At 34.2% G+C, this 72,089-nt stretch overlaps 1 non-coding gene across 1 annotated transcript; it reads right to left on the reverse strand.

The window, feature by feature from the left end:
- Positions 1–41,407: 41,407 nt before the first annotated feature.
- Positions 41,408–41,514, reverse strand: LOC121207243 (small nucleolar RNA R71). Its single transcript, XR_005902334.1, has one exon. It is a non-coding gene; the product is annotated as a small nucleolar RNA R71 (small nucleolar RNA).
- Positions 41,515–72,089: the final 30,575 nt, after the last annotated feature.

The raw sequence follows: 72,089 nt of genomic DNA on the forward strand, positions 1-72,089 counted from the left end.
AAGTAACTTGGGAGTTTTTCCAAACTGAGTTTCGGAAAAAGTATATCAGTCAGAGATTTGTTGATCAAAAACGGAAGGAATTTCTTGAGCTTAAGCAAGGCTCCATGTCGGTTACTGATTACGAGCGAAAATTTGTTAGACTTAGCAAGTACGCTCGGGAATGTGTTTCGTCCGAAGCTATTATGTGTAAACGCTTCGAGGATGGGCTGAATGAAGATATAAAAATGTTCGTTGGCGTTCTTGAAATACGAGAGTTCGTGGTACTTGTTGAACGAGCTTGTAAAGCCGAAGAGCTTAGAAAAGAAAAGCAAAGAGTTGATGAGGGAACTGGAGAGTTTCGTAAAAGATCCTCGGGGAGGTCTCTTCAACAGACATCGAAGAGATTTCGAGATGATGCGGGCCAGTTTAGAGGCACTTCGGGCCTTTTTGGACGAGATCGTGATCGACCCCCTGTGGGTACACGAGGCACTTCGGTCGCCAGTGTTGGGAATGAACGTCGAGACAGGACGAAATGCCGATATTGCGGTAAATGGCATTCGGGGAGTTGTAGATTTCCTGACCGCTCCTGTTACAAATGCGGATCAGTTGACCACTTCATTAAAGATTGCCCGAGGTTGTCGGGACAGAATGCAAATCAGAGTGGGAGACCGGGTGCTACCACTGCTCGAGGTAGACCATCTGGAAATATGGGCAATGCTAGTGGTGGTCAGAGAGGATCTAGAGATGATATAACCAGATCCGAAGCCCGTGCGCCTGCTAGAGCTTATGCTATACGTGCCCGCGAGGATGCTTCTTCGCCTGATGTTATTACCGGTACATTCACCCTCTTTGATACTAATGTAATTGCTTTGATTGACCCCGGTTCTACTCATTCTTACATATGTGAAACCTTACCATCCAGTAAGACTTTACCTATTGAGTCTACTGAGTTCGTAATTCGGGTGTCAAATCCCTTGGGTCGTTACGTGCTTGTTGACAAAGTGTGTAAGAAATGTCCCCTGGAAATTCGAGGTTCCTGTTTTCCAGCGGACTTGATGCTTTTGCCGTTTGATGAATTTGATGTTATCCTTGGGTTGGATTGGTTGACCGCGCATGATGCGATTGTGAATTGCAAGAGCAAGACTATTGATTTGAGGTGCGCAAATAACGAAGTAGTCCGAATTGAGTCTGCGGACTTGGAGGGGATGCCAGCTGTAATATCAGCAATGTTGGCACAGAAATATGTAAGAAAAGGGTGCGAAGCATACCTTGCGTATGTGCTTGATGACAAAGAATTAGAAAAGAAACCCGAATCTGTGCCGGTGGTTTGTGAATACCCGGATGTTTTTCCGAAAAAATTACCGGGTTTACCACCTGTTCGGGAGGTAGAGTTTGGTATTGAGCTTGTACCTGGGACTACGCCGATTTCGATAGCTCCGTATCGTATGGCACCAACTGAGTTAAAGGAGTTGAAAGCTCAGTTGCAAGAACTGACGGATAGAGGTTTCGCTCGACCAAGTTTCTCACCTTGGGGTGCACCAGTATTGTTCGTGAAAAAGAAGGACGGAACCATGAGGTTGTGCATTGACTATCGTCAGCTGAATAAAGTGACGATAAAGAACAAATATCCGTTGCCGCGCATCGATGATTTGTTCGACCAACTGAAGGGAGCCTCAGTGTTCTCAAAAATAGATTTGAGATCGGGCTATTATCAGTTGCGAATTCGAGATCCAGATATTCCCAAAACTGCCTTCAGAACGAGATATGGTCACTACGAATTCTTAGTGATGCCGTTTGGGCTCACTAATGCCCCTGCGGTATTTATGGATTTGATGAATCGGATCTTCAGACCGTATTTGGATCAGTTCGTAGTTGTGTTCATTGATGACATTTTGGTCTATTCAAGAGATGAGACCGAACATGCTGAGCATCTGAGGCTAGTGCTGCAAATTTTGCAGGATAAGCAGTTATATGCTAAGTTCAGTAAGTGTGAGTTCTGGTTAAGAGAGGTTAGCTTCTTGGGTCATGTGGTATCCGCGTCGGGTATTCGAGTTGACCCGAACAAAATTTCAGCCATACTTGACTGGAAACCTCCGAGAAATATTACTAAAGTTCGGAGCTTTTTGGGGCTCGCCGGTTATTACCGACGATTTGTGAAAGGTTTCTCGATGATAGCCACACCAATGACGAAGCTACTTCAAAAGGATGTTAAGTTCGAGTGGACGGAGAAATGTCAGAAAAGTTTCGACCAACTGAAAACTCGTTTGACTGAAGCTCCAATTTTGGTGCAACCCGAATCAGGTAAAGAGTTTGTCATCTATAGTGACGCATCCCTACTTGGGTTGGGTTGCGTATTGATGCAAGAAGGTCGAGTCGTGGCCTATGCGTCGAGACAATTGAAGCCACACGAGAGGAATTATCCGACCCATGATCTCGAACTAGCTGCCATCGTGTTTGCTTTAAAAATATGGCGACATTATCTGTTTGGTGAGAAGTGCCATGTATTTTCGGATCACAAAAGTCTCAAATATTTGATGACTCAACGAGACTTGAATCTGCGACAAAGACGTTGGCTTGAGTTGTTGAAAGATTACGAGCTTGTCATTGATTACCACCCGGGAAAGGCTAACGTGGTTGCGGACGCCTTAAGCCAGAAGTCATTGTTTGCTTTACGAGCGATGAACGTGCATTTGTCTATTCTACCAGACAGTGTGTTAGTAGCTGAATTAAAAGCTAAACCATTATTGACTCACCAAATTCGTGAAGCTCAGAAAGTCGATGATGAATTGGTTGCAAAACGGGCTAAGTGTTTTCCGAACGAGGAATCGGAGTTTCAAATTGATGATGATGATTGTTTGAGGTTCAGAAATCGTTTGTGTGTTCCAAGGAATTCAGAACTCATTTCGATGATTCTGAACGAAGCCCATTGTAGCCGAATGTCAATTCACCCGGGGAGTACGAAAATGTACAACGATTTGAAACGTCAATTTTGGTGGCATGGTATGAAACGGGACATCTCTGACTTTGTTTCGAGATGTTTGATATGTCAACAAGTGAAAGCGGAACATCAAGTGCCTTCAGGATTACTCCAGCCGATCATGATACCCGAGTGGAAATGGGATCGAGTCACAATGGACTTTGTGTCCGGACTGCCCTTGTCAGTAAGTAAGAAGGATGCGATATGGGTTATTGTTGATAGACTGACTAAGTCGGCTCATTTCATCCCCGTACGTACGGATTTTTCATTGGAGAAACTAGCTGAATTGTACGTTTATCAAATTGTGAGATTACACGGGGTACCTGTTTCCATCGTGTCGGATAGAGATCCGAGATTCACCTCACGATTTTGGAAGAAATTGCAAGAAGCTCTGGGTACCAAGCTGCATTTTAGCACTGCTTTTCACCCCCAAACCGATGGTCAATCCGAGAGGATAATTCAGATACTTGAGGATATGTTGAGATGTTGCATCCTCGAGTTCAGTAGTTCATGGGAACGGTATTTACCTTTGATTGAATTCGCTTACAACAATAGTTTTCAATCAAGTATTAAGATGGCACCTTACGAGGCTTTGTACGGTCGTAATGCCGTACACCATTGTTTTGGACCGAGCTCGGTGAAAGCAAAATTTTCGGAGTTGATTTGATTAGAGATGCTGAACAGAAAGTAAAGGTAATCCGTGAAAGTCTGAAGGTAGCCACGGATCGTCAGAAATCGTACGCAGATTTGAAACGAAAAGACATCGAGTATCAGGTGGGAGACAAAGTGTTCCTTAAGGTTTCACCTTGGAAAAAGATACTCAGGTTCGGCCGTAAGGGCAAGTTGAGCCCAAGATTCATTGGGCCGTACAAAATCTCCGAACGAGTTGGTCCGGTTGCGTATAGATTGATTTTGCCCCCGGAGCTTGAAAGATTCATGACGTCTTTCATGTTTCGATGCTTCGACGCTATCGATCTGATCCATCGCACATAATTAGCCCATCGGAGGTTGAAATTCAAGTCGACATGAGCTATGAAGAAGAACCGATGCGTATCCTAGCTCGTGAAGTGAAGGAGTTGCGAAACAAAAGAGTTCCGCTAGTAAAGGTGTTATGGCTCAAACACGGGATCGAGGAAGCTACTTGGGAGACCGAGAGCTCGATGAAAGAACGATACCCAAACCTATTTACCGGTAAGATTTTCGGGGACGAAAATTTCTTAAGTGGGGGAGAGTTGTGACAGCCCAAAGTTGACCCTAGTCGGGAAGTGGTTTCGGGACCGCTAAACTGAGTCACCGAAATGTTTGAATGTGATACTTATTGTGTAGAATATGTAATTATGAATGTGTGAAATTTCAAGCTTCGATTTGGTTGATTGCATGTGAATTTAGTCAATAGGACTTATGTGAGAAAATTCAAAAATGTGATAGGTCAATGTGTGAGGACCTATTAGTGCATGTGGACAAAGGGGGACTTGCATGTCAAATTTCCCCCCTAATGAGTAGTGGCCGGCCATGACAAGGAATGATGGGCAAAACATGTCATGAAACATGTTTTGTTAATGGAAGAATAAAATAAGGAGTATGGGTAATAAAGAAATGGAAAACAAAAGAAAAAAAAAGGTGTGTGTAGTGTTTGTCCCCCCCCATTGCCGTGAGCTAAAGAAGAGAAAGGGGGAATTTTGTTCATCCTTTTCTCATCTTCATGCTTGCCAAAACTAGAAAGAAAAACAAAGAAAAATTTTCTCATCCTTTGGTTCATCCTTGGCCAAAAATTTTAAGGAGGAAAGAAGAAGAAAGGTGAAGAGATTCGGCCATGCATGTAGCTAGGCTAAGGTATGTTTGATGATGTTCCATGAGAGGCATGCATGTTTTAGTTGTTAGCTTGAGTTCTACCTAACCCATGGTCTAAATCTTGCTATGTGATGGAAATGGCACTTGACCATGGATGCATCATTCTTGGTTGATGTTTGATGTTGTGGTGATGAGGCATGAGGATGAGTTAAGATTCGGCCTAGGTGGAGGTTGTGTTAATGCCATTGCATGCAAAATATGAAGCTTGTTAATGATGCATGTGATGATGGCTTGATGATTCTTGAACCTCCTTTTTAGCATTTTTGTGAGAGCACATATGTGCATTGGTTGCTAAATGGAGAAGAATCGGCTAGCAAGATGTGTGCTAAGGCCGAATGTAACTTTGCATGTTAATGAGCAATGCATGTGTTAAATTGATGAAAAGGGGGAGGATGCTTTACTAGTGTGTATATGTGTGTATTAAGTGTTGAAATCGACCCCAAAATGGACATGCATATTCGGCCAAGGGGAAAGAAATTAGCTAATATGTTGTGTTGATGCATGATTTTTGCATGTATGAGACTTTAATGTCTAATGTATAAATATGGGCTAAGTGCCTTGTGTTCATCTTTTGATGCCTAAATGATGAAATCAATTTATTTGTTTGATTAAGCTCAAGAGCAAAGGGGAAATAAAACCGATAAAGGGAAGGAAAAGTGGTTGAATAGCTAGCGGAATCGTTCGACAACACCCGAGGTAAGTTCTTGAGTAAGAGAGCTTAAATTTCGATGTGATTAAATCATGCTCTATGTGCGGCTATTGAGCCGAATGTGCAAGGACAATATGTGCCTTGTGTTTGAGTTTTGTAAACGAAAATGAAATATGAATGTGCCATGAATTATTGTTAGATGTGCATGATTAATTGAATGCTGTCCGGGCTAAGTCCCGAAGGCTTTGTGCTAAGTGAATATATCCGGATTAAGATCCGAAGGCCTTTGTGCGAGATACTAAATCCGGGTTAAGTCCCGAAGGCATTCGTGCGAGTTGTTAAATCCGGGTTAAGTCCCGAAGGCATTCGTGCGAATTGTTAAATCCGGGTTATGTCCCGAAGGCATTGTGTGAGTTACTAAATCCGGGCTATGTCCCGAAGGCATTTGAATGAGGAGCTATATCCGGTTAAATCCCGAAGGTACGTGATTTGGTAATGAATGAGCTTGCTGTAAAATTCCAGCGAATACTCGAAAAACATCCCAATATGGGGATATGTTACGTATGTGTTGAATTTAATCGAGCCCTTACAAATAAATGTTCGCTCAGTTGATAAACGAGCTATCGGCCTTCGGCTAAGTTGGTCTATTGTGTATGTGCATAAGGGTTGTTAATGTTGTGAAGCAAGTTTAATATCGATAAATTGCGTATTATGAAATATTCCGTTTAGCTAAATGTGTGATATTCTTTGTTTATGCTGGAATTCCTTGCTCAAACTTACTAAGCATAAATTGCTTACTCGTTACATTGCTCCTCTGTTTTTATAGATTTTTGGTTCTCCAGCTATCGGACTCGGGATCTTGAAGTCGAAGTCGCCCACACTATCAAAGGCTCTTTTGGGTACTATTTTGGTTGAATCTTGATATGGCATGTATAGGACTACCCATTGTTGTTTTTCGAGTACTTTATGAAATGTATAAGTGTACAGCCATGCGAAAATGGCTTGTAGAAGTGGAGTATGGCATTAGACCATTCGTGTTTATGAATGTATAGATGGTTTCATGATGTAACTATAGTTGGAATGGAAGTGTTGAGCAAATGATCAGCCACTGGAATGGCTAAGTATGATCATATGTGGGCTTATGTATGACAAGGCCCTAGTTGGTCCATGAAACCCCAAATTAGGTAAGGTTTACTTTGAAAACAGAAGCTGATAGCAGCAGTGGTGTGGATTGGAAAAATCACAAGAATTCGTAGGAGTGGAATTAAATAGTGAATAAATTATGTAATCGAACCTTGATGAATCTACTTTCATATGGAAGTAACGAAACAATCATAGGAACAGTACAGTAAGAGATATTCGGGTTCTTGTGGAACAGGACCAGAACAGTTTCTGGATTCCCTGTTCCGACTTTGGAAATTCACTATAAATTGACCAGAGATAATTAGGGGTCATACTATATATGTATGGATTCCTCTCTGAGTCTAGTTTCCATAGAAACAAACGGCATCAGTATTGAAGCTCTGTGCAGAGAGATATCCAAGTCGTAATGGGAAAAGGTCAGTGTAGTCGACTCCTGTAACATGGGAGATTTTGACTAATAAACTGTACTAATTGGCCCGACCAAAAATTCTAGAAAAAAATACATAGGTGGGGACATGAGTCTAGTTTCAGGGAAAAATCACAAAACTGATTTTCGAGTTGTGAAACTCAAGATATGATTTTTGAAGCGACTAGTACTCAGACTGGGCAGTGTCTGGAAAATTTTTTCAAAGTTTGTTAACATCTCGTCTCCGACTCCGGTGTCGGTCTCGGGTTCGGGGTGTTACAGGGGAACTCCATAGAAGCCTATTCCACTAGTTGTTAATAATTCGCCAATTAGGCAGAGCTAAGAGGAAGTGAAAATGTACAAAAGGGAACCAATATAGGAGAACTTGAAAGATAGACGAACGAATATATATGCACACACTATGAGGATAAGAATAAAGAAGGGTTTCCTAAGTCTACCTCTAAGGTTGGTGTGATGGAAAAATTTCATGGATGAAATTTCTTTTTTAGGAGAGAAGAGTTGTAACACTCAGGTTACTAATAACCCAACAATTTAAAATAATTAAGGGACTAAATTGAAAGAGACCATAAGTTGGGGGCCTCTAAACCTGATTTTGGTTAGAATGGAAATAGATGGTTCGATTGTGGGGGATATAATGATTAAGAATGCACAGTTCTCATAAGGTTATTAATAGCACAGAAAGGGATATAAATAGCTGGGAGATGGTTCCCAAGGATGATTTTTCTTCTCAATTTTGTTTCATTTTCTCTCTTCTGTGGTAGGTTGAAGAAAGAATGGCCGTGGAAAGTTTTGCATGGAGCAGACTTCATGATCTTTAGAACTGTCTTAAGGGTTCTGCATGTTATGAAAGTTTAAGCTTCTAAGATGAAGTGCATGTTTAACCAATAGGTATTTGTATGTAATGCTTAACTGCTAGGAGAATGGAAGCTCTGGCCCTTCAAGAAGCTAAGCTATGGAAATGATGAGGTTTCAAGTGAGTTCCTAAAACTCCATGGACGTTATGATTTATGTAGTCTAAATATACCATGTTTGCATAAGCATGAAATGTGATGTTGTGTGCATCTATTGCATGGCTGTGTGAAAATTGTCGAGAGGATAGATTAATTGAGAAAGTGAAATGGAGAGTGACCATGTTAGTTACTACCTTGGGCGAAGCTCTGGGTCCTACGGCTGGAGCACTGTGGTGTTTGAGCATCAAGGTTAGGTGGTATAAAAGAGGCAATGGGAGGAGGATTTAATAAATTAGTATTGTGGAAATGTATTTACCATGACGAAAGTATCAACCAATTCTTCAGGGAGACACCATGACGACATTATATTGCGTAAGACCATCGATGAAAGATGACATTATAGAATGGTACAAGGTATAAGGTGTATAGTGTAAGACCATAGATGAAAGCTACTATGACAGCTAGGTTTGATGAGTAAGACCAAGGATGAAAGACTTCTTAGCATCATAAGATAGTACGCTAGGATAGCAAATCAGTGTAAGACCATGGATGAAAGACTTCACAGCATCCACAGAGATCGTCTGTTGGGACAGTAAATATAGAACAAAGATAGTCCACTAGGATAGTAAACATAGAAAAAAGATAGTCCACCAGGATAGTAAAGATGAGTAAGTTCACCAGAATATTAAACAAAAGGTAAGTTCACCAGGACATGAGAAATGAGGTGAGAAAGGTGTAAGACCATAGCCCTTCGGCAGTAACCCATAGAATCCACTAGAAAATAGACATGGAAAGTCCGTCAAGGCCTCAAGCGAGGGATATAATGCCAGTGCATCAAGTATGAGAAACCACGCAAATGGAAGAAGACATAAGAGAAAATGTATATGATGGCAAGCGAATCGAGAAGCATTCACCAAAGGTGATGAAAGCTATAAAGATAGATGTGAAAGTCAAAAAGGCATGGGCAAAGACCAAACAAGAATTAGAGGAAGATAGGTAGTGCATGAGTTGGCCTAATTAAGAAGATAAAAGAGTGGAAATTATCTGGGGATCACAATAAAGGATCTGAAATCAAGTGCCACCAAGAAGTGCTCAATGAAGTTGTACGCTTGAAGTGAACCATGTGGGAGAGATGGAGATTACACCCCTAGGATAAAAATTTCGTCCAGAAGATAATATGTCTATCAAGAGTATTCCTCCTTGTGGAAAATCTATTGCGAGTTTATCGACGAAAGGATAGATCTATAGGAAGGAAATGAGCAAGTAAGATGGCAGTCTCACATAGTTGCATGGACAATAACCTATGGATTTGCCAGAGGGGCTAGGCCTGTTCAAGGTTAGCATAAAACGATAATGACAATAAGTCATTTAAGACTTGTGTATATGAAAAGGGAATCCGCCAAGGACTGGTTCCACCATGGAAGTCAACCAAGGAGGGTAAACCCTAAGAATCCTTGGATGGATAGCTGAAAAAGCTACCATAAGGGTTCATGATAGGAAGCCGGTGAAAAGTTAGGTCTTCTTAAGGTTAATGAACACCCCGTATAAGGGGGAAACTGTAAAGAATGAAAGATAAGATGTAATGATAAGTTTTGCGGGTATGGCAAAGTACCTAGGATATAGTCGGATGGAGAGTTTGACCAGAGAAAGGTCTTACAGAAAGATCCATGTAGCTCAAAGGATTGCGTGGAGTCTGCCATCCTGATAAAGAGCACTCACCTTAAGCGAGTAGGGAGTAAATTTATAGTTATTTTATTTACACATGTTACCCTCGTGTGAAAGTGTTTATTTATGTGTGACCTAGTAAAGGAAATCACTAAGTTTATTTGAACTTACAATAATGTGGTTGATGTTCATAGGACCTACAAAGATGATCGCGGGCTCAAACGAGGGACCAAGCCAATTGGCAATGGAGATCGGAGATCGCTATGGGGTCAAGTCATGCACGTAAAAGAGGTTACTACTAGACGTTTTACCTATAATTAGTTATGTAATAGATAGATAACTGACCGCCTCCAAACATACAATCATCCATAGTAGAAATCCTGCACCAAATTTATAAAAGGTGGTAACCATAAGCATATGATTCAGGTTTCATTATAGTTACAACAGAGTAGATGACTACTCCGAGGATTGTACCCAAGGGAGGCAAGCATTAAATTAATTCTAACCTAAGCATAAATAAATCTAATTAATACATTAAATGAATTATATTACAATGAATAAAAAGAAAGGTTTTGGTGATCTATACTAATAATAACAATAAAAGAAAGGAAAGAAATAAACCAATCACGAGAAATCAAATAACAAAATATATCAAATCTAAATATGGGTTATTAGCTTGCTTTAGTAATCATAACCAGTTGTCGTTTTCGGTCTTTTTATTTAATCAACTAATACATGCCCTAGCAAGATCTTCTAATCTTCCAATAAATTACCAAGTCGGCAAGAACTACTTATCTCTTGACCTCATAGATTAGACCAGTTTAGGGTTAAGGTGTTCACGGATAGGCCATACCAAATTTGGGTTAATTCCCACCTTAATGACTTCCTAGGCTTATTAGGCCTAGGGTTTAGTTTTGTCCTTCCCTGAACAGTTGATCTGCTAAGGGAACCCTACAAAATAATTAATTAATCATACCTCCACTCGCTAATCCCCCACAATAGGATTAGTTCCTCATGAAATAAACAATATAAAATTAATAAAAAGAGTAGACATGAATAATAATTCAATAGTATAGAGTTTAGCAGAAGCCTAATTTGTATTAGAATTGAGCACAGAATCCTCATAGAGTTTGATTGTGTTTCACAAATCTGATTTGTCCCACAAAAGCAAATAGAAAGAACTTGAAATGAAACTAAAACCTAAGATAAGGGAAAGACTGAAGACTAAATCTAAGAAGAAAACTTTATAGTACGAAAGTTGTGCCATAGTATTGAGAGTACCTATCTTTATGTTTTGTGTTTTGGGTGAGAGGCCTTGGGACAGGTTATGTAATAGCTCGATTTTAGCTAAATCGAAATAGTTGTTTCAGAACCACAAATTTAAAGTCGTATAATTATTTTAATATTATTTTTGGTGTCTTCAGCATGTTAATTGATATGTGTGAAAATTTCGTAATTTAATTTTATCATTTGTATGGTTAATTTGATAAAAAGACTTAATCGCGTAAAATGTAAAAGTGGCATTCTATTTGTTAAAGTACTAATTTGCTATGGTTATTTAATTTTTAATTACTTAAAGTGAAATTAGGCCATTATTAAAGCTAAGGGACGGTAATGGACAACCATTTTGTGTTTTGTAATTTAAATATTAAGGTTAATATGGTAATTATGTTAATAAATGATAATAAAATAAAACAAAACATGAAATGGCCATGCATGTTTATCTTTTAGCCAATTATTGAAGAGAAAAAAAACCATTTGAAAGCTTTTAAAGTTTGGCAGTTTGAAGCTCAAATTGAGGTGTGGATTTTGTTCGATTTTTGATGATTTTTATATTTTTGAGATCGTTACTTCGAATACTAGCTAGCCCATGCTTGAATTTTTCAATTTGTTGATGTATTCGTGATTTGCCATTGTTGATAGCTTGATGTTTTTGTGGTTTGATGATGAAAAAAAAATATTTGTTGATAGATTATTATGTTTAATTAAGTGATTTTTTTATAAAAAATGCTTATTTAGGATTGAATAGTGAAATTTGAAAATTTAGGGGTCAAAATGTGAAATAAATGAAATTAATGGGCTACTAGGGACCTAGAAGAATTTGGCATAATTAGAGTTTATTAAAATTTTGAGTATTTTGTGTTATTTTAAATTAGGGAGTAAATTGAAAAAAATGTAAAATGTTAGGGGCTAAAGTGCAACATGCCTATTTATGTGTTTGTCGATTGAATTGAATGAATGTGGCATTAAATAAGTTAAATTTGTATTAATTTAGATCAAGAAAGGAAGAAATCAGGTTTGGATTAGGGGAAGTCGAAAGTTGTTGAATAGTCGTTCTGGTCCGTTCGTTTTCGTACGAGGTAAGTTCGTAAGTAAATAAATATTTGTGAATTCAATTATATATGTTTATATCTATTGCCGAATTGATTAGTATTTATATTCATATTGCTGAATTGAATTGGGTATTTGATGATTTGTTTCAAGCTTGAGTTGATTGAATAATGAAGTCGTAAGCTCCACACAAACCTTAAGAATTGTACAGGATATTGGTGTTGTAACATTTGGACTTCTGATGTGTGAATTCATGTAAGACCATGTCCAGGACATTGGCATCGAAGTGATAAAACGCGTAAGACATGTCTAGGACATTGGCATTGTATATGACTCGTATAAGACCCTATCTAGGATAGTGGCATCAGTATATGATGACATGTAAGACCATATATGGGACATGGCATTGTACGAGCTGTGTGTGTTATCCTAGTATCCTTGTCAATTCTGAACGATTTAACGGGAAAAGTCAAAGTAAAATCAAATGTGAATGTCAGTTAAATGAATCAGGTATGTGTAAAGTTTATATATATTCATGAAGAATTAAGGCATGTGTAATATTTAATGTGGTAATATGAATTTATATAAGCTCGTTGAATGTATATGTGTAAGAGATTAGCTATAATTGGCCTATTCGAATTGAAATATATATGTTTATGTGATGATTTATTTGCTTATGGCTTCCTAAGCTTTAAAAGCTTACTTTGTGCATTCCTTCTCTGTTTTATAGATATATAAAGCTAGCTTTGAGCTCGGGGATGGTCAAGGAACATTGTCACACTATTGACCAATATTCGGTACTTTTGGAAATATGTAAATATGACATATGGCATGTATAAGCTACTTTTGATATGTTTGGTTTTGAATTTGTATATATATATAGCGATGCGAAAAATGGCTTGATCATAATGTTAATGCTTGTGTTTATTCAGTCATGCCTTAAGCTTATTTTGGAAGTATGATTCATGGTATATATGTTTGTGGTGTTTGGTTATATGATTCGGCAATGAGAAATGATAAGTATGATATGATTCGGCTTAAGTGAAGTAAATATGATTGATTACGAAATGTGCTATATATGTGGTAGTACATTCGGTTTTAGTAATTGGTTCATTCTGATAACCATGTGATTTTGATAATGGGTGACCTATTGAGGTTAGATTTGATGACCGAATAGGTGTCTATTTGAATGGTTGTACATATGAGGTTTAAACATGATAATTTGCATGCAAAATAAGTATGTTTGAATTGTCAATTGTGCTCAAAAGGGTAAATTTTATTTTAATGAAATGGGTATAAATCTTATAGGTAATTTGAAAGTCGAATAGATGAAGTGATGAATGGCTAGGTACAGGTAATTTTGGATCGGTTGTTGAGCATGTCAGTTTGGTGTAATATGATTTGCATATTTGTGACCGAATATGATTAATAATATTATAGTAAAATGCATATGAATTGATAATGAACAAGATATTATTCGACTAATTGGTAATGTTTGCTAATGTTTCATGTATGCATATTTAATAAGCTAAATGATATGTCTTGTTTTGACTTAATGAGTGAATGTGCATAAGTACATAGGTTGGTATGTTTGGTAATTAACTAATGAATTAGATGTTTACAAATGAATGGATTGATGTATGCTGTGTGTATGAAAGGAAACATGTTTGATGATTATTTAGGAGTTCGAATGCCATGATCTTTGGTCATAAGGTTCAGCTATTGGAGTTATAAAGTATATGTATTATGATATGATGTATATTAGTTGGGTCGAATAGATGATTAAATAAATAATATTGATATGTTTAAATTTTAAAGCATGTTTGGTTTTTAATTGGTTAAGTGATCCATATGTATGAATGTGATTTATATGATTGGGCTGCTGGTTATTATTCGAGTTTAAAAAATTTCTTGATTTAGTTAATATAATTTTGTGCATAATTTAAATTGAAAGACTGGTCTGAGTTGTGTTTTGGTCGGTAATGCCTCGTAACCCTAATTCGGCAATGGATATGAGTTAGCGGTGTTACAAGTTAAGAGGAATAAGGGAATGTCGAGCTAAGCTCCATTCAATGGGATATGTTGTGTTAGAGTATGCCCAAAGACCAAGCATGAGATGATTGTAATAAAATAATTGTTTTGCCTCGTTTATTAATGTAAGGCATTGCCATTATTATTTCAGTTTCTTTTCAATGTATATAAATAATTTGTTTTATAATAATGTCCTAAGAATAATATAATTATTCTTAAAAGGTCCTCTGTCGAGTATTATTGTGGGCTTGGACGACAATAATGCTTTAAGACTAACATGTAGTTGATTGATGACAAAGTGTTGTCATTGACATAGGGATGTCAAAATCAGTACATGAGTATATGTTAGAGAATGACATATTGGACTGACCCGCTATGAGTATGTTTCTTGGATTATTATGTAATAGTCACAACATTACTCATAATGATAACTATGTATACGATCCTTAGACTTGATATCATCATTGTCCCAACATAGTGAGTTGTATATTTTGATACAGTCAAACATCTACCGTAACAGGTTGTACTATAAAGACTGGTGTTGGGTATGCTACAATCTATGTAGTGAGATATGATTGATCAAGATAGGATTTATCCCTCCTACATAATGGGAGCAATATCTTAGATCACTTGATGAAATGAGACTAGAAATGCATGGCTATGCTCAAATAAATTAAAATGAACTGTTACACTTATTTGTTTATTATAGTTTACTTCGGGTATCAAGAAACATGAGATTGAACTTTGCAAGTGGGACTATTCCATGACTTGTGTCCAATCGAGATATAAATGACAAAATGATATAATATATGAAAATTTATCACTTAAAGGTTATGTTGAACCCCGACTTCTTGTAACTTTGGTAGCGATGATGCATCGCTAGATGCCAGTCATTGTTTGTAATGTTAGGAGTATTCTATTATTACTACCAATATTACAATAGCCTACAAGGTCACACCCTATGGCCGAAACAAATAGAATCTAAACACAGTTGGTATTAAATTTCACTTTCACAATAATGATATTAATTATTGAATTAATTTAATTTGATAGTTAAATAATAAACACAATATATGTACAAATTTGTTGTACAAGAATAGAGAACTAATTGAAATAAATTTATGACTTTGATCCATATAAAATATTAATTATGATCACTTTACTGAAATTATTAAAATAAAGTATTCTAATAATTAATTTCGATCAAACATAAAATATATATGGAAATTAATATCCTTTTGGAAAGGATATTACATTGTGATATTTTCATATGTATTCCGCCGACAAAAAAAGGGGATTCCATTTTTATTTATTTATTTAGGGAATATTAAATAAAAGGAAAGGAATCATAAAATAAAACCATAGGGTGTAGAAAATTGTTAACCAACATTAACCACAAAAGAAAAGAACCTAGGTCTAACAGCCGCATTTCTTTTTTAAAAAAACTCTCTAAAACGTTTAGTGAGAGTTTCTTTTTGTTCGTTCTTTTGCAACAGAGTAGACTACGTAGAGGCCGGGATGATTCTGTTGAAGCTTTGGATTGGCAGCGTACGTAGGGGATTAAAACAACTGTGATTCCTTCTTATTTTTAGTGTAAAAAAGGTATATTTTTCAAGCCTTTTCATCCAGATTCATTCCTCGTGCACGGATTCTTGGTTTGGATCGTTGGAATAATTTTTCCACTATGCCACAGGGTGTTTCGGTGATCCAACATGTTGGTATGTTTGGAGACTACTTATCTTTATGCTACACTTGTGGGAGATGTTAAGACTCTTTTACTCAAAGTGAAGAGTTATAAGAATATCCACTTATCGAACAAAAATGAACATGTGAATAAGATTGTATTTTCCAAAATACTATGTTTTATTATTTTAAGATAACTAACAGCAGGTAAACCACGAACTAGAATTCTCTTCAGTATGGAGAACCTAGTTCATAGAACAGTGACTCTGTTAAAACTCGTTTAACATATGTTTTGTGTATGCTATATGGTTTTTCTGTATATTCACGGAGTTCGCAAGAGCTCACACACTCCTTTATAAACAATACAGATAGTTAGATCACACGGTATATAGCGGCAAAGCGAGTAATCCAGGAGAAGCATAAACACTGAATAGGTGATACAAGCAAACTTTGGACATAAAGGCAATGTAGGACTCCATTTGGGCTTAGAAATATATTTTTATTTGTTGATTTCACAAATTGTTCTAGTACTTGGTTTTTCTTAAAGTTTTCCTTTATGTTTTTATTTGCTAACCGATAAAACTATATATATTAACAAGAATTTCAAGTATATAAATATGAACCAAGTCTAGTTTTTTGTTTATTTAATTTACAAACTCATACTTAAGCATTTAATTTCTATTAGAGTGTTTATCATAATCTAAACTGACAAACTTATATAGAGTTCGCCAAAGTTACTGACAAGGTTGTCAAACTATGCTAAGTGCTAACCCTAACATTTGGCAAACTGGTACCTGAGAACCCTTAATAATTTTAATACATTGAATTAGGAGAGACCATGTGAGATGTGTTCATAGAATATAAACACATGGGGGTCGTTTGTGAAGACCTACCTTGTTTAAGGAAATTTACCCCACGAAAGACTTAGAATGCATAAGCTAAAAAGGGTGCGAACCCTAATGTCAAATTGTTGATTTGTTATGTTCCGTGGGGTATATTATTTTTAAAAAATTAGGGTTCACGCACCCTAAATTCCTTTAACCAAATCTTTATGTCTTTAAGGAAAGACTAGTAAGTTCTTGCAAGTGATGTAGGTTCACATATTACCGTTGTTGCGTACCATGAAGTTAGTGAAATGAGTTTGCAAACTTTTGTTTTCTTAAATCTGAACAAGTTTTGTGTTTTAACATATGGTATGTTGGAGGTTAGGTTGGGTTTAAATGGAGAGTCATTTAGATGGCTAATCTGACGTTCAATTTCTAGGGTTCAGTGACCAAACCTTAAACACACCATATGTTTTAACATATGCTCAGGTCCGACATTCAATCGCTCGAATCTACTGACACTAAATCTGGCGACCAGACGGGGTATGAGGTGTTACATTTATTGGTATAAGAGCTAGTCAGGTTGGTTGGATAATTTGTTAGGTTAGCTAGATTTGTAAACTAATTGAATTAATAAGTTTGATTGTTTGTTGTTGGGGCAGGATTGAGAATAATACATTACCTTGGTTCAACTGATTCATTCGTAGGATTATGCTTTGGGCTACTCTCCAGTACTCACCTTACCACTGATTGTACTCTCAGACATTCTTGGCAAGCTATGCTCACATGTGTGGTGTGCGAGCTATGCTTGTAGATGTGTTTGGGCGAACTAGGTTTACAAATGTGTTTTGCCCGAACTAAGTTCGCAGATGAGTTTTGGTAAACTATGTAACAGCCCAGTTTAAACCCTAGTCGGAATAGTGGTTTCGAAACCACAAATTTGAAGTCGTAAAATTATTTTTAATATTATTTTTGGTAATTAAAACATGTTATTTGATATGTGTGAAAATTTCGTGATTTAATTTTTACCGATTGGTTGTCTAATTTGATAAAAAGACTTAATCGCGTAAAATGTAAAAGTGGTTTTCTAATTTTTAAAGTGCTTAATTGCTTTGATTAATTAAAGATGGGATCCTTATGTTGTAATTTGGCTATTAAACCATGGGATGGACAGTTATGGACTTATGTTATATGGTTTTCTAATTAAATTACAAAAGGTTAAAATAGTAAATGGTATATTAATAAGAAATTAATAAAACAAAGCCATAATAGTGTTCATCTTTTTTTTCACTCTCTTCAACTGAAAACAAGAATGAAGGAGAGTAAAGAAGCTGGAGAGGAGGCCGACTGCATGTAGCAGAAAACCATGAAAGTGATTTCTTAGAAGTTAAAAATTTTGAAGTGGAAGGGTAACTCTTTTAAACTCTCCTTTGCTTATATCTTTTCATTGATGAATTTTGGTTATATTATTGATTGAGGTTTGACCGAATGTGTGAGGGAAGGAACAAAATTTGAATTGACAGAATCGGTGTTGGGAAATATTAGCAAGCTTTCCTTGAACTTTTATTCTTTTGTGTTTGCGAATTGGGGAAACTGTGAGATACTATCCAAATTGTACCCTTATTAGAATTGTTAATTTCTGCTACGTTATTATTGTTCGATCATGGTGTATGCATGTTGTTTTATAAACTGTTGTTGGTGTATTAATAGAACAGTAAATTGTTGTTTAGATGTCAATCAATGTAGTCTTAGTGACTTTAAATTATGTTAATAATGGTTGAAGTTGCCAATGAATATATAGTGATGTATTTATTATGTCTGGAACTTGAGAAAAAGAGTGTTTGATGCTGTTATTAATGTAGCTGGGTAGATAATAAAAGACTAGATTAATGATGTATATGTATGACCGAATGCCTTTTGATGTGTTATATTAATGATATTTATTAGTCGCAACTTATGTGTAAAAATCTAAATGTTAAAGGGGTTAATGCAACCATTATTAAAGTTATTAAATGAGGATAAAAGCAGAGTAAATGCTACAGAATTTATGTTTTGAGTGTTAGTTAATGAGTTGATTAAGTAGAGATAAATTGCCGTATGTTTATATTGTTTGGACGGTTTATGGACCATTTATTACAACAGGAGAAAAAGGTGATAATAATGTTAATTAATGTTGTTTAAATTGTCAAAGAGAGTGTAATTAATGATTAATATAATAAGTTAAAGAATATAAGGATGGGTCAATTAGGCCGCTAGAATGTAGAATTTGAATGATGTCTGAATTTATATTAAATACCTAATTATACTGCCATATTTTGATTTGTGTATTAATGTTATTTATTAAAGAGTATCTTAATGTTATCCAAATATATAAGTCTTTGAGACTTTCTTTTAGGTTTCATGAGCTATTATAAATTCTTATTGTATTCAAGTTGTTCATATTGGAATGAATTGGATAATGACTATGCTTGTGTTGACCATTTGTGAGGAGTAAATATATTTTTACTAATTGTAATTAAATGATAGAATGGTTTGAGTTTGAACTTGATTAGATATTTGAGTTAATTAACAAATTGATTTGTTATGGTTTGATTGTGAAACAAATAGATCGATTATAAATCGAGTAAAAGAGAAGGTAATGGATTAATCATCTGTGATTTGAGGTAAGTTCATATAATCAAACTTTAATGTATATTTATGGAATTGATGAATGATAGTACGAATGTATTCATATAATTGATTTAATAATGGAATATATATTAAATGTTTGAAATAAGTAAAAACACAGGATTGAACACAATCGTTTTGTAATGAAAGACGAATCGGCGGAAAAGACCATGGTTGGACCATGGTAGTACATGATTCGTGTAAGACCATGTCTGGGACATTGGCATCATTCTGTGGTTTCGTGCAAGACCATGTCTGGGACATTGGCATCGATAAGTGATTACATGTCAGACCATGTCTGGGACATTAGCATCGATATATGATTCATATAAGATCATAGCGTGGCTATTGGCAACAATATGTGATATACGAGGCTTCTGAATATCCTTATTGATTTTGAATGGTTCAACGGGCATTCTGAGAAATAAAATGATTAAGTAAATGACTTTTCAATTCAGGTACATTGGAATGTATATAATGTTTGAAAATGAAAGGTAAGTGTATGAGCAAAGAATGTTATGTGATATATATATATTTATATATATAGAAATGAAATGTGAAAATCTGTAAATGAAACATGATCAAATGAATAAGATGTGATTTTTAAAGTTACATATGAGAAATCGTTAGATGCTATATTAAGGAAAGGTAAATTTGAGTATAAATGATAATTTATGATTCATATGACAAAGTTATATAATTAAATGTGTTATTTTCCATAATGTGCTCATTTGGCTATATGAGATTGGAAATTGAATGATATATGAAAATTAAATTGAATAAGTTGTGAAAGCTAAAGTTAACTGAATGTAACACCCCAAACCCGACCTAGACGTTATGGCTGAATCTGTGATGTCACGTTGAAGTTCGTTTCAAAAAACATAATTTCATTGAAAAACCCGTATGATAATAAAACCCCTTTGCGAACTTAACATAAGTTTAGGATATCTTGTTCATTGTTAAAACTCAAGTTGTCTTAGCAAAGACTTAGCAAAATGTTAAACATATTAGATTCTCATTATATTTTAAAAACAAGGTTTGTTGCGGAAGCTTTTTAAAATATGTTGCATATACGTGGCGTTTGAAAAGCATTTATCTTTTTAAAAATCCACGACCTACCACTAGCATATATGAATCAAATAAATAAATCCCAAATTAAAAAAAAACTTAGAGAGGTCTTATTACAAAACAAAACACCCAAATTAAATACTTATAAGATAACAGTTAAAAATGAAAGCAAATGCAGTTGTGTGGCCACCATCGAGTCCCTCGCTGCACCGATCCACCTAAGGATTATCTGCGCAGAAAACTAGAAGGGTGAGTTTATGAAAACATAGTGTGTAATCCCTTATTAAACAAACAATCAGTCATACAGTGGTGATCACAATCTCGGTCTAAAGCCCGATTCAGTAATAGTTCATCTCATGTTAGGGCTTTAGCCCATTGCAGTATCAGTATTAGTGTGGGCCTTAGCCCATTTCAGTAACTGTAACAGAATGAAAATAGAAATCCTACCTATCCATCCTCTACACTCCAGTCCATCCAGCCCTGCACTCCATGTGGAGATAAAATCAACCCACCCATCCCTACACTCCAAAATATAACACTGGTTGAGGCACTAAACAATATATGCAGCAGAGCTGCCAGTACAGTACAATTCCTCCAAATATAATAAACCCATCTCAATGCAATATGTCATGTCATAATATCATACGTGTATGCAACATGTCATGCTCAAATACAGTTATACATATCATAGGGGTATATTAGTCATTTTACCTCAGAGGGTTATAACAGTCATTTTACTTCATAGGGCTATAACAATCATTTCATCAATTTGGGGTCTAGGTATACTTTCTGACCCAAAAATTGAGCAAGAAACACAAGAGAAAAGACAACAGAGAATTCGACACACAAGGAGTAGAAACCAAAACTAGATGTCAAACCCCACCAAAAACCTGAAATTGAGCAAAAAAAAAACTGAAATGTGGCCACAACTCCCTACCGAATTTTTTAGTAAGAAAAGGAGTTCAAATGCGGCACCAACACTCCTCCCATACAACTCTCCTATTTCAAATTCCTTGATTTTCTTCCTAAATCACTCAACTTCCCATTCAACTTTCCTTGAAACACTCATGACCAATTCAACCTCAGAGTCTCAGTCTAACTCCACCTCCTTCCAATCTTAGCCAACAAAATAAATAATTACTTTACCTATACCACAAATTAAACCTTAGACCTCATACACACCACGCACGCCACCTTGCCACTAGACCACAAGCTCCTTTTGTGATATATTTTAACCACAAATATTTAAAAATCCCACTTTCAAGCACCAAGGGTTTTATTCACTGAAAACAAAAAATTTTGCTAAAGCCCAGGTTTGAACCCAAGACTTCTCCAACACTCCTAAATATGCTCAATTACCTAGCCACTAAAGCCAACATGCAATTTGTGATATTTCTCGCACACATAAACTTTTATATGCTCCCACGCTCAAGGTCCAATCTTTCTAGGCCCAAATTTTGTCCCCAAAATTTCCAACTATCAAACCAGTCGTACATCCTAGCCTACCACACTACGCTCTCGCTGCGCACTCTAATCCTAATAATACAAGCACGCACCAAACCATCTATCCATCAGAGCGGAAAGATATCACATGTGTACCATTTCCAGAACACACACAAAATAAATACAAACCCTAACTTTAAGTGTAACAATACAATCTAATATCTAAGAAATCACAATATTTCTATCTACTACTTTTAATGAAAACAACCATCAGTTTCAGAAACATATGACTTTGGTGCCTGTAACTCAGTGTGCCACACATTTCAGAAGAATTATCTCAAACATATCACATATATGGAAACAACTTTTTAAAATTGAAAGTTTGAAAACCCATTCCACAGTTGACTTTTGCAATCTGGCTCTGATACCACTAAGTGTAACACCCCAAACCCGACCTAGACGTTATGGTCGAATCTGACATGTTATGTTGAAGTGTCTTTCGAAAATTAGACTTGTTTGTAGAATTTCATTTCTGAGTTGAAATCCCTTTTGTTAAAAACTCAAAACATCTTAACCATTTAAAACGTCATTACTTTAAAAACATTGTTTGTTGCGGAAGCAATATCCAAAAATGTTGCCAAAACGCGGTGCTTTGAAAACAGTTAATCTTTTCGAAAACCAGTGTTCTATCACTATCAGTTAAGTATCAAATAAATAAAGCCCAAATAAAATAACTTAAGTTTAAGAGGCTTTATTACAGAATCAAACCCAAAGTGAAATTTTAAATATAAATAAAGTTAAGCATAAAAAAAGTACGGTTGTATGGCCACCTCTAAGTCCCTCGCAGCTCCAAATCGTCTAAGGCTGGGGACTACCTACACAATTAAAAATGGGGTAAATTTACGAAAACTCAGTGTGTAATCCCCTAAAATAAAAATAGTCAGTAAGATAACAGAATGCAAAAGCAGTCTGGGCCAGAGCCCTTTTAAGTAACAACACAGTGTGGGCATTAGCCCAATATAGTAATAGTGTGGGCCTAAGCCCAATACAATATCAGAATCAGAAATATAAGACATGTGGGCCTAAGCCCAACACAATGACAGTATCAGTAACATAAATTCAACAGTGCAATAATGCAATCTATCCCAATCCATCCAACACACCACTCGTACCAAACAACACCATGCGGGGATAAAATCGACCCACCCAGCCAGAACACCAATATCGCAGCATAGCTGCCAAAAAAAATAACGCAACAAAGTTGCTAGATATTTACACGGCTTACAGCCATCAGTAGTGGCAATTTAATCGGCACAAAGCCATCAATAGCAGCAATATAATCCGCACACAGCCATGGGTAAATATGGTCGACACAGAGTCATCAATAAATATGATAGGCACATAGCCACAAGTAAATTCGATTAGCACAAAGCCATATTTAGGTTGGCACAGAGTCATAATCAGATTACGCAGCATTAAATTGTCCGTCGGTCCACAGTCGTCTCATGCGACCCGTGCGACCTTAACAGATCAATACTGGATCCACAGTCGTCTCGTGCGACTCATATGACCCTATTAGAACAGTACATCCTCCATATCAATGTCACAAACCCATGCAATATGTGGCGTATGTCATGCTCAATCATCACACGTGTATGCAGAATGGGCATGCTTAGTAACAGTCATTTAAACATATATTAAAAGCATATCAGTTTTACAACCATAGTCAAGTCAGTTAAAACACAGTCATACAATCACAGTCAAATTAGTCGAATTCATAATCTAAGTTGTTCATTTTACCCTATAGGGGTATTTCGGTAAATTTGTACTACAAGGGTATTTCAGTAATTTTACAAATCGGTGGTATTTCAGTAATTTTACAAATTGGGGGTATTTTGGTAATTTTAAAATTTGAGGGTATTTCGATAATTTTACAAACTGGGGTATTTCGGTAATTTTAAAATCCCTCGTATTTTGATAATTTTACAAATCGGGGGTATTTCTATAATTTTACAAATTGGGGGTGTTTCGATAATTTTACAATTCGAGGGTATTTCAATAATTTTAAAAATCGGGAGTATTTCATTAATTTTACAATCCGAGGGTATTTCGATAATTTTACAAATCGAGGGTATTTTGGTAATTTTACAATTTGAGGGTATTTCGATAATTTTACAAACCGAGTGTCTTAACGACCTAACAGATGGTCCATCGTAGCCTCGAGCGACTTAAGTAACCTAAACAGACCTAACGGTGTAAATGAGTCTAAGGCCCATATTCGGCCTAAGTGGGCCCACACACTCGTGTGGCCTAATTAGCCTAGAAACAGCCAAAGACATGCAAACTTCACACTCCAAACAACACTTACCACATCACATACATTTTATCCGTGTGGGCCCACAAGCCCACTGGGCCAATTTTGGCCCAACGAGGCCCAGAATAGCCCAAGACCACGAGAGTGCTCGTGGTGGCCTCTACAGTCTAAAGCCAATGTTTATGGGGTCAGTTCACCACATGTGCGATCGCACGCCCATGTGGCATCATACGCCATATTTTTGGCTTTTCGACATTTCGCCTATCTATAGTCATAGTAGTGCAAACAACACATACTTTTAGCTTTCAAATGATTATCGAATACCGCACACAAATACACATACTTTTGGCTTTTCAGCCGATCATCAAACATAGCATATAGTTACACAACTGATCATGTAGAGTACTAAGAATTCCCGAGCAGCGGAACCTATTCAAACATAACAACAGTTAATCACTTATCAACAAAGTTAAATGAACATTAACCAAACCCCTAGCCGAAGGATCGACTACCGTTTGCCTTGACTCGAACGTTCAACTATGATATTCCTACTTAATCCAAGGTTTGATGCAGTCACCCGTCTGCAACCTGGCGAAAAGTCCCGAACCGCCGACACCTTACTTCGCTTAAACTTGGGGGCAAAGGCTACGCGTCCACTCCCAGTCGGCACCACTGTCATCACTCTATTGCAAGAACCCCCTTTGCTCATCGAGAGTTCGATTAACAGAGATTATTTGCCAAAATGAGAGTAGAAAAGGAGAGATTATGGGATGTAGAAGCAAAGAAACCGCTAAACCAAGGCTAAACTGAAAGGGGTTTGTGTGGGGAAAAAGAAGAAGAATATTCGACCAATGATTGAAAAGGAAATAACAGAGGAGGAGGAGAGTAGAGATTCGACAATTAAGAGAAGACATTGAGAGGAAGAAACCAAATTCGGCTTAGAGAAAGAAATAAGAATCCAAAAATGAGAGTGCCTATTCGGCCAAAGAAAGAAAAGAAGGCAATATTCGATCTCAAAAGTTGAGCAAGAAACACAAGAGAAAAGACAACAGAGAATTTGACACACAAGAAGTAGAAACCAAAACTAGATGTCAAACCCCACCAAAAACCCGAAATTGAGCAAAGAAAAACTGAAATGTGACCACAACCCCCTGCCGAAATTTTGAGTAAGAAAGAGAGTTCAAATTCGGCACCAACACTCCTCCCATGCAACTCTCCTATTTCAAATTCCTTGATTTTCTCCCCAAATCACTCAACATCCCATTCAACTTTCCTTGAAACACTCATGACCAATTCAACCTTAGAGTCTCAGTGCAACTCCACCTCTCTTCAAACTTAGCCAGCAAAATAAATAATTCCTTTAACTATGCCACGAATTGAACCTTAGACCTCATGCACACCACGCACTCCACCTTGCCACTAGACCACAAGATCCTTTTGTGATATATTTTAACCAAAAATATTTAAAAATCCCACTTTCAAGCACCAAGGGTTTTATTCACTAAAAACAAAAAACTTAGCTAAAGCCTAGGTTTAAACCCAGGACTTCTTCAACACTCCCAAATATGCTCAATTACCTAGCCACTAAAGCTAACATGAAATTTGTTATATTTCTTGCACACAAAAACTTTTATGTGTTCCCACGCTCAAGGCCCAATCCTTTTAGGCCCAAATTTGGAGCGTTACACATGTTCACATTAGTAACTTAACTTATTTCAAATAGGTAATAAACCAATTCATACCTGATTATTTTAGCTCATTTTGCACATTCGATCACAACCTATCATTGCCCGATGAACCATTCGAAATTGGATAGGACACTTAGATAATCACATATATCGTACAATGCCAATGTCCTAGATATGGTCTTACATGTAATCACAAATCGATTCCACTATCCCAGATAGGGTCTTACTCACACACATATATCGAAGTCACATATCGATGCCAACGTATAAAACATGGTCTTACTCACACACATATATCGAAGTCACATATCGATGCCAACGTATAAAATGTGGTCTTACTTGCACACAAATATTGATGCCATGGTTTTACTCGCACATGACATATCAGAATCCTATGTCAGGACATATGTATCCTAGCTATTCCTAAGGTTCATTCGGGGCTTTCAGACATCGTAACTCGATTGAAACGAATTCATAAACATTTCTGCCAAGCTTATTCACTTTCGGCTAATACATATATATTTACATATTTTAATTTAGCATATATAATTCACATTTAATTAAATTTAAGTATGTCTATTTACTTATAAACTTACCTCGGACGATGAAAAACGAAACAGGACGGCTAGTCGACAACTTTAGTTTTCCCCCGATCCAAATTTAATTTTCTCTTTTCTTGATCTAAATTATATAAGTTAAACTTATTTAATCAAATATTCAATCAAATTCATACAAAACACATAAATGGGCAAATTACACTTTTGCCCCTAACATTTCACATTTTTCACAATTTTGTCCCTATTTCATAAAACACAAAATATTCAAAATTTGAATACACCCATGTTAGGCTGAATTTTTCTCATGTTCATACAAGTCCATATATTTCATTTATTTCACATTTTAGTCCCTCAATTTTTTCATTTTGCAATTTAGTCCTAATTACTCAAAATCATAAAAAATTCCAATACAAAACATGTTAATCTATCACATATCTTTTATTTTCTACAATCAAACAAAAAAATCACAAGCTTTCAACAATGGCATAACTCAAAATATTCACCAAAATAAAAAAATTCAAGCATGGGTCTTATAGAAAACTTAGCAACAATCTCAAAAACATAAAAATTATCAAAAATCGAGCTAGTTACATACCTTGATTGAGCTTTACTTTGACCGAACCCTAGCTTTCTTTTTATTTTCTTTCTTACTTTGTTTTTTCGGCAAGAACATGAATATATGAAAGCTTATTTTAATCTTTATGTTTTATTATAACTTATATTATTAACCATTTTACATTTTTACCCTTTAAAAAATAAATAAATAAAACACATATTCTAAGTTCATTACCGTACACACCATATTCTCATGGTCTAATTACATCTTAGATACCTCAAATTAATAAGACAATAGCAATTTGACCGTTACACATATAACCATCAAATTTTTTTATTTTACGCGATTAGGTCCTTTTATTTAATCCGGCACTCAAACGACCAAATTAAATCCTAAAAATTTCACACATTCAAATTCACACATAATAAAAACAGAAAATAAATTTTAAATATTTTTTGACTTGGATTCGTGGTCCCGAAACCACCATTCCGACTAGGGTCTAAATAGGACTTTACACAAACGAAAAAATAGGACTTTACACATTCAAATTCACACATATTAATTCACATACTGTAAACACCAAAAATAATATTAAAATAATTTTACAACTTCGGATTTATGGTTCTGAAACCATTGTTTCAATTTAGCTAAAATCAGGCTGTTACAATGAAGTCCATAACCCCCTTGTGTTAGGCAGAATTAGTTGAACGAAGGTTAGTTGGACTAGAGCTAGTTCCCAAAATAGAGGAAAAGTAAGGATGATATGCGAATAACTAAAAACTACTTCAAACAACAACAAAAAAAGTCCTACGCTAATTGAAAACAACAAATTATTAAGTACTAATTAAGGCAGCAACTGCTCTTAAAGGTCTCACCATAGAAAAAAGTTTTAAGGTTTTAGTGAAAAGGGAAATTATGTCCAAGATTCATTGGTCCATATATGGCTGAATGGATTGTTCTAGTGTTTTATTGACTTAAGATGCCACCAGAACTTGAGACAAATAATGATGTTTTCCATGTGTCATGCTGCAGAAATATGGTGCGAACCCATCCCATGTAGTGAAACTAGATAAAATTGACGTGCGACTCGATCTTACTTATGATGAGAACCAGTTGAAATTATAACTCATGAAGAAACAGTCTAGCAAAAGAAAAGACCACCTTTAGTTAAAGTGTTGTGGCGAAACCACAAAACAAACGAAGACAGTTGGGAACCTTAGGAAGTAATGAAGTGTCAATATCCGCATCTATTCTGACATGGGTAATTTTAAGGGCAAAATTTCTTAAGAGTGGGAGAGTTGTAACATCCCATAATAGGGCATAGGAGTTTGAGGCCTGGCGAGTTGGGGTTCCCTAGAGGTTTCAGTGAGCTGGTGATCACCAATAGGCCTGGCGATTTGTGCTCACTAGTGAGCTTGGCGGGTTGCAATTATTAGTTTGGGCCTAGCCAACTAAGATTGCCTGTAGGCTTGTTCAGCTGTGATCGTTGTTTTGGGTTGAGAGTCAAAAGTAAGAGTAGAAAAAGGGTAATTATACCAAAATTAGAAAGTTAACTTATTTTCCTCTTCACAACACCATTCATGCACGTAACTCTTTCCTACTTCTACTGTGACTAAGGTATCATAAGAACATCAAAACACTTAGTAGCTATAAATTAAACTCTTTTTATTGAAATTTCATATTCTTTTGAATGATAAAACTCTCTCAAATATCTTCATCAATTACTTATTTCTCTTGTTTTCAAGTTTTTATGAAAACAAGAACTCATAACTTAGCTCTTAGGATTTAAGGTAAGACTCTGTTTGTCTATTGCGTAAATGTTTAGAAGTAATTAAAAATTGTTCACAACAAAGGAAAGTAGGTTCGCCAAAAGTATAACATATGCGAACCATGGTTCGCTTGTGTTTATGTATGAGTTTTAATGTGGTTTGTCTATTAGTGACTTATAAATGTTTGTGAAGTTGTGAACCTGACAAAACCGTCTACAAGTAATAAAAAAAAGAAGGGAAATGCGAAACTTTTTTAATGCTTTCAGCAAATTGGCATGTGTTTAGGGATCGCCACATGTATGTGTGAATCATAGTGTTAATTAGGTGCCTAGGGTTTTATCCTAACTTCTTAGAGTAAGTCCTCTCTATATTCTTATTTGTGATTGTAATTATATATATGTAACACCCCAAACTCGACCCAGATGTTCTGGTCAAGTTTGGAGCGTCACATTGAAGTGTTTTAGCGAAAAATTTGTTTTCATTGAAAACCCTTCCTCAAGATATGAAACCTTAGATAACTTATGAAAACTCTTTTTTTAGTTGCGAAAGCTTTGTTTAAAACATTTGATTTAAGAAAACTAATCATTTAAAAATTTAGTTGCCAAAATGTAGAATAACATGCTATAATTTAAGAAACCATGTTTAATCTCTCATAATCACATCACATAAATTCATTAAACCAAATAATAATAAAAAGGAAGCCTTATTACAATCTGGACTGAAAAGTACTTAATAAAATAGAATCTCATATGCTTCTAAAAAAAACAAAACACAAGTCCATGTTGTCTTGCTAGCTGGCCATCCAGAGTCCCTCCAACATCAAACCTTCTACTGAGCATCACCTGAAAATAAAATGAAAGAGGGGGTGAGTTTTCGCAAACTCAGTTGTGCAACCCTTAACGAGTAACAAGCATTCAATAAACACCATACATCAAACATGAAATACAATGCAATGTGATCCTGTCCCAATATTCCATCCGCTACACACCGGCTCCGTCTCCCCGACACATCATGTGGGGATATAAATATCGACCCACCCAACCGATACACATCCTTGGTAGCCCAGTTGCGAAACTACCTTCATTTACTTATTGGGCTTAAAAGCCATCGGTGAATCCACAATTGTCAAGCAACCATGCAATCCTCGTATACTTCCTCCATTCCATATTTCCCATCCCATATGCAACCTAAGTAGAATTTCATATGTATGAAGCAGATATGCACGTCACATACATAAAACTTACATTCAACACTTAGGGGTATTTTGGTCATTTTCGCCCTTAGGGGCATTTCAGTAATTTTCCCTTTATTACGGTTTTCACTTACCTTGGCCCGTTAACAAATCCCGTGAGCTAAGATGAATGAATACTATGCACCAAGTAGGATTCCAAAGAAGAGGTGGTGGGTCATTAAGACCGCTTAAGTACCAAGCTCTCCCTAGATCCAATCCTAGACATGCATATACCCGTTGCCACACCTTAACCCTGTGACTTGTCCACGGTCTCAACAATTTAATTAAGTTTTATGTAGTCATCATTTACTAAGCCCAAAAAACCTACATACATGATATGGCCCACTAGGCCCAATCTCTTTTATATGGCCCATTAGGCCCATTCACATTTATGTGGCCCATTAGGCCCAAAACACATTCATATGGCCACTAGGCGCAAATCACATTTACAGTCATGCTCACATATGATTTTCTATCACATAGCATCAATTATCAATTTTTGCCTATTTTGCGCCCAATAGCCCATCGGGCCCATTTAACCCATTCTAGCCCGTTTGGCCAATTCAAAACCCAAGTCCATGGAATCACCCATGGGCCCCAGGCAACCTATCTGTTTCCCCCTTGTGAGTGTTCGTGCACTCGCAAGACTACCATAGCGAAACTTTCAATTTTTCGGCATTTCAACTTTTTAGGATTTGCCGATCTATTTGTGTGTGCAGTGTATGTACACACCTGGTAAGCAAGCGTGCTGCGATCTCCTTAGCCCGAAACTTACAATCGATATCACCCTTCAATTAATCGTATGTTTAATACATATCTTTACCAAAACTGAAACCTCACCTTAACCTTACCTTGAACACCAATCCCTAATAGCTTTTCCTTGATCACGTACTCCCTAGATCTTCATTAATCTTACTTATTAAAAGCGAATACTAGGGGACTCGCATCCAAAATAATTTACTCCCTTATCTCACTTAAGACCATTCGGCCAACCTTAGCCAATAAGAGAGAAATACTTACCAAAACCGTAAAAAACCTAAGGAGCGATTCGACAGAGAGCTAAAACTGAAGATCCGATACTAATTCCCTAGCAAAGTTGATTAGATAGAGTGAGGGAAGAATAGCATAATGGATTCTTAGCAAAACCGATTGGGAGAACAAATACTTACACTAGATATGAGCGAAGTAAAAAGAGTAGTAGTTGCACCAAGGGTATTCAGCCAAAGAGGTGTTCGGGCCTTCACGATTTTGTATGGAAAAAGAGGGTTATTCGGCTCCAAGGAAAAAAAAAGAAAGAAAAGTTGGCAATGAAGTAGAGGAAGAATGGAAACCGAAACAAGGAAGAAAAAAGAGAAACAGAGGGTTTTCGACTTTTAGGGAAGAGGGTTTCCGGCAACAGGGTGAAGGGAAATTCGGCATTAGCCTGGAAACCTCCCACTCGGCACCTATTTATAGTCCCTATAGCTGAATTCTTCAAGCCCAAGTTCCCAATTCGGCTCCACTTGCTCCTCACTTCTCATCTCCTTGTTTTTCTCCCTGATAACCCCTTGATCCTTTCCTCAAATTTCTCTACTGAACAGTCCCCTTGGAGTCCATCTTTACGCCACTTCCAACCTTCTAGAAGGCCCAAAATTAAACTCTTAAAAATACTAAGCTAGGATTCGAACCTTGGATCCCTTGCTAGCCACTAATGTCACCTCCCTACACCCTAAGTGGCGTCACTTAGCCACTCCTCCACAAGGCTTTTTGATGCCATTTCCCCCTATCTTTATTTAAAAGCCCAACTACTTGCCAACAAGGTCCTTTTAACTATTAACGCATAATTTTCTTTTCCCCTAAGTTCGAACTTAAACCTTATCCAAGACCTAATATTACCTGCTTAACTGAAAATACCCAGCACATTTTTATCAAAATCGAAAAAATGAAAATTCAGGATTTCAGGATTTTTGGGGCGTTACAATATATGTTCTCTATGAACAATGATATGCAAGCTAATTATGAACAGTGTTTTGTGAGCTTCTCATGGCTTGTGATCTCTATGTTTAAGTAAATATTTTAGACAATATACTTTTTTGAGTCCGTTGGATATAATGACATGCCATAGGATTATGAGTACTCACCTTTATGTTTTATGCTTTGCGCGAGAGGCCCTGGGACAAGTTAGAAGGAATAAGAGAATGTCGAGCTAATCTCCATTCAATGAAATATGTTAGTGTGTTTGGAGAGTGCTTAGCTTTATGCTACACATATGTGACATGTTAGGAGTCTTTGAGTCAAACTGAGAAGTTATAAGGAGATCCACTTATCCAACATAAAAGAACATGTAAATAAGATTGTGTTTTCCAAAATACCATGTTTTATTGTTTTAAACTAACTAACAGTAGGTAAACAAACTAGAATTCGCGTAAATATAGCAAACCTAGTTTGTAGAAAAGTAACTCTATTATAACTCTTGTCCAACTTTTGTTTTCTACATGCTATGTGGTTTCTCTATATATTCAATAAGTTCAAAAGAGCTCAAACAGTCTTTTCTAAATGCTGAAGATAGTTCGATCACACGATATGTAGTGGGTAAGCGAGTGATCCAAGCGAAGCATAAACACTGAATAGGTGATACAACCAAAATTTGGGCTTAAAGGAAATCTGGGACTCTTCTAAGGCTTAGAAATATATTTCTATCTTTTGATTTCATCGATTGTTCTAGGACTTAGTTTTTCTTTATGTTTCTATTTATGAACTGATAAAACTATAAGCATAAACTTGAATTTCAAGTATATAAATATAGCCCAAGTCTAGTTTTTTTTGTTTCTTAATTTACAAGTTCATACTTAAGTACTTAATTTCTAATAGAGTGTTCGCCATAATCTAAACTGACAAACTTATGTAGAGTTTCCCGAAGATAGTGATAGGGTTGTCAAACTGTGCTTAGTGCGAACCCTAACAATTGGTGAACTGGTACCTACAAACCTTTAATAATTTTTGATACATGAAATTAGGAGAGACCATGCAAGACATGTTTGTAGAATATCAACACATAGGGTTGTTCGCGAAGACTTACCCTATTAAAGGAAATTTACCCCATGAAAGACTTATAATGTGTAAGCTAAGCATGGGTACAAACCTCAATGTTAGATTGTTGAACTGTTGTGTTCCATGAGGTATATTGTTTTGCAAAACTTGGGGTTCACATGCTCTTAATTCCTTTTACCATTTTTTTTATGTCTTCAGGGAAAGAGTAGTAAGTACTTGCAAGCGATGTACATTCGCATATTACCATTTTTGTGTACCATGAAGCAAGCGAAGTGAGTTCGTAAACTTCTATTTTCTTAAATCTAAACATGTTTTATGTTTTAAATTATGTCTGTTGGAGGTTAGTTTGGGTTTAAACAGAGAGTCACTTAGGGGGCTAATGTGGCATTCTATAGATTGATTTGGGCAATCGAACGTGGTATGGGGTGTTACATGTGATCGCATTCGGACGTAGTAATGTCCAGAGTACAAAATATGTAGAATTAAAGTGGTATCCGCAAGTATATGGGTCAGGTTTTAATATAGTTACAATGAAGTAGGTAAGTACTCCGAGGATCGTAACCAAGGATGTAGTTTGGGGAGAACTGCTATAAGCCAATCACTAGAAATAACTTCTAATCTACGTGAGTCATGAATTAGTAGTGTTAATATGAAAGCAAGATGATAATAATTTTAACAAACTAAATAAATTAAGATAAACCTAAATGTACTCCTAAGTTCATGTATCGGCTTCTCCTATCCCTTGTTTCAACTACACGAGTTCCTTTAGCCTAGATCAAATTATTTTACCTAATTAATTATTGATGTAGGGGTCTATTAACCCAGTTAGTCATCAACCTAGTTGCGCCTCTTGTTGTTCAACTAACCTAATGAGTTGGCAAGAACTACTTATCTCTCAATATCACAATTAAAACTGGATTAGGGTAAGGTTTTCATGGTTAGGCAATACCGATTTTAAGTTCATTCCCACCTATCTAACATCCTAGGGTCATCGAGCCTAGGGTTTTATGTTACGCTAAAACAATAGAAACATGCGAAATATGTATAAAGTAGAAATTGATTCTAATCTTTACACAAACATTCAACTAACATTGTTAAAGAAAGATATATAAAGAATAAAATAAGGAAAACAGATGCTCATGGATTTATCGATGATAGCGTGGCTCTGAAACAATCTTTATTTGTGAAAGTCTCACTTCAGAATAGGATCTTCCAATTACAAGAACATGAAATACCTTAAGTGAAACCTAAGATCGAAATAAAAACCTAAGAATAATCTTTGTCTCCCTTCCAATTGTGTCTCTAAACCGATTACAATGGCCTTTATATAAGCTAAACTTAGAATATTAAAGTGCAAAAATTATCCTTAAAGTCTTTAGAGTTTGAATTGGGAAAATACTCTAAATTTCCCTCTAAAACGTAAATATCTTCAATGTCATGACACAGGCTAACCGTGTCACGAGATATCCCTGAAGATGGCTGCAGAGGAGCATGCTGGTTGTTTTGTTGCGACACAGGTCTTAGTGTGTCACAAAATCGACTCTGTAACGAGAATAAAACATGGAGCATGGGCATTTTGGTTTGTACAATTGAACTTAAAGCTCGAAACTTCAGCTAACCTAGGGTTAAGGACGATGGCTACTTGAAGGTTATAAATAGGCTCATTTGGAACACATTATGGACACCATTCCATTACCTTAGATTCTCTCTTTAGGTTTAAGTTTTGTTTTCATGATTTCTTTAGGTTTTCATAGTTTTAGTTTATTTGCTCTTTGTTTCTTTTAAGAGTTCTTATTTATAAAGGAGATCAACTATTGTAGATTCACGTTTATTATCAATATCAATCAGGCTTTTCTTAAACTCTCGATTTCAATCTATTCCCTATGATTAATTCTTCTATCTATTCCATGTTGTTTATGGAAGCCATGAGGAATTAATCCTTTTATGAGGGAGTAATGAGCGTAAGCATGATCTCTTAATTGTTTTGTAGGGTTACTCAACGGATCAACTATTTGGGAAAGGAAGAAATTGAAACAAACCCTAGGCTTGACAACCCTGGGAAGTCATCAAGATGGGAAATAACCCAAATTTGAGATTGCCCATTCGTGGACACCTTTACCCCAAGCCAATTTGGATTGTGAGGTCAGAAGATAAGTAATTCTTGCTGACTCGTTATGTTAGTGGAACATCGGAAGATCTTGCTAGGGTAGCGACTAGTTGATTGACAAGGAACCTGAGATAACAGTTAATTAGAATTGTTGAAACGAGTTGATCACCCATATTCAGATTTGATTAAGTTTACTTACCTCTATCTCTTGCAATTTTAGTTCCTTTATATTATATTATTTTATTAGTTTAGAAACCCTAAAAATACTTCTTATTCTACTTTTGTACTATAACTGATTTAAAAGTATTAATTAGATCTTTAATTTTTCAAGTTATGGTTGATTTAGTACTTGCCTCCCTTGGGTACGATCCTCAAAGTACTCACATACTTCATTGTAAAATCTATATTACAACTTGACCCGTATACTTGCAGATTCAACCTCATAACTCTCTATTTTATTGTAGTATTCACACTCTGGATGTTAGTACGTCTGGAGGCGGTTAGTCACTTCAGTGGCTAATATGGCACACCAAATTCAAGTCGAACCTACTTGGCTGGGTTTGGGGTGTTAAATTGTCCACAACTTTCATACTTTTCATAACCATTTAACAACACATATTTATGTAGTCTGCCAATTGAAACCAAGTAACTTCTCACATTCGAAACATGCATTTGTTTTCATTCAAGCATTACGTATTAATACCATACACATGAATAAGAATCATCAACTATACGTATTCAATTTCCTAAAAATAGCCATCTAGATAATTTAAATTTATATACATGCCACTTGACCGAGTGTAAGATTAAAAGTAAAATCTATCAAATTAGGAGCTAGATTGTGTGAGTTGTGGTTTGATCTGCCTACCAAGTTCCTACAATGTAGGGAAATTAAATAGAGTAAGCATTAAATATGCTTAGTAAGTTCATATGTTTTAAATATAAAACTTACATCACAAAAATTTAATATAAATAACTTGACTAAAACACATTTCACACGTACAAGGTTAGTACATCACATTGAATCATGTAACATTTTTCATCTATTTCGAACCATTCATGTTGACCTGCCACAAATTATACTATTATTTACATCCCTTTTTATACATAATTATATCTTGTTTAATAGTAAGTCAAATTATCGTAGTATATATCTATGTTTTTCATACTTGAAGTAATGATTTATGCTTTTTAGTAGTTTTTATTATATCTTAAATATCTAAATAAGGTTTCCTGGTCTTGTAGGACAAATTAGGAGCAGAATATGAATATTTGAGTCGAAACTGCTGCCTATGTTGTGACACCGAGACATCGATGTTGTGATTTCCTCTAGATGTACCAACGTCCAAAGTGTAAATATTGCAATAAAGAATTACGAGGTAGTATCCACAAGTATACGGGTTGAGTTGTAATATAGTTTTACAGTGAAGTAGGTGAGTACTCCGGGCAATTACTAAATCAATATTAACCTAAACACTTAAAGATCTAATTAATACTTTTAAATAATTATAGTAAGAAGGTAGAATAAAGGATAGTTTTAGGGTTTCTAAAAAATAACATACAAGAATTGTATTTCAAAAGTTATAAACAATAAAGTGAATCAAACTTGAAGATGGATGATTAGCGCGCTTCAGCAATCCTAATCAACTATCGTCTCGGGTTCCTCGTCAACCAACTAGTCGCTACCCTAACAGGATCTTTCGATCTTCCACTAACATAACGAGTCAGTAATGGCTGCTTATCTTTCAACCTCATAGTCTAGACTACTTGGGGTAAAGATGTTCACGAATGGGCAATACCAATTTTTGTTTAATTCCTAACTTGACGACTTATCGGGGTTGTTAGGCCTAGGGTTTGTTTCACATTCTCCTTTTCCCAAATAGTTGATCCATTGAGTAACACTACAAAACATTTAAGAAATCATGCTTACACTCACTAATCCCCCATAGAAGGATTAGTTCCTCATGGCTTCCATCATAAGGAATGGATTGAAATAGAGAGTTTAAGAAAAGCTTGATTGATATTGATAATAAGTGCAAATCCTTAATAGTTTATCTTCTTTATAAATCAGAACTCTTGAAAGAACAAAAGAACAAATAAACTAAACTTATGAAAACCTAAAGAAAGTAAGAAAATAAAACTTAAACCTAAAGAGAGAATCAAAGTTAATGGAATAATGCCCATAATGTGTGCCAAAAGGGTCTATTTATAGCCTTCAGGTGGTCGTCTTCCTTAACCCTAAGTTAGTTGATTCTCCCGAGCTTTAAGTTCTATTATGCAGGCTAAAACATCCCTGCTGGCTGCCAATCAACTCCTCTGTAGTTGTCTTTAGGGGTATATCGTAACACCCCCAGCCTGTGTCACGACATTGAAGGCAATTTCTTAGTTTCTTCATTCTACTCTCTATGTTGGGACATAGCTTCCAAGATTGGCCCAAGATGCCTTCTAATGGTCTCCTGGACACTCACAAAGTACGTTATCCTTTAGGCCTCATTCGGTCTTTAAGGCCAATAAAAGATGCAATTTGCACATTTTATTGAAAGAAAGTAAAACTAAAGAAACTCAATTAAAACATAATGAAAGTTCTTGTATTTAAGCTCCTCAAATGTGAAAACTAGTTTAATTTGCTACACCGAATTGCTTCAGATCATGTTGCAACATCAAAGATAGAAGCAAAAACAACTCCTGAAGTGAAACTGCTTGCTATGTTGTGTCATAGTAGGGTTATGCTGCGACACCAGATCTGATGTTGCAACACTTTAGGCCTATGTTACAACATCGCCCCTGTGTAGCCCAAAAAGTCTCCACACGAGGCAGTTTCTTACATTCTCCATTATTTTCTCTATGTTGCAACATTGGATCTCCCATGTTGCAACATAGTGTCTAGTATTGGTCCAAAATGCCTTCTAATGGTCTCCAATACATTCACAAAGTACGTTAGCTCTCCTTCAGTCCTCATTCGGCCATTAAGGTTAATAAAAGACTCAATGTGCACATTTTATTAGATGTAAATAAAACTAAAGAAACTTCCTTAAAACATAACTAAAATGCTTGTATTCAAGCTTCCTAAATGTGAAAACTAGTTTAATCTACTATACTGAATTATGACAAATCAAACTCCCCCACACTTTGTTATTGCTTGTACTCAAGCAACATTAACAATGATGAAAAAAATAAAAATGACAACCCTTAAACAAGTATGGTACAAGTATTAATTTTGGAGCATATGACTTGGGCATTTCACGTTTACTAATAATTTCAACATGATGAGTAGTCAACTTCCCACTTTTGATCACAAAGATCTAAGTTTAGTACGTTAAAAAATGTACAAGTATTAAGGTTCTCACCTAAAGGAATCCATCAACAAATCTCCGAACTTTGATAATCCGAGCATAATACAAATAGTTGTTTATGCATATTTTCAGTATGATATCCATTCATGTATGAGTATACTTAGGTCACATAGGGCTTTTCAGCTTTTAACATTTTACAGCTTAGGAAAGGTATGGAATTTGAAAACATTAAACATCAAAAGGTTACAAACACAATAATAGTTTGACACATTGTATTGATCACTATTCTTCCCCCTTTAGTGACCCTTACCCACTCACCGCCTTATTTCTTATTCTGTCACCTTCCTTATGTCTCCATTTATAGGAAGTCATAGCATGACATAGTAACTATGGCTATCCTTACAAGTTTTTGTGCACTAATGAACAATTTTTTTCTTTTGTGACTTTGTGACTTTTCTATTTTTCAATACATCTCACTCATGAATGTTTTTTCACTAGTTTAATACTTTTCCTACTCGTACGAATTATCTTTTTAGATTTTTCTTTTTGTTTCACACATTAGGCTAACTTATAGTTCCTATATCACACTAATCATTCTTATTTCACTTTAATTTTACAAACTCCATCGTGACGTATCTATTGAACCCTCAATACATGTGGCTAGACGTCTATAACTGTACGGTACAGGACTGAAGAAAAAGGGCATATACAAATTAACATTTTCAGGCTCGGGGTTTGTAATGCGGTTCACCAAGAAGTGACAAAGGGCTCAAAACTGTTACTTAGAAACACAAAAATATATAGACATTTTCAGCACATATTGAGCTCTAATTCATGGAAATTCGTAGTATTTTTTATCAAAATTCATACGTTAATTATAAACAAATTAATTTTCACTTAAATTATTAACATATTGAATTTTCATTATTTTTATAACAAATTTACACAAATTTGGTTTATTTTCAACAGCTTTGCACAAAGGATGAAAATTGGCTCAGCAGACACCTCGAGAGGCTTGAACCGTTGAGGCAATGTTGTGCATCAAGTGAGCAAGAGCAAGGCTAATAAAATTTTCCAACCATGGATGATCCAAAAATATGTACTAGAAATATTTTATAATTAATTTTGATCCAAAATTAATTGGGTTAAAATTTAATTATTAGCCTAAAAATAAAAAGAGGCCTAATTTCAACACTTGCAAAATATCCCTTGAAGTTTCCTTAAAATCATATTCAAACCCCTCCACTTTTTGTGCCTTCAAACTTTTGCCCCTAGCTTAAAATAGTAAGTTTGAGCCATTCAAACTTGCACCATTTGTGGCCAGCAAATGGAAGAGGAGTGGCTGCTATTTATTTTCTATTTTTAGTAGCCATTACCGCCTATAAATACCCCTCTTCCCTTCCTCATTCAACACGACATTCATTCCCACACATCTCTCTCTTTCACTTACTTTTGTCTTATCTATTCCTTTTTTATTTTCCATTTCCCTTGTTGATTTCCCTCTTGAGAAAGAGCCTTCTTCCACCTTGGAATAGTAGCATTCAATTGTTCGTAGAGGTCTTGATTCAACAGAATAAGCAGAAAAGAAGAGGAGCGCACTAGTCTGGCTTCAGAGAAATACTGGATTTGCTTCCTAGTTTGCTTCTCTTTAATTTACTTCTTTATGTTGTGGCTATGAATATGAATAATTTTTGTGTTCTTGTTCTTGTTCTAATTAAAATGACTTAATTGATTGAATTCTGTCCACTTAAATTATTATAATCATGTTTGTGTTGTTATAGGCCTTAGTAAGTTGTTCTATTAAATAAAATCATGCCTATGTTATACTTGCATTATAAAATGTAAGGTAATTAATGAATTAATTATTAAACTTATTGAAATTGTAATTAATTGAGAAAATATTTAAGTGGTGCATGTCTAATCTTCTAAGGTAGCTGAGGGTTAAATTAGCGACGGTATTAAACAGTATATTATCCTTCCATAACTTGCAAGATTATTGTTATTAAACTGTTTCAATATAGAAATATACTTTTACCTTACTTAATCTTATATATGCTTATGAAGATTGATTAATTGTTTGAATTGACATTGGAAAATGTTCAAGAGATTGGTTAATTTAGTAGGTATGTATGTGCAGTAGTTAAGAATTTATAAAGTTGCTGTGATAATATTCGTAATAACATGAACATGGATTTTGTAATCCTAAGTTAAGGAATGAAATTGATCTTACACAATTATGTCATATTGATTAAAACTTATCTTTTTGAAATTGTGCATTGGAATTTCTACTTTTTTTTATTACTTAGCTAATTTTTAGTTTTTAAATCACTTCTTCAAACCAAAAGATTTTTCCCATCAGCAAAGTGTTTATTTACATTTCATGAAAAACAATTTCACAGTCCCTGTGGGTACGATAACTCGACATTTACTTGTCACTTTATTAATTCATAATGATTGTGTACACTTGCACATTTTTGTTATTCCAAGTTTTTTGCGTCATTGCTGGGGGCTGTTTTAAAAGACATTATTTGTGAAATTGTTAATTTTACATTTTGGTCTATATTTTTTCCATTAAATTTTAATTCAAATTTTTTTTTTGCATGTTAGTTTCAAATGTTTATGAGTATTGATCAAATTATTGACTTAGCCCTTGTAGACCCTGAAATTGAAAGGACTTTCGGACAAAAGGAGAAGACAAGTGAACCAAGGAAGGACCAAAGAGATGAATTGTGAAAATCAAAACCAAAATCTAGGAGGAACATTGACTTATAATACTCACATCTAATCATTGTTGCTCATGACAGAAACTACTGCAGTTGACACTATGTAATTCCTCTATTCAACAAGCTCAATCTAAGTATTGTGATACCCAAAATTGTGGTACCGCAATTCAAGCTAAAGTCAGTCATATTCCAGATGTTGCAAAATATGGGTCAATTTAGTTGGATGCCTATTGAAGATCCATATCTTCATCTTTGACTATTCATGGAAGTGAGTGACTCATTCAAACTAGTTGGGGTGACTGGGGACACCTTGAGAATGATATTATTTCCATACTTCTTAAGACGTAGAGCACGAGCATGGTTAAACTCCTTACCATCCTGTTCCATAACTACATGGCAAGAGTTGGTTGAACTTTTCTTAATGAAATACTTTCCTTGATCTCTGACAGCCATGATCACAAATGAAATCACTTCATTTCAGCAACTTGATGAAGAATCTTTATATGAAGCATGAGAGCGGTTCAAGGAGTTATTAGGAAAGTGCCATCATCATGGCATTCCTTACTACATTTAAATGGAGACTTTTTATATTGGTCTCAATATTCATACTAGAAATATGATGGATGCTTCGACAAATGGAGTCCTTCTTTCTAAGTTTAACATTGATGCTTACAAGATTATTGAAAGAATTAACAACAATAACTATCAGTGCCCAACCAACAGAGCAGCCTTAGAAAGACGAGTAGCAGAAGTACATAAAACAAACACATTTACTTCTTTGCCAGCCCAGCTGAACCATTTCGAGAATTTTTCTTGTGAATACAGTGGACATGACCATTTCTTTGAAAATTTCCTATCATATCAAAAGTCAATATTTCATTAGAAATCAAAATGAGAATGGTCCGAAATCAAATTCTTACAACTCTTCATGGCAGAATCATCCAATTTCTCCATGGAGTAATCAATGAGCGGACCATAGCGACTCTTCTATGCCATCTCGGCCAAATTATCCACCAGAATATTCTCAACAAGTGCAACAACCCCCACCAATTGAATCTTGAAGTAATCTTGAGAATTTACTGAGGGTGTACATTGCGAAGAATGATGAACTAATCTAAAGTCAAGCAGCAACATTGTAAAATTTAGAAAACCAAGTGAGGCAACTAGCCAATGAGCTCAAAAGTAGACCCCAAGGTATTTGGCCGAGCGATATAGAAAATCCAAGAATTTGGGGCAAGAAACATCACAAAGCAATCATTTTTCCAAATGGAAAGACATTGGAGCCCAAGGTGGTTGAGGTTCAAGATGAACCTATTGTAGCTTAAGACAAAGAGAAAGTTCAACAAATGTTGAAACTCCTATTTCAAAAAATTCAGATTAGGTGATCCTTGATGAGGTAAACTCTAAACTAGTGAGTTCTGATTATCTAACACCCTTGTCAGATGCAATAAAATTTCCACAAAAGAGTTGTTCAGTTAAAGCTAAAACTCCACCTTTGTCATGTCCTCAACGATTCTAGAAGCAGTAAAAGGATACTCAATTGAAAGAAATCTTCGATGACGAGGTGACTTTTAATGAATTCAATGCGACTACATGTAACACCCCTAACCTGTATCTGTCACCGGAATAGGGTTACGAGGTATTACCGGACAAGACACAAATTCCAAACAATCGTATGCATACACTTGCTCAAACTCTTAAAACAATCAAATATTAACATATATAACTAATTTAAATTCTTTACAAATCATATCATAACATTTTTCAAACATATATCCAGTTATATAATTCATAAGCAAATAGTGCCAAATATATCATTTTACCACATAGCATATGCGCATATCAAAGATATTATAAATAATTCAATCAATTATTACAAACATGAGTTATATAAAGTAAACATATTTAAGTACATATCATTTTTAGCAAAAATCTATTCGACACAATAAGGATATAATAAATTTAACCAAATCACTCATGGCATAAGTACATTACTGTATATATGGTTTCAAATGACTAAATCATAAACAAGTCTACTTATAAGTTCATCTAAGCAGATTGCGCAAGACTAAAAAGTCCTGTATCAATTTAGACATATATTAAAAGAACACCGAATGGTCTAACAATCATAATACATATAACCTTTCACATTCACCTATTTTTCATAAAAATAATCATGATTCCTTACAACTTAAATTACTATTCATTTGATCATTTTACAAAGCCTTAGCCGAATGTAATCATGCTTATTAGTTATGTTTATTTTATTGTCCACTTTCAACTTTACTCAGTCACATTACGTGCATGTAATCTCACATAGAACCAAATCTATATATTAACCATAACTTGCATTTCACATCGAACACATCACGAATATGTATATATATACGTATAACATAGCAAACACTTGTTTAATACTTTAAAATTCCAAAACCGAATCTAAACATGTTAATTTCACTTATCTTGAAAAATAACAAGGGTCATATTCAATACCAATTCAATAATTACATGTTTGGATAAGCACATATGAATATATATATCAAACCAACACATCATATGCTTATATATATATAAGTGTCAAATCATGATTAATTTACTAACATAATTCATATTCATTTCTTCACTTAATGAAAGCATATTGAACTCACTTTTATCACATGCCATAACCGAATCACCTTGTTACCAAAATACATGGAAAAACTAAATAAAACATGTTTCACATATATATATACATAACATTGCCGAATCATCAATTCAATAATTTCATTACCTAAATTCAACATTTAACTGAATACACTCATCAATCAAATTATATCATTACTATCAAATACAAGACATAGCCAAATCATTAAACAATAGGTAACATATCAAGCATAATTCATACTTATATATATATCATAGCCGATTCAACCAAACCAAATAAAATCATCATTTGAGCATAGCATACAAACCAAACTGAGCACACACAAGAACCATGATCAAGATAACAAATACTTATATATCAAATTAGCCATTTTCACATGGCATATTATATACAGCACTTCAAACATATCCGAAAAGTAGTATAGCCTATAGATGCCATAGGTTTGAAATTTAGCTTTTAAAAATACTGATAAACAGACAATAGTGTGATAGACTTCACTGACGATCCCCGAACCCGTAACTAGTCTCTAAAATCTATAAAAACAGAAGCAAACATACACACATAGTAAGCTATCATAGCTTAGTAACTCATAAGCAAATAAACATCTCAATGACATAATCAACTCAATTTAACTAAACCAATTCATCCTATCATAATCACATTTAATCTCAAACTTGCAAACTCATATACAGCATATACATTCATGTATCAACTTTAACTTGGCCGAAATACATATATATCCATTATCAAAGTTATCATTTACTTACAAGGTCATAATATCATCATATAGATGAATATATATACACATTCATATATGTATACACATGTGTAAATTTTTTGGGTTTATTTTGTGTAAGTTTATATTTGTGAAATTTTCGTTCTTTAATTTTATCGTTTGAGTTTCTGATTGAATAAAGGACTTAATCGTGTAAAATGAAAATTAGGTGGTTATTTATAAAAGGGGCCGAATTGCATTTGGCTTTATAAATGGAAGCCTTTATGTTGCAATTAGCCCATTGAATGAATAAGTGGACGGTAATGGCCAAGGAAATAATGATTTTATATTATATTATAAAGGTTAAAAAGGTAATTTGGTAAATAAACATATAATAACTAAAATTAAGTTAACATATTCATATTATTTCCTTTGTTCTTGCATCGAAACTAAACAAAAAGAAAAAGAAATATTAGAAGCTAGGGTTCGGCCATCTTTAAAGCTCAATCAAGGTATGTGTTTAGCTTAATTTTGATAATTTTTACGTTTTTGAGATTGTTGCTAAGTTATCTTCAAGACACATGCTTGAATTTTGAATTTTGATGAATATTTTCAGTTATGCCATTGATGAGAGCTTGTGATTTTTGTTGTTTGATGATGAAATATGAAAGATATCCTTTATATTAACATGTTTTGTATTGGAGTTTTTGATGAATTTGAGTAATTAGGATTAAATTGCAAAAATAATAATTTGAGGGACTAAAATGTGAAATAAATGAAATATATCGACTTGTATGAATATGGGTAAGATTTGGCCTAACACGGGTATAGGGAAATTTTGCATATTTTGTGTTTTGTGCAATAGGGACTAAATTGTAAAAAGTGTAAATGCAGGGGTAAAATGGTAATTTACCCATTTATGTGTTTTTGGACTAAATTGAATGAAAATATGTTTGAATGAGCTTAATTTGAATATGTTTAGATCAAGAACCAAAGAAATCAGATTTGGATCGGGGGAAAACGAAAGTTGTCGATTAGCTGTTCTATTCTATTTTACATCGTCCAAGGTAAGTTTATAAGCAAATAAACGTACTTAATTTTAATTAAATGCTAAATATATATGTTGAAATGAAATATATGGATTTATATATGCTTTGGCCGAATATGAATAAACTTGATTACTATGTTTCTGAATTCGTTTTGACCGAGTTACATCGTCCGAAAGCTCTATATAAACCTTAGGAATAGTTAGGATACATATATCATGACATAGGATTCCGATATATGTGTGCGAGTAAGATCATGGAATCAGTATATGATTCTGATATATGTGTACAAGTTAGACCCTGTCTAGGACAATGGCATGATATGTGATTACATGTAAGACCAGGTCTGGGACGTTGGCATTGTACGATATGTGTGATTATCCGAGTGTCCTATCCAATTCTAAATGGTTCATCGGGAAAAGATAAGTTGTGTTCGAGTGTGTAAAACGAGCGAAATGGCCAAGTATGAATTAGCTTATTGTTTACTTAAAATAAGGTAAGTGAATAACTTGATACTTATTACAAGTCATGTGTAGTGCAAATAAGGATTATATGTGAACTAGGGAAGTGTATTCGGCATTGTGAATATTATTAAATAAGTCTTAATTATATGCATGTGTGATTATCAGTATTTAGCCACATAACTAATACATGTACATGAAATTATATTGTGACACATGAGCTTATGTATTTGTGTGTATGTGAACTAGGTTTATAATGACTATTTTGCTTTTGAAGTTAAATGATAATATGTTAATTTGGCTATATGAAAAATCGATCAAGGTGACATTTATGAATGAATATATATAATACGAACTTTATATGTTTGGATCTAAATGTGCTTTGATAATATAATTTGATTTTGTTTAATTAAGTTGATAATATCATTGGATTGTTCATTTGCTTATGACTTACTAAGCTATGATAGCTTACTCTGTGTGTTCATGTTTACTTTGTTTTACAGATTTTTGGATCAAGTAACGAGCTCAGGGATCGTTAGCAAAGTTCATCACACTATCTACTGCTTCAATATTTAAATAGTTGAACACGAATTACGGCATGTATAGGCTGGAATGTGTCTTGAAATTTTGAATTTTGGTTATGTATAACTAAAGCCATGCGAAAATGGCTTTACCTCTAAGTTTGGTTTTGATTATGTTTAACTGTTTTGGTGATGATGCTATATGTTGTGAATGAATGGCATGAGTAATAGATGATATATGTTTTGGAAATGGTTGGGTAGTGACATGAGTTTAGGCATTAAAGTTGGTCAATGACTTTGGAAGTGTCATGAATGAATCGGCTATAAACATCTTTGTCTAGTTTGGATGTGTTTTATACTAAGATATGGCATATATGTGAACTTGCTTATTATGCTTAGTTTTGATTTAATATGTTCTTCATATTAATGTTTAATGAGTTTAGTTTTGATAATTCGATGATCGAAATTTTGGATGTGTATGTGGTTTAATGTAATATGTTTTAGCTAAGCAAGTTAGTAAGTAATGAAAAATGTTACATGTTTGTTTTGGTCAATTGTTTTAGAATGTATTCAAAAGTTAAGTGTGGCCTTGGTTTTACGGTAAATGCGCACCATGCATACATGCATTAATAGCATGATCGGCCATATTAAATTGTACTAAAGCTGCATATGTGCTTGCTTATTAAAAAAGGTAATATGTGTTTAAGCTTGGTGGAACCTGATGCATCTTTTATACATTGGTTGTTTTATTCAAACCATAAATATGACTTACTATTAAGCTTATTTCAAATATATATAATTAGTTGCATTTTATTTATATATATATGCATGTTTTTGAATGGATGTATTAAATTTATATTTAATTTATGAGATATAAAATTTACATTGATTAACATAGTAATGTTGTATAATTGAATTGATAAGTTGGTATTGAATTTATTCCATTCGTAGTACAACATGTATGTGAGCAAGACTTTTACAAAATTAGGCTGATATTCCATTTAAGAAATTATTGATGTGTTACATGTTTTATATATGTATAAATTGTTTTAATATATTTTAAATTATGCTTAATTTATATCATGCTGTGAATGACATATTTTCTTAAGTTTCGATAATCGATTTAATTATAATCATTGATGTGATTAAAGTTTTGAACTGTAATATGTGATGCATATCTGTTTGAATTGTATTATGTTTGGTAATGCCTCATAACCCTAATCCGGCGACGGATACGGGCTAGGGGTGTTACAACATGTTTCACACCTTAATATCACATACTTATATCATTTTGCCCAATATAGATTTGCATTCAATATACATATAACCAACTTTATAACATGATTCATATCATCACTTCAAATACCAAAACTTACCTTAATTTCAATACATTGGCTAACACATACCTGTACCTTTTAATTCGATTTCGCATTCGGTCTTTACTTAACATTGCCTGTTGAATCATTCGGAATTAAATAGGATACTCGAATAGTCGCACATATCGTACAATGTCAACGTCCCAGATGTGGTCTTACATGTAATTACATATCGATGCCGTTGTCCTAGACAAGGTCTTACTCGTAAACACATATTGGAATCACCTATTGATGCCAACGTATTAAACATGGTCTTACTCGCACACACATATCGGAATCACATATCGATGTCAATGTATTAAACGTGCTCTTACTCGAACACACATATCGGAATCAAAATCGATGCCAACGTATTAAATGTGGTCTTACTCGTACACACATATTGGAATCACATATCGATTCCAATGTATTAAATGTGGTCTTACTCGTACACACATATCGAAATCATATATCGATGCCAACGTATTAAACGTGGTCTTAAACGTGGTCTTACTCGCGCACACATATCAGAATCACATATCGATGCCAAGTATTAAACGTGGTCTTACACGAACACAGATGTCGAAATCAAATATCGATGCCAACGTCCCAGACACGGTCTTACACGTAATCACATATCGGAAATCCTATGTCATGACATATGTATCCTAGCTATTCCTAAGGTTCCGTAAACATAGCTCCCAAGCATATACACATTCGGCTACCACATATATACTTTCACATAATTCATCTCAACATATATAACTCGTATTTATTTAAAATTTGCAACATCTATTTGCTTATAAACTTACCTCGGACAACGATAATCGGAACAGAATGATTATTCGACAACTTTGGTTTTCCCCCGATCCAAATCTGATTTCTTTGGTTCTTGACCTAAACATATTCAAATTAAACTCATTCAAACATAATTTCATTCAATTTATTCCAAAAACACATAAATGGGCAAATTACCATTTCACCCATAACATTTTACACTTTTTACAATTTAGTCCAAATTGCACAAAACACAAAACTTGCAAAACTTGCACACACCATGCTTAAGCTGAATGTTACCCATGCTCATACAAGTCCATACATTTCATTTATTTCACATTTTAGTCCCTCAATTTATTATTTTTTCAATTTAGCCCTAATTACTCAAATTCATAAAAAATTCCAATACAAAATATATTAATCCAAAACATATCTTTCATAATTCATCATCTAACATCACAAAATTCAATTATTCATCAATGGAATAACTCAAAATATTCATCAAAGTTAGAAAACCAATCGTGGGCTTTGTACATTACACTACAATGATCTCAAAAATGTAAAAAATTATAAAAAACCGAGCTAGTTACATACCTTAATCAAGCTTCAACGATGGCTGAACCTTAAAGCTTTTTTCTTCTTTCTTTCTTTTTCATATTCATTCAAGTAGGAAAGATGAACACATGGTTTTGAGTTTTTTTATGTTTTATTATTATAACATTATTATCATTTTACCTATTTAACCTTTGTTATAAAATAATAAACCATTATAAACCATGTCTTAAACCGTCCATCACTTTAACTATGGTAATATTGCATTATAAATACCTGAAATGAAAAAGACAATAATAATCCGGCTCTTTCACATTTAACCATCAAATTTTCATTTTACGCGATTAAGCCCTTTTATTAAATTGGGCACTCAAACGACAAAATTAAAACATGAAAATTTAACGGATATAAATTCACACATAATAAACGCAAAAATAATTGTTAAAACTTTTTCTAACTCGAATTTGTGGTCCCGAAACCACCGTTTTGAATAAGGTCTAAATCGGGCTATTACATTACATCCCAAGATGTAGTTGAAGACTGCGCTGGTACTTCCAAGATGGAATTGTTGGCTTCTACAGAATTGGAGCTTAATTCTTTAGACGATTTGTTAGAACATATTCTTCTGGTGGATTCACTAAGTGATGATGAAGATAAGGAATGTTTGTCTTTGTTAGAAGCTAATTCGAAAGAATTCATTCAAGAAGTTCCACTCAAATCACTAGAGTTATCATCTCAGAAGCATAACAACCAAAGTTCTTGATTGAAGAGCCAGCTGAATCGGAACTAAAGATTTTGTCTCCTCATTTGAAATATAATTATTTGGGTTTGTCTTCAAGTTTACCTGTCATTATTTCAGTTGCGTTTACCAAAGATCTAGAAGAAGAGGCACTTCTGGTTTTGGAAAGGCACAAGAAGGGTATTGGATGAATTATTTCATATATTCGAGTCACGATTTGGAGGATTTGTAGGAATTACATGAAGTTAAATAAGGCCACTAGGAAAGATCATTTCGGGTTTTCTTTACCTAATAAGATGTTGAACCGATTTGATCGGAAAGAATATGATTAATTCCTAGATAGGTATGGTTGGTATGACAAATGGCCATTTGACACCACCATGGTCAATGACGATCCTGAATAAAATAGAGGGAGTTCTCTTCACTTTCTCTATCGTTCTTTTATATTTTTAGTTTTTTTTATCATTTAAATAAAATGGTAGACTTAGATAAAATTTTCTTCAGGTCATTACATTAATTAAAATTCTATCTAGGAGATTAGGACTTAAGCGGGACCATTTGTGACCCCTCTAGTTTTTCTTGAGAGTTCAATTTAATTTTTTTTGTGAAAAATATTTTTTGAAGTAGTCTGAAGAAACTATTTAATTGTTTTGTTAGAAAAAATGTGTCAATTTTATCCATGCACTAATTTCTTTGAGTTTTTTTCTGTTTACTTTATGTATAGGAATTTAGGATCCAAAAATGAGCTACCATTGGGCTTAAAACACTGCTATGAATGAAAATATTCAACCCTTTTCCGCACAAACCTATAGCCCTTACCTTGCTCCATTGCCACTCCCAAGTAGCAAAATAGTGCATCTCACTTAACCCATTAATGTCACAACCCTTAACTCCTTAAATCACCACCCCGAACACCTTCATTCGAAGTCACCAACTATCTCACCTATACTATCCTTAAAATCGCCACCCCCTTCAACTCTACACCTTGCCATCGGCTACTCAACCACCTGCCAAAAATTGAAACCACCTTTAACATATTTTCCAAGTCCAACACCGAAAGTCCCTTCATCTAGCACCATTTCATGAATTGAACAGTTTGATATAATGGCTATGTTGCAACACATGTAGTTGCAACAACAATCTCATTTGAGATACTCAAAAATATGGGATGACTCAATCAGAGATGCATTTAAAATATATATTTCATAATTCATTTGTTTTTGTGCTTGAATTTTTAGGCTTTATACTTGAACCATGGACTCTAATGTCGAGGAAGGAATGAGGCGCTTGTATTCAGAGGGAACTACAAATAAATAAAAAGAGGGGATATTGTTTTTACTTTATTTTACTTTTCAGGATATTTTAAATTTTTAGTTTAAAACTCTTTTAGGAATTTATTTCTCGCATAATAAAATAAGAGGTTGAAATCATTAATAAAATTTAGCAATTTAAAAATAAGAAGTGTGACAATTGATATGTACATGTCTAGGATTGGATCTGTCTACGAAGAGTTTGGTATTTAAGCAGTCAAACTTGACTCACCTCCTTTTTTTGGGATCCTACCTGGTGTGTAGTATCTATTCGCTTCTATATTTTTATTTTCTCTATTATTTTTAACAATGAGGACATTGTTCATCTTAAGTAGGGGGACAAAATGTTTTTTTTTTCAAGTTACATTTTTCTTATAATTAAGATAAGTTATATTTTGCTCAAAATTTTGAATTTTTTAATTATGCGAAACTTTAGTATAAATAAAGTTCTATTATCTCAATGATTGCTATGTTAGTTGAATTATGACATAAATGTTCTCTTAATAAAGTTTATAAATTGCACCATAAAATTTTTAATTCCTTAGGAGAGCTAGGCTTGCATGAAAGTTTAAGTCTCTAGAATTGACTTAGTAATTTCTTGAGGCAAAATCCTAGGAAGCATGGAATTTTGAAAATGACTTAGGCAAACTTTTGTTTGGACTATTTGAGCCTTTCAAGCCAACCTTAACGAATATTTATCCCTTGAAACCCAAATTTGAGATGATATGGCCTGATTTTATTTAAACCATTGCAATATTAAGCCATCACTTCTCTTATAATTATCTCTAAATTGTCCCAAATACTAGACTCAGTCTATCTAGAATATTCTCTAAAAATAAGTTTGTATGAGTTGAAAAGAAGTATCAAATGCTCGAAAAATATTGTAGTACATATAATAATATGCTCGAAAAAATAAAAGCATATGTACTCAAAAGAAATACATGTACAAAGAGCATGTGTGAACTCAATTGCAAAATGAGTTGCTGAATTTGAAGGCATGTATTGCGAAGGTCCAATACAAGCTAAGTTTAGGGTTTTTGTAACACCCCTAAACTGTATCCGTCACCGGAGTAGGGTTACGAGGTATTATCGATCAATTCACAACATATAGCATTCTTTTATCAAACATAAAGCATTCATTCTCATAAATCATTCAACACAATCACATTGTCCTTTATAAGGGCCTATAAGGCCTTAAACATGCTTTAGAAGTAGTTCAAGACTAAATCAATAACATACGAACATTTTAGAAGCTTAGAAAAATTTCAGCCATATAAGGATCACACGCCCGTGTGAACAGGCCGTGTGCCTCACACGGCTCCAAACACGGCCGTGTCTCAAGCCGTGTGGAAACATGGCATACATACTGACTTGTATCACATGGCCGAGGACACGCCTGTGTGCCAAGCCGTGTGAAAACTGAAGGGTATACTGACTTATGCAACACGGCCAAGTCACACGCCCGTGTGTTAGGTTGTGTGCCAATTAGGGGGTATACTGACTTGTACCACACTGCCAGTCACACGCCCGTGTGACACTGTGTGGAGCATACTGACTTTAATTCAATTTCAACACCAGGGGACACACGGCTGTGTAACATGATCATGTGTCACACAAGGCTGAGTGTAACACCCCTTACCCGTATCCGATGCCGGAACAGGGTACGAGGTATTACCGAACTTGAGTACTTGTAATCATTTAAAACCGAGACATAAAATTTCATCAAATTTTAAAATTTTCAAACATATTCAAGGTTTCCCTTAAAAAAAACTTACAAGGTGCATATCATGCTTTAAAACCTTTATATATCGATCAATAGTTTGATAGTGTGATTTAACCTCCGGCGACTTCCAACTCGAGCTAACATCTGCAACATATTGAGCTTGGAAAGCTTGAAAACCCTAGCCATGGCTTCCCCCATGCTAAATGCGGCGTCCATGAAAAAGATGAGTCAATTTTGGCTTTATTTTCCCTTTTTATTCTTTTAATTACCAAATGACTAAAATGCCCTTAAGGCCTTTCTTTAAAATTTTGTCCTATTCATGCCCATTTTTGTCCAAACGAAATATAATGGTCTAATTACCATTTAAGGAACTCCTCTTTAAAACCCCATTTCAATCAAGTACTTATGAATTAGAACACATATTTTTCAACTTTTACAATTTAGTCCTAAAAGTCTAATTAAGCACTTTATCAGTAAAATACTTAACGATATTTTTACACAATATTTTAATCAATAAATAAACCTTAAAACTTAATCAAAATAAATTTTTCGACTTCAAATTCGTGGTTCTAAAACCATCATTCCATTTAGGCCCTAAATCGGGTTGTTACAGCAACTTCTGCAAATAAGCCCTAATAGGCAAATTAAACATGTAATCTGTAAAATTTCTTATCAATACTCTAACACATGCATCTAATCACTCGGTAAATCATAAAAATTAATCGAAATAAACTTTTCTATCTCAGATTTGTGGTTTCGTAACCACTATTCCATTTAGGCCCTATTTCGAGATGTTACACTGAGATACACGTCTGTGTTGATAAAAATAGGCTATTTGCCAAACTATTTTGCCACCCAGCCAAGTATACCTATAAAAGAGCAAATGGTACCATTTCATTATACAATTAGGCAACCAAAATCATTAACCAAATGCATAATTCATACCATTATAATTTCATCTATTCCAACTCTCAAATCACTACCATTTACTTAGCCAAATACATGCCAAAACAATATCAAACAATATGGCTCATTTACTATAATTTACACATACATAACTTACCCTATAAATAACCAACACAACATCTAAAATCATATCTCATCAAGGCATTTCTCAAGCATTTATACTCAACAAATCAATTAACCATTTGAGCAACTATAAAACCATCACCACATTCATACCAAAACATACCAAAATAAGCCATCAATCATGACTATATATACAAACCAAAACATATACATTTACAAGCCATTTCTAATAGCCAAAAATAAATCAATATTAACATCATTTACAAGCCAAATCTCATGGCTATAATCACAACCAAAATACCACATCTAGCCTATACATGCCATAAACCATGAATGTATAATTCAAAAGTACCAACTTAGATATTTGATATTGCGATGATGTTGCTGGCGACTCCCTGTAACAGCCCGATTTAGGCCCTAGTTCGAATAGTGGTTTCGAGGACCGTAAATGTGAGTCAAAAAAATATTTTAATATTATTTTTCTTGTTTACAGTATGTGGTTAAGCATGTGTGAAAGTTTTCGTATGAAAATTTTATTATTTGTGTGCTCAATTTGATAAAAGGACTAAATCGTAGAAAATATCAAAGTTGTATGCTACATGAATAAGTGTTGAATTGACATAGCTTATTAATTATGAGGCCCTTATGTTTATATTAGACCATTGAATTTATGAATGGACATATATGCCAAGGGTTAGTGGATTTTAAATGTATATAATAAGGTTATTTTGGTAAATGATGAATTAAAGTAATTAATTAAACAAAACATGATTTTCAATTCATCTTTTCATCATTTTGCCGAAAATAGAAAGAAAATAAGAAAAAAAATAAAGCTTCCATGGTGTTTTAGGGTTCGACTAAGGAAATTGATGATTAAGGTATGGTTTTTGAGTCGTTTTTTTATAATTTATACGTTTTTTATGTTGTTGCTTAGTAATCTATCAGGGCCATGTCACAACTTCTGAAATTGATGATGTATTTGAGTTATGATATTGATGAAATTGTATGTTTTGTGATGTTATTTGATGCAAAATGAAAGAGATGTGTTGGGTTAATATGTTTTGTATTTGAATTCTTGATTTTGGACTAATTTGTGAAAATGAGAAATTGAGGGACTAAAATGTGAGATAAATGAAATATGTGGGCTTCTATGAACTACATGAATATTCGGCTAGGCATGTGTCTAATGAAATTATGCATATTTTTGCGATTTTATGAAATAGGGACTTAAATGTCAAAATGTGAAAATGTAAGGGCTAATTTGTAAAATTCCCTAACTATGTGTATATGGATTGAATCCGGTTTTGACCTTAGTCGGAATAGTGGTTTCGGGACCACAAATCCAAGTTTAAAAAATATTTTAAAATTATTTTCTATGTCTGTGATATTTGAATTTATATCTGCAAAATTTCTATGATTTACTTTGTAACATCCCTTACCCATATCCAAGGCCGGAACAGAGTACGAGGCATTACCAGACTTAACAATACACATAGACGAAAATCGGGCCATAAAATTTCATTTAATTCAAAACTTTTCGAACACATGCATAACAAACAAAGCTAACTATATCATCACATCAAAACATAGGACATGGCACGATTAATTAAATTTATAAACCATAATGGATAAGGACCACATCTAATGATTTTATACGATAACTCAATGCAGACTGATACGAATGGTCAAAATCATAATAAAAATACATATCACAAACCAACTTCCTATACATGCCACTCACTTGATATTTCTAATATTTGAATTAATTTTCCCAAAAATGATAGTTTGATAGTGTGATTTTGCCTCCGACGATCTCCAACCCCGAGCTGACCTGCCAATACTAAAGAATTGGAGAGGATGGGTAAGCTTTACACTTAGTAAGTTCATATGAAAATAATAAGCAATTACTACCATGCTTTTCAAGATAAAACACTATAATTGTACAATTACACATATTCAGGTTAAGATGTGTTGTCGAGTTATAGTTACTAAATCATTCATATATGAAGCTAAAAAACTCCAAATTTAGTTTCGTTAATTTTCCTTAAAACTAGATTAATATATACTTCTCCCATAAAATTTCCAGAATTTTTGGTTTAGCCAATTAGTACAGTTTATTAGTTAAAGTCTCCCCTATTTTAGAGTACGACTACTCTGACCTCTGTGCACTACGAACCAAATTTCTCCCTGTACAGAAATCCAACAACCATGCAGTTTGTTTCCCTTAAAAATATTCTCAATAAGGAATCCATACATGTAAAGTATAACTCTTAATAATATTTTTACAATTTATGGTGAATTTATAAAGTCAGAATAGGGAATCTCGAATTCATTTAGACCCTGTTTCACAAGAATTCAAATATCACTCAATATAGAATTCTTTTGCTTCCCCGGTTTCTTTCATGTGAAAATAAACTCATTAAGCTTTATTTTCATATATCATTTGCATTTTTATTCAACTTCTAAAATTTTTAGTGAATTTTCAAAGTCATCCAACTGCTGCTGTCTAACACTATTTTACCACTAAAATTCATTCTTACATAATTCCACTTAATTCATTTTGTCTTATCGAAATTCACCCAATTATCGAACACATTGTTCATAATTTTTCATAAACATATACCTATACTTATTCATCATATAATCATGTTCAATTGTATTTTTACTTAATCGATTTTCCCGTTGAACTCTTCGGAATAATAACTGATACTCAATTGGCTGCACATATTTTCACACTTGTAGCCAAAGCTATCTGGTACGCATAGTAGCCTGCACATAGTACTACACAGGCGACCAATTATCCGATACACGTAGTAGCCTGCACTTAGTACTACACACGTGACCAATTATCTGGTACACGTAGTAGCCTGCACTTAGTACTACACACGTGACCTAACCATCTGATACACGTAGTAGCCTGCACTTAGTACTACACACGTGATCACAGTTTTCGGGTACGGATAGTAGCCTGCACTTATTACTACACATGCGACCTCACAATAGATCATTCGTATCGTTTTTATTCCGAAGGTTCAATCGGGAAATTCCTCACTTTTCAACATTTTACTAAATTGTTCGTAATCAATTTAAATTCATAATTTACATCAAATAACCATTTGATAGGCAGCCACATTTCATATGATATCAAAATATAATAACCTAAAAAGAATCGATAGATTATTTATGTACGAATTTACTCGAAGTGTCGATCTCACTATCCGTAGTACCAATTGTGCATTCATAGTATAATAAGACACAACTCAAATATCAAATCAGCTTTTAAGAATTTACATAACATATATCACATATTTCATATATCACTTGTCATGTATCTTCATTTTCTTGCATTTCATCTAACATTCTTTCATGTCATATTTCCACATCATAAACACCATTCCATTAACTTTTCCAATATATTAAATCATAAAATATATGCAATAATAGTAAGAAATATAATTCAAACATAACATTGCATTATTATTATCATACGAACTTACCTCTATCCAGAAACAACAATTTATCATTTTAGTCCATAACCTTGTATTTTCCCGATTTAAGCCCGAATCTCGATTTCGTTCATCTATAATATCACATTTAGCCTAATAATTAGTCACACTATTCATACGGGTCCAAAAATCATATTTTTAAAAATTTTATTTTGACCCCTAAACTTTTGCATATTTGCACTTTTGCCCCAAGGTTCAGAAATTAAACTTCATCCTAATTTCTTATGTTTTATGACATGCTGATAATTTTTCCCTTCTATGGCAACATCAAATTCTCACTCTAACATGTACTTATGACTATTAGGTATTTTTACCGATTAAGCCCTTTTGCTCGTTTTCACTTAAAACCGAGTAGTACAAGTTGTCTAACATAATTTATAACCTCATATTCTATCATAAAATACCAAAATACACAAATTTCACCCATGGGTATTTTTCCAAATATGAACCCTAGTTTGAATTATTGCTAGCATAAGCTAAATCAAGTTATCGGGACTCCAAAAACGTAAAAATCATTAAAAACGAGGCTAGAACAGACTTACAAGCGAGCTTGGAAGCTTGGAAACCCTAGCCATGGAGTCTCCTTTGGTATAGACGTCCATGGTGAAGAAGATGAGCAAAATTGGCTTTTAATTTTGTATTTTAATTCATCTTACCCCTAAATGACCAAAATGCTCTTACTACTAAACTTTCCAAAAATTCCATTCATGTCCAATATTTGTCCATAAACTTTAAAATTGGTAAAATTTCTATTTAAGACCTCCTAATTAATATTTCAAAAAAATTTCATACTAGAAATTTCTAGAATGCAATTTTTGCAACTTATTCAATTTAGTCCCTAACTTCAAATTAAACACTTTATGCATAGAATTTCTTCACGAAATTTTCACACAATCATGCAATCATATCATAGACTTCAAAATAATCATAAAATAATTATTTCTATCTCGTATTTATGGTCACGAAACCACTATTCTGATTAGGCCCTAATTCGGGATATTACAATTCTCCCCCCTTTAGGGATTTTCGTCCCTGAAAATCTTACCAGAAAAGTGGTCTTCACTTAGATTCCTCAATTTCATATTCAGTGTTGAAGAACTTTCACTCAGGCGGTGCCTCCAATATATCTCTTTAATTTCTCATATATTCTGAAATTCATTATCAGAAGTCGATCCTTCCTGTACTCTTTTAGTTTGTTACTCACTATCACATTTTCCTCTTTCCACTATGGAAATAATTTTGATATAACCTCAAAAATAATCCTTTCTTTTAGTTACAAAATAATTCATCATGCCATCCTTTACTATTCATTCATTACGTTAATGAAAACCGTCTCAATTGTATTAGTTTAAGTACCAAAATATCTCAATTGAAGACATTAACTATAATTGACTTACTTGAGAGAAGTAATCCACCATACCGGTTGAAACTTGCACTTTTATCACTTATACCTTTACTGTTGTCAAACCTTACACGAAAATTAGAAAAATCCCAATACGAAAATCACCACATCACCCAAATCAAATCAAAAGTATAGCCATCTTGACATGATTATCACGAGCTAAAGAATGCACTCCAAACATGAGTCATAGTTGACAAATTACGGAATAAAGATAACAAGAAAACCGAATAAAGAAATCCAAGATAGAAAAACCCAGAATAAAGAAATCCAGAATAAAGAAACCCAAGATACGATACTATGCCGAAAAATTGAAAACCAAACTCATAGGAAAATATAGAAGATCCCGATAATTCCTGAGAGAAAAGAAATCAAGTAGAAAACATCATTTAGTCTCATTGGAATTAAATGCAACAAGAACAATGTATCTTCCCATATATATACATATCAAATGGAGCATCAAGTAGAAGAAACAGAATCAAAGTATCATACATATTCTCTCATCAATCTTTTTTTTATTAGGCAGAATATAATAGAATGCCCGAAGGAATAGAGCAATATAAATTATAAACCAGTCACGCTACCAATGCTTTCATTTAACATCAGGATTAGAAAACATCCCCATATAACAAGAATTTCTTCAAAAGATCAATAACCATAGAAATATTGCTGGGAACGGATAAACACATAGAACATCTTAGAAGAAACTGCTAAAATCTGTCCAACCGTAACTGTCACACTCAGATTTACACATTTTAGATATCATTTCCCCAACTATTTCTGCCATCACAAATTTCATATTACTTTTCACTAAAGAAGACTAGTTCTGAATAAATTTTTATTTGCACTTTTCTCGACCTTGTACCTTAGTAATTTGATTTATCAACATAAATTTCTTCTCTAACTGGAACAGTGCATAACTCCAATAATCCTTATGCCAATCTGATACTTTTCTAGCTTTGACTTTACTTATCAATTCATTCTTCAATCTCTAATCATATTTATAATTATTCTAGCACTGAACTCTTTGGTTTCTCAATCGGAAACTTATTCAGTATAAATCTCATGAAATTCCATTATAAAACACCACTTTGGTAAGGGGAAAGGGGTCGTAGGGCCTCTGCTTCAACTCTCATATACATATACATGTAACACAATTTTCATCAGAGCAATCATATCTCAATCATGTCATTCATTTGGAGTAACTAACATTCATATTGGTTTAATGCCCACTTTCTAGTTATCTCATTTAGTTAAGTATAATTATGCATGCATCCTATGTTTTCTGGATAGCTTGACTTATCCATTCATCTACTCGAACAAATCATACTCATGACATCATATAAGGGTTAAACAAACATAGATATTTATATCACGATCACAACTTTCGTTTTATGCATCATCATATACATATAATTACAATAACATAATTCAGTCCAAACAATTTAACATCGATAAATTCATTTCATTATAATCATTTATCTCATAAAAAATATCATTGACATTCATTAACATTCAACGTTCAATCAAGGCAATGACATTTTCATTCATATCATGATATTAGGAACTTTTACTCATACTTCTACGAATTTCTATTTATCCCGTTCATCTTATCAAGTAAGCCAAGTGCACTACATCATATGAGCATCAAGCAAGTATGGATATTTATCACAACATGACCTTTCATCTCACGTGTTATCACTTATATATATATCATAAATTTTTATTCATACTTTTCTAAATTGAGACTCATCATAATCGTAATTTTATTCAAACACCTTCGCATCACATTGAACATGGTCAGTGCAGCTCGGTTGGAGAGTACCTCTGTCTAAGCAAGACGGTGCTCATACGCGTCGGAAGACATCATACTATCACGGATCAGTGGCATGTATGGCTAGACTTTTACACATGCTAGGTTAGTCCGAGAACCGACTAAGCCATAGCTCTGATACCACTAAATGTAACACCCCTTACCCGTACCCACGACCGGAACAGAGTACGAGGCATTACCAGACTTAACAATACACATAGACGAAAACCGGGCCATAAAATTTCATTTAATTCAAAACTTTTCGAACACATGCATAACAAACAAAGCTAACTATATCATCACATCAAAACATAGGACATGGCACGATTAATTAAACTTATAAACCATAATGGAAAAGGACCGCATCTAATGATTTTATACGATAATTCAATGCAGACTGATACGTATGGTCAAAATAATAATAAAAATACATATCACAAACCAACTTCCTATACATGCCACTCACTTGATATTTCTAATATTTGAATTACTTTTCCCAAAAATGATAGTTTGATAGTGTGATTTTGCCTCCGACGATCTCCAACCCCGAGCCGACATACCAATACTAAAGAAATGGAGAGGATGGGTAAGCTTTACGGTTAGTAAGTTCATATGAAAATAATAAGCAATTACTACCATGCTTTTCAAGATAAAACACTATAATTGTACAATTATACATATTCAGGTTAAGATGTGTTATCGAGTTATAGTTACTAAATCATTCATATCTGAAGCTAAAAAACTCCAAATTTAGTTTTGTTAGCTTTCCTTGAAACTAGATTCATATATATTTCTCCCATAAAATTTCCAGAAATTTTGGTTTAGCCAATTAGTACAGTTTATTAGTTAAAGTCTCCCCTGTTTCAGAGTACAACTACTCTGCCCTCTGTACACGACGAACCAAATTTCTCCCTGTACAGAATTCCAACAACCATACAGTTTATTTCACTTAAAAATAGACTCAATAAGGAATCCATCCATGTAAGGTATAACTCTTAATAATGTTTTTACAATTTATGGTGAATTTATAAATTCAAAACAGGGAATCTCGAATTCATTCAGACCCTATTTCACAAGAATTCAAATATCACACAATATAGAATTCTTTTGCTTCCCCTGTTTCTTTCATGTAAAAATAGACTCATTAAGCTTTATTTTCATATATCATTTGCATTTTTATTCAACTTCCAGAATTTTTAGTGAATTTTCAAAGTCATGTAACTACTGCTGTCTAACACTATTTTACCACTAAAATTTATTCTTACATAATTCCACTTAATCCATTTTGTCTTATCGAAATTCACCCAATTATCGAGCACATTGCTCATAATTTTTCATAAACATATACCTGTACTTATTCATCATATAATCATGTTCAATTGTATTTTTACTTAATCGATTTTCCCGTTGAACTCTTCGGAATAATAACTGATACTCAATTGCCTGCACATATTTTCACACTTGTCGCCAAAGCTATCTGGTACGCATAGTAGCCTGCACATAGTACTACACATGCGACCAATTATCCGATACACGTAGTAGCCTGCACTTAGTACTACACACGTGACCAATTATCTGGTACACGTAGTAGCCTGCACTTAGTACTACACACGTGACCTAACCATTTGATACACGTAGTAGCCTACACTTAGTACTACACACGTGATCACAGTTTTCGGGTACGCATAGTAGCCTGCACTTAGTACTACACATGCGACCTCACAATAGATCATTCGTATCGCTTTTATTCCGAAGGTTCAATCGGGAAATTCCTCACTTTTTAACATTTTACTAAATTGTTCGTAATCAATTTAAATTCATAATTTACATCAAATAACCGTTTGATAGGAAGCCACATTTCATATGATATCAAAATATAATAACCTAAAAAGAATCGATAGATTATTTATGTACGAATTTACTCGAAGTGTCGATCTCACTATCCGTAGTACCAATTGTGCATTCATAGTATAATAAGACACAACTCAAATATCAAATCAGCTTTTAAGAATTTACATAACATATATCACATATTTCATATATCACTTGTCACGTATCTTTATTTTCTTGCATTTCATCTAACATGCTTTCATGTCATATTTCCACATCATAAACACCATTCCATCAACTTTTCCAATATATTAAATCATAAAATATATGCAATAATAGTAAGAAATATAATTCAAACATAACATTGCATTATTATTATCATACGAACTTACCTCGATCCAGAAACAGCAATTTACCATTTTAGTCCATAACCTTGTATTTTCCCGATTTAATCCCGAATCTCGATTTCCTTCATCTATAATATCACATTTAGCCTAATAATTAGTCACACTATTCATATGGGTCCAAAAATCATATTTTTAAAAATTTTCATTTTGACCCCTAACTTTTGCATATTTGCACTTTTGCCCCAAGGTTCGGAAATTAAACTTCATCCTATTTTCTTATGTTTTCTGACATGCTGATCATTTTTACCTTGATGGCAACATCAAATTCTCACTCTAACATGTACTTATGACTATTAGGTATTTTTACCGATTAAGCCCTTTTGCTTGTTTTCACTTAAAACTGAGTAGCACAAGTTGTCTAACATAATTTAAAACCTCATATTCTATCATAAAACACCAAAATACACAAATTTCACCTATGGGTATTTTTCCAAATATGAACCCTAGGTTGAATTATTGCTAGCATAAGCTAAATCAAGTTATCGGGACTCCAAAAACGTAAAAATAATTAAAACGAGGCTAGACCTAGCCATGGAGTCTCCCTTGGTATACATGTCCATGGTGAATAAGATGAGCAAAATTGGCTTTTAATTTTGTATTTTAATTCATTTTACCCCTAAGTGACCAAAATGCCCTTACTACTAAACTTTCCAAAAATTCAATTCATGTCCAATATTTGTCCATAAACTTTGAAATTGGTCAAATTTATATTTAATACCTCCTAATTAATATTTCAAAGCAATTTCATACTAGAAACTTCTAGAATGAAAGTTTTGCAACTTATTCAATTTAGTCCCTAACTTCAAATTAAGCACTTTATGCATAGAATTTCTTCACGAAATTTTCACACAATCATGCAATCATATCATAGACCTCAAAATAATCATAAAATAATTATTTCTATCTCAAATTTGTGGCCACGAAACCACTATTCCAATTAGGCCCTAATTCGGGATATTACATAATTTGTCTATTTCTGTGCTTAATTATGAAAAATGATTAAATCGTGTAAAGTGTAAAAGTTGAGAGCTAAATGTTAAAGCATTTAATTGGCTTGGCTTTTAAAATATGGGTCCTTGCATGTCAAATTTACCAATAAATTAATACATGGACAAAAGTAGACATGAGTTGGTGGATTTGTATTGAAAGGAAAAAGGTTAATTTAGTAATTGAAATATTATGTTATTATACATAAAACGAAACATGAAAATGGCCATAAACACATTGTTATTGCCGAAACTTCAAAAGAAATAAAATGAGAAGAACACCTAGGGTTCGACCACTTCATTTATTGATTAAGGTATGTACTTTGGTCCATTTTTGATAATTCCATTGTTGATATCATGAGCTTTGTGATGTTTTTGGATGAATTATGAAGGCTTGGTAGATGGATTATAAGTTTTGTCTTTGAGTTTTGATGTAATAGAGTCATTTGGACTAAATTGTGAAAAATAAGCTTTGAGGGATTAAGTTGTGAATTAAATGTGTTATTTGGACTTGTATGGAGGCCATGTATATTCGTTTAAGCTATAGTCTTGGTGAATTTTTGCATATTTGTGACTTTGTGAAAAATGGACTAAATTGTCAAAGTGTAAAAATATAAGGGCTGTGATGTAAAGTGCCCTAAATATGTGTTCATGGATTATTTTGAATGAAATGAATGATTGAATGGTTGAATTTGTATTGTATTAGATCAAGAACAAAGAAAATCAGATTTAGATCGAGGGAAATCTAATGTAGTTGAATAATTGACTCGGTTCATCCAAAATTCGTAAGAGGTAAGTCAAATTACACTTATGTATTAAGTTGATTTAAATTCTGCGTATATAAACTGTGATCTGCATTGGACGGCCTTGAGAGCCTATTGAATAAACTCTAATAATATGCTGGTGTATGAGAAGCTTTATATGTCCTTGAAAGAACGTTGATGTTGATCTGTGATATCGTGTAAGACCCTGTCTCGGACAGAGGCTTCGATACTGAATTACATATAAGACCACGTTTGGGACGTTGGCATTGTACCTATCTGTGAATATCTATTCTGTTTCTGAATTGTCTAATGATAAAGTATGAGATAAAGAAATAAACATATGGAATGTATAATTTACACAGGTACGTTTGTATCGTACTAGATTTCTGAATATAATAGACTATGTTTCTGTAAAATAAGGAAATATTCTATGAGACAGTTGTGAATTATGGCCATTAACTATTACTTATTTGCTATATTAGTTGTGTAATTATATTTGATTTACTAAGCTCTTTGTAGCTTACTCTGTGTGCTTACTGTCTGTTTTACAGTTATCGTAGCTACTGAAGGCTCGGGGATAGTCGAGGATTGTCACCACACTATCGATCTCATTTTGGTACTTTTGAAAGTGTAAATATTTTAAAGTATGGCATGTATAGGCTAGAATATCCATGCATTAAGTTTTGAATTGTATATATGTTAAGCCATGAGAGTTGGCTAGAAAATGGTATGTTTGTGTTAAGATTTGGCATGGTTTTGAATGGGTTGTTGAATGATGACGATATTGTAATAGCCCAAAATTGGGTCTAGTTGGAACAGAGGTTTCAAGACCAAAAAATCTGAGATAGAAATAATTATTTTATGATTATTTTGAGGTCTATGATATGATTGCATGATTGTGTAAAAATTTCGTGAAGAAATTCTATGCATAAAGTGCTTAATTTGAAGTTAAGGACTAAATTGAATAAGTTGCAAAACTTGCATTCTAGAAGTTTCTAGTATGAAATTGCTTTGAAATATTAATTAGGAGGTCTTAAATAGGAATTTTACCAATTTCTAAGTGATGGACAAAAATTGGACATGGATGGAATTTTTGAAAGTTTAGTAAGGAAGGGCATTTTGGTCATTTGGTAATTAAAAGAAATAAAAAGGGAAAATAAAGCCAAAATTGACTCGTCTTATTCATGGAGGCCGAAATTAGCATGGGGGAAGCCATGGCTAGGGTTTTCAAGCTTTCCAAGCTCAATAGTAAGTTCGTTCTAACCTCGTTTTTCAAGTTCTTTACGTTTTTGGGATCCTAGTAATTTGATTAAGCTTATTCTAGCAATAATTTAAGCTAAGGTTCATATTTGGAAAAATACCCATAGGTGAAATGTGTTTATTTTGCTGTTTTATGATAGAATATGAGGTTTTAAATTATGTTAGGCAACTTGTGCTACTTGGTTTTGAGTGAAAACGAGTAAAAGGGCTTAATCGGTAAAAATACCTAATAGTCATAAGTATATGTTATATCAATGAACCCGATTATTGCAATTGCTCGGGATACCCTTTTTTAGTTTAGCTTCTAGTTAGCTTCTAGAATCTATTTCTTAGTTCAAGGTCCCAATTGAATTGGGATGCCCTGGATCTGACATGTCTCTTGGGAAGAGTAACATGAAGCTCAGAATTATGAGAGTATTCAATACTCACAAATAAAAAGGGAATTGGTCTATGGTCGAGTCAGTAAAAATAAATAACTAGGAATTTTGAGTTGTACCTCGTGAAAAAAAGACTTCTTTTTTTGTGGAATTAATCGTTCTCATTTCTTTTAGTTCTTTTAGAGTGAGAATTTGATGTTGCCATAGAAGGGAAAAGTGATCCGCATGTCATAAAACATAAGAATAAGGGATGAATTTTAATTCCAGAGCCTAGGGGTAAAAGTGTAAATATGCAAAAGTTTAGGGGCAAAATTGTAATTTTTCCAAAGTTTGAGTTAAGGACTGTTTTGAATAGTACATTAATTAAATAAGAAAAATATTATGCTTTAGATCCCGGAAAATGAGATTTGAACCTAGAATAAGAGAAAAATCAAAAGTTGGGAAAGTTGGTAAAATGGTTGTTTTAGTATCGAGGTAAGTTCATATGTATAATAAGCATTAATTTATGCATGTTTCAATGTAAAATTGATATATTTATTATAATTTCCGAGGTGTTGAAAGTATATAAGTTGGTATGATAATAATACAGCAATAATGCTGTAATTTATATTTGAAAGTTAAATTTAGTGAATTAATTGAATTATGTTAAATTAAATGATTATGGTGCCAAGTTTATGAATTGATTTAAAAATATGTCTATGGTACATGAAGTGCATTGAATTATCATACATAAATGTGATTTCTATGATTATGGATATTATGGGAAATTGTAAGTTCATATGATTTTTAATAAGGCAATGTGTAATTTAATGTTATTGCCTTGATATTAAATGAGATGTAAGTTTATATGTAAGTAATACATCAATACTACTTGTATTATGATATTTTATAATAATATTGGAAATATGTTTGTGGATAATTACTTGATTGGTGAAATTGTTGGAAAAGAGAGAGAAATCCCGGTTGAACCTTAGGAAAGATTGGATGATACAGATAGTATGTAGCTAGGTCACATGTATGGTGTTGAGTGCACATTATGTGTACAAGAGAGCTACAAGACATTATGATGTAGCTAGGTCGTATGGCTGATACTATGTGTACACCATGTAGACAAGAGAGCTACGGGATATATGTAGCTAGGTCGCATGCGTGGTTCTAGATGAAGGACACCATGTAGACAAGAGAGCTACGAGATAAATTGGCTAGGTCACATGGGTGGTTCTGAGTGTTCACCATGTGTACAAGAGAGCCGAAATATATGATGGGTGGAGCTATGTGCTGAAACCACAAAGTATCGAGGATTGATCCGAAGTGTTCAACGGGAGACTCTCTATGTATTGCTTTGTGAGTTTTGTGATGAATAAGTGCAGGAACTTGGTTATGTGAATGATGTGTTCATTAAGTGACCAGGATGTGGTAAGGTTATAAACAAGTAAGTTATACATGAGGATGAATGGTGACCTTGTGATCATGGGCCTATACTTGTGATGTATGAAATGTGGTGAAAAATGATTTGTGATATGTATGTTAAAATGAGGTTAATATAAAGAAAGTGTGAAAGAGTGAATTAGCAATAAAACTGTTTTGGACAATAGCAGTGATGTGATTTTGAAAAATCAACAAAAATAGTATAAATTGAATCAGAGACTGAATGAGATAAATTAAATCTTAATGAGTCTATTTTCATATAAGAGAAACAGAGCAAGAAAATTAGTTCTACATTTTGAGATATTTTTGTTTTTGTGAGACTGGTTCAGAATGATTATGTGATCCCCTATTCTGACTTTGGAAAATCAAAAAAATTTGGATAAAAATAATTAGAGGCTTAAAGTTATATTTTTAAAATACCTAATGAGTCTATTTTCAAGATAAATCAACAAGAACATTATCCGAGTTCTGTACTGTGAGATAATTAATTTTTAGTGAAGAGAGGTCAGAACTGTCAGAATGTGGAACAAAGGAAATTTTAATGAATAAACTGTACTAATTAGCTAAACCAAAAATTATGAAAATTTTATGGTGGAAAGATATGTGAGTCTAGTTACAGGGGAAATTTACAGATCTTAATTTGGAGCTCTGTAACCCGAATTATAAATAAATTAAGTGACTATGACTCGTGTGGACAGTTTGATGTGAGCATTTATTAGTAAATTGTGAAGTCGTACTTACAAGAATGCTATATACATTAAGGATGTGGAATGGAGAGGAGGAGGAGGAAAATAAATATATGTTGAATACATGGAAACTATGGTATATGAAATATTGATCTAATGAAATAAGTGATATGTGTTTATAAGAAAACAGAAAGAGAATGATATGTATCATGACATGTATATATATATGACTAGTCTCAATGTAATGCTTGTTGGGTATGGAGTTGAATTGAAATGTTTTAGGCAAACATGTCATTTTGCGCATCTAAATTGTGGTATTTTATAAAGATATGATCTAGTTTTAAATATGAATGCTTGATGATTAAGCTGAAGATATTTGGTAAGATGATAATCTTCGTATAAATGTCTAAGTGGTACTATAATAAACAAGTTAAAATGAGTATGAGAAACACATGTATGATGACATACAAATGCTATGTTTGTGGTTTAATTGAGAATATTTAATCATTAAATGAATACCATGTTATATGCTTTGATTTTGTATAAGTGTGTAAGAGATTAAGGTTGACCAAAGCTTGGAAAATAGCCTAGGTATATTCCACACAGGCATAGACACGACCATGTGTCTCAGCCGTGTATGGAACATGACTTTGGGACACGGGCATGTGGAGCCTTAAAGCATGAAATTTCCAAGATTTTTGTAAGTTCTCGGTTTAGTCCCGAACCCTTTCTAAAGTATGTTTTGGGCTTCGTAGACTCAAATAAGGGACTATGTGTAAGTGAATGAACATTTTGAAATATGAATGAAATTTTATGGCCCATATTTTAGTTTAATGTTTGTATGTTTGTCCGATAACGCCTCGTACCTTATCCCGGCCTTGGGTACGGGTAAGGGGTGTTACAGATATAGTGGAAATGAAGCATGTTTTGAGTATGAAATTGGCTGAAAATTTGTTGTATGAATGCTACTTAGCATTGCTTGTAGGATTAACCCTTGAAGGGGTGGCAAATTGGCTTCAATCAAGCCTGCATTATGCCGCACGGTCAGAGGCCACGGGCGTGCCTAGTGGCCATGTGAGTTTGGCAGTAACCTCTTAAAATTTGCACGGTTAGGGAACACAGGCATGCCTTATGGCCGTAGGCTTAAGTCAGTAGCTAACTATGCATCACATGGTCATGGCACACGGCCGTATGAAAAAGTTAGTATAGGACCTCTTTTTGGCACAGTTGTATCACATGGGCGTGGCTTATGCCCCTGTAAGTCACATGACCTAGTCATACGGGTGTGTGGCTTTGACTGCTTTGAAATATTTGATTAAGTTTTGAAAATTCTGAATGAATTCGATTTAATCCCGATCTTTCCGAAATGTATGTTTTAAGTCTCATAGACTATATTAAAGGTTGAATTGTGAATGAATATCTATTTATTGATATTATACGATATCAGTGACTCTATATTGCTCTGTAATGTTCTGTCTGTCCGGTGACGCCCCTTATCTATTCCAGTGAAATTTACGGGATAGGGGTGTTACATATTATCTGTATCAGAGCTATGGTTTAGTCGGTTCGAGGACTACCATAGCATATGTGAGTCTAGCTTTACATGCCATATAAATGAATCTGTGATAGTGTGATGACTCTTGACATTGAAATGTGCTTTTGTATAGCAAATGGATCCCAATAGAGCCGTAGCTGATGATGTTGAAACCAATGCATCTGCCTCCGCACAAGAAACAGTGCAAGATGATTCACAACCGGCTATGAGTATCCGTGATAGTGAGGCTAAGCAAGCCTTCTATCAGATGATGAATGAATGGTTCACCCAATACATTAAAACCAATCCGACTGTACAATAACCTCCACCCCCGGTTAATCTTTCTCAAATTCCTGTTATGACTTCCGTGAATCCAGTTCAGTCAAGTAGACCACCAGTTGATAAGATTAGAAAGTATAGGGATGAAGAGTTCCGAACTACCACGAATGATGATGCTGAAAGAGCCGAATTCTAGTTGGAAAATACAATAAGAGTGTTTGATGAAATGTCTCTGAGTCTTGAGGACTGTGTAAAATACGTTGTTTCACTTCTGAGAGATACGGCATATCAATGGTGGAAAACTTTAATATCTGTGGTTCCGAGTGAGCAGATTACTTGGGATTTCTTCCAAGATGAATTTCGGAAGAAATATATCAGTTAAAGTTTCATTGATCAGAAACGCAAAGAGTTTCTCGAGCTTAAACAGGGTCGTAATTCTATTACTGACTACGAACGTGAATTTGTGAGATTGAGTCAGTATGCTCGGGAATGTGTATCGAATGAAGCAATAATGTGCAAAAGGTTTGAAGATTGATTAAACGAAAATATCCGTCTGTTAGTTGGAATCCTAGAAATTAAAGAAATGGTTGTGCTTGTTGAGCGAGCTTGTAAAGCTGAAGAATTAAGTAAAGAGAAAAGAAAAGCTGATTTTGAAGCTAAAGATGCTAGAAAGAGATCTTCGAGTAAATCATTTCAGTTTGGGTCAAAGAAATTCTGAGATGATCATAACCATTCAAATACTAATGTGGGACATTCAAATAGAGATCGGACTAGATCATATTCGAACATCAGAGCTCCTGTTATATCTGTTGCAAGTGTTGGAAATGTCAGATCTGAGAAACTTGAATGTTAACATTGTGGTAAAAGACATCCGGGAAATTGTAAATTGAATGACCGAGCCTGTTTTCGATGTGGATCCCTTGATCATTTTGTAAGAGACTGTTCTGAACCTGCTGAGCAAGAAAATGTACAGAATCCGAGATTGAGTAACACCTCAGCTAGAGGTAGACCTTCCAGAAATGCAAGAAATGCAAGTAGTGGTCAAAAAACTACTAGGGATACTACTGTTAGATCTGAGGCAAGCACCTGCCAAAGCCTATGCTATCAGAGCTCGTGAAGAAGCCTTATCTCCAGAAGTGATTACTAGTACTTTTAATCTCTATGATGCTTCTATGATTGAGTTGATAGACCCTAGATCAACGCATTCTTATATTTGTATGAATTTAGTGCACAGTAAGACTTTGCCTGTAGAGTCTACTGAATTTGTAATTAGAGTATCGAACCCCTTAGGCAAAAGTGTCTTGGTTGATAAAGTTTGCAAGAATCATCCATTAATGATTCGAGATATCTGTTTTCCTGCTGATCTAATGCTTTTACATTTCGATGAATTTGACATAATTCTGGGAATGGATTGGTTAACTCTACATGATGCTATTGTGAATTGCAAACAAAAAGTCATTGATTTAAGGTGTAAGAATGATGAAATAATCTAAATTGAGTCTAGTGATTTGAATGGACTATCAGCTGTGGTATCTGCAATAAAAATACGGTAATATGTGAAGAAAGGTTGTGAAGCTTACTTAGCTTATGTGTTAGATTCGAAAGTGAATGATAAAAAAGTTGAATTAGTGCCTGTTGTCTGTGAATTCTCTGATGTGTTTCCTGAAGAACTACCTGGTTTGCCTCCGATTTGAGAAGTCGAGTTTGGCATTGAATTAATACCTCGTACTACTCCGATTTCAATAGCTCCTTATAGAATGGCTCCAACCGAGTTAAAAGAATTAAAATCTCAATTACAAGAATTGACCGATCGAGGATTTGCTAGACTGAGCTTTTCACCTTGGGGTGCTTCTGTTCTGTTTGTGAAAAAGAAAGATGGCACAATGAGAATGTGTATTGATTACAAACAACTTAATAAAGTGGCCGTAAAGAACAAATACCCTCTGCCTAGAATTGATGATTTATTCGATCAATTGAAATATGCTACTATGT

Source organism: Gossypium hirsutum, chromosome A09 (assembly GCF_007990345.1).
Source record: "Gossypium hirsutum isolate 1008001.06 chromosome A09, Gossypium_hirsutum_v2.1, whole genome shotgun sequence".
Lineage (NCBI taxonomy): Eukaryota > Viridiplantae > Streptophyta > Magnoliopsida > Malvales > Malvaceae > Gossypium > Gossypium hirsutum.